The following is a 70,735-nucleotide window of genomic DNA, read 5'->3' as shown; positions in this document are numbered from 1 at the left end:
TGTAAGAGAAAGATGAATTATGCTGCAATAATTGAATAAGTTGAAGGAATACTGTTTGTCTCTGAAAAGGAAGGAGAAAAGTATGTTAATGTTGTTTGTAGGTATGCAGATCAGAGTGCTAACCGGGTGGGCCTGGGATAATAAGAAAAGGAACATTAGATGTTAGGCAGAAAGCAATTGAGATAACCAGGGAGATATGGACAGGAGATTGCTGTGTGCTTGATGTGGAAATGAAGATACTTGACTAGCCTCATACTAATCATGTGAAGTTTTGCCCCCCTTTTAATCTTAACTTGGCTTTCTTTTGACTGTCTAAATCAAGGAGTTTGAACCTTGTATGGGACTCACATTTTCTGGGTGAATTAGCAGAGCGGCTTTGCTAATAAACAGAGTGATCTGACAAATCTGTGAGTCCTGTCTGACTTTGACACTTTCGTGGTCATTTCTTTCATCTTCGGACAAGGTTTTATTACAAGGTTTGCAATACCTGCATTACAAATTAAGTTGTGCTTCTTGCCTGTGTCTTAAATTAAGCTGGGTAAGGATCGTTTGTAATCTTTTCAGTGACTACATTACCCTTTCTAAAATGCAATCCAGACTGAACTCCTCTGTAAAATTGTGTGGTGTCACTGAATAACGTGTGCATAATTAAGTGTGAAAGCCATCACAAATGTCCAGGGGGTCAAGAAAAAGTGAGAGGCAGTCAGAAAACATCCACTGTGCCTGATGCTAAATGAGTAAGCAGAATGGATGACCCTGAAGCATCCTGGGAGACAAGATAACATATCCCACGGAAACCAGGATGGGGCATCTCCCAGACACAACCATATGAAATTGCTGATGAAGAATGAGGATGTAAACAACCATCCTCAAGCAATAACTGAATGAAGCATGACACAGTGAGGTCCACAGATTTGAATGTCAAAGAACTACTCTAAAGATGGGGTGTTTTGTCTTGGGACTTCGGGTGCTGTCCTTCAAAGCCGTAGAGCATCTGATTGGGACTGACAGAACTCAGCTCCTTCACTCAGGCCCAATATAACTGGCGATTAAATTGGTCTGAGCTAGACTGGTAACTATAACAGTATCAGCAAGGCTGGCTGAGAGAAAGCGAGAGAGAATATGTCTATGCTGTTTTTCAGGTCATATTTCCAATACAAAACATGTGCTGCCTTTTCCCCTGAAAAATATCCATGTGCGACTTATACGTGTGTACAAGAGGGCCTGGGTATTCATTGTGGCCAATCTAAAAGAATCTCTGCGGCACAAGCTTTTGAGTGGTATTAAGAGCCAACTACGCAAATAGGTTTAGAACTACAGAACCCATACACGTTTGAACTAAGGGTATGGGCAGAGCATGTACCCCAGACCCTCACCTGCATCTGACTCCCCACCCCCGGAGTTCCACCCCTCACCCCTCCTGCATCCAAACTCCCTCCCAGAGCACCCATCCCTCCTCTACCACACTGCCTCTAAGAGCCTTAGGCAGGTGGTGGGGAGAGGAGAGTTTAAGTGGGAGAGAGGTGCAGGCTTTAGGCATTCTGGGCACCACCAACATTTTACAAACCTGCCGCCACTATCCAAGTTGGCTTTTACACCCAACTTCTGGCCCAGACCCCACATATCCTCCATAGAAAAATGCCCCTGACCACTTACCAAAATCTTGCTGTGCCCCCCCATCAAAAAGTATTGCCTGACCCTGAACTACACCACAAATGTCCTGAGAAAGGCCTTTTGCAGTTTACATCCAACGTATGTAACATCTTAGCAATGCATTATGAACTACTCGACTACAGTGCCTAGAATCCCTCCGCTTTCCTTTTATTTTTCAGTGTATAGATTGTCTAATAAAAAGGAGAACAAACGATAGTAAACCATCGGAACAGGTAAAATTAATCATCACAATAAATGCAGCAGTAAAAGCAATTATTTAGATTTCAAGGCCGCTGTGAGATGAGCAGACTACTTGATTAAAGGATTATCGCATGTGAAGTAGTTCAGCCAATCACACACATGACTTGAATTCCTTTTATATAATGCACCTCTAACACGTCAGGAATGGAGAACAGTTTTGCGAGTCATACAAAAGTGATGATAAAAAGACAAATTCTGCCCTTGATAACATTTCAAGAAACAGAAGCAAATCCTTCAGAGCGGGGACTATGTCTTTTGTATGTTGCACAGTTTCATAGGTGTTTATGGAGCTCCGCAAGTATTTATTATTCAAAGTTCATTTCCTTTGCTCCTTGATACAGAAGTCCAATGTGCAGACAGATCTGTGTCAGTCAGTAAGTAACAAAAAGAAAGCAAGTTTTACCTCCCACCTTTATCTTCCTTAATCCAACAGGTTTAAACCTTTTTTAGAAGGCAATTCCAAAACAAGTTACATTGGAGAGTAGTAATTCCTTACATTCTGATCATTCAAACACCCATCTGAATCACCACAACCACTATTCCTCAAATATCTCTAGCAACCACTGTGAAACAAAGAGCCCCCTCCCCCCGCTCCTGAAGCAGTGGCACAGGGGTAGGCAATAATTTTTTATGGTAAGATTTTGGTAAGTAGCTGCATTTTTCTATGGAGGGGGTGCAGGGTCTGAGACCGAGGTTGGGTACAGAAGGGGGCGTGAGGTGCTGGAGAAGGTGTGGTGTCTGAAAGGGAGTTTGGGTGGAAGGGGTAGTAATGCATGGTCTGAGAGGGGATCTGGGTGCAGGAAAGGATTCTGGTCTGGAAGAGGAGTGTAGCAGGCAGTACAGGCTTTTGGGGGGAATTGGGACCTGGAGAAGGCATGAAAAGGGGAGGTTTAGAGGGTTTGGGTGATCACCTGGGGCAGGAAGTTGGAGGGTGGGTGGGGTTTGGGTGCAGAGACAGGCTGTGTCTGGGAGGCACTTACCTAGGTGGCTCCTGGCCAGCAGCTGTGCAGGACCCTGCCAGTTTTCCCCCTCCCCTCACAACACACACCTGCCACAGCCCCAGGCTGCTCAAAATGGCTGACTGCTTCCTGTGGTTCTCTGCTCCAGGAGGTGAGAAATTATGTAGGCTATTCCCACCCCACAGCACAATCTCTCAGCTCCCATTTGCCAGAGCCACAGGAAGCAGCCAGCTACTAAAGCCACTTGGGGCTGCTCTGAAGCGGCTGGATACTCTGTACCCAAGGGTCCTGGTGGGGCAGCCTCAGGGCCCTACCTTGATCACACCGGCTATGTCTTCCCTGGAGGGTTCTTGAGCAAGAAAGGACATTCTTCTGCAGAGCATCCACACTGCCCACCCGCTCTTGTGCAAGAAGAGTTAGAGTGTCAGAAGACAGGGCTTCTTGCGCAAGAGCTATGCTCTTTTCTAACAGGTGTAAGTCCTCTCGCGCAGGAGCTCTTGTAGACATAGCCACCTGCTGTAGCAGATTTGCAGATGCCAATGTTTCAAGGGGAAGTCGAGACTCAGCACTTGCAGCCAAACAATCCATTTCCATAAATGCACCATGTCATTGGTGGGAGATTAAATTAAGCAATCCAGTCTGGTTTTCAAATGCATGAAAGTTACCAGTTTACTACCCGAGGCTCAAACTACCCCAGAACAGGGGACGCTAGCACAGCTCTTTTCCCAGCTGAGAGATGTTGTGTAGATGGCGTTGGCCTGGAACTCGGGAGATCTGGGTTCAGTTCCAGCTGGGCTACAGACTCCTTACACAACCCAACGCAAAGACATGCTACCTCCATGCTTGAGCTCTCCACCGCTCACATGGGACGGGGAATGTTTTCATGAGCCTGCCTGTTACCTTCTTGAATCTAGATCAGTGTTTCTCAACCGGGGGTACTCAAGAGAAGTCTGGGGGGCACCACAGCACAACTGAATAGTGGAGAAAACTGAATATTTGATTTAAGCTTTACAGCGCTTTATTATTTTTGTACTACTGAAAATTTCATTGCCCAGCCGGCTACGATTAAGCCCCTTAAACAAACGTGTTGCAATGGCAGAAAAAAATGCGTCTCTGAAAACTGTAGGTACTGGGGGTACTTATAATATTTTTTAAAAGTGGCACTTTATAAAAAAAGCTTGAGAAACACTGTTCTAGATGGTGAATACTGCTCTGGGGTGCGTGTGCGGCGCTGGAGGGCGCACAGGAAAGAGGAAGCTTCCAGGGCCTGGCTGCAGGGCGAGGCAGAGATTGCTGCTCACACACCTGCCCTTGCACAACGCTCGTGCCCCAGCCTGTCACTAGGAGCTCAAGCCACTGCATGCGGGTCGCTGCGTGCGAGCAGGCGGGGGAAGGAGGCTAAACATGGCCGCTGCTCCGCAGTCAGGAGAGCCACCCCCGCCCTGCGCCCCGGCTCGCACCCGTCGCGGGGGGGGGGGCCGCTGATACTCACACGGCAGCCGCGCCGGCTGCATCCTCCCCCAGCAGCTGGAGCGCACGTGCGCGGGGCAGCGACTCCTCCCTTCCCCGCGCGCCGGCCGGGCATCCCCAGCGCGGCTCCTCCACGCGCCGCGCCCGGGAGTCGCTCTGCAGCGCCGCCGCGCGTGACTCCGCCGGAGGGGGGGGGGGGGGGGTTTGCACGCGGGGTTGTGTGGGCCGCGTGCGCGTCTGCAGCACCTGAAAGCAGTTGCAAGCGGCCTGCAGCAAAGCGCCGGCGGGGGTCCGACGAGCCTGACTGTGCAGCTGAGATGGATGACAGTGTGGCATTGCCATTCTTACTTTGACCAGCCTGCTCTGCCCGCACCAGCTCTGAAAGGTGCTACAGAAATAAGGGTGGCAACCCACGACCCCTCTGAAATAAGGTTGTGAGCCCCCTTCACCTCCCTTTTGAGTCAGGATCCCCTCCTCCTCCCAATTTGGGAATCATTGATCTCCCCCATGAAATCTGCATGTCATGGGAGTAAACCATACAAAAAGATAGGTTTCACAGCAGGAAGACTGGATTTTGTGGTTTGTGATGTGTTTTTCATGGTTGTGAATTTGGTAGGGCCCTACCCATCGCCAGTCAAAGTGCTTTTCCATAAAGCCCTGTGTGGATACAAAATTTGTATCCGCATCAGATTTGCAAACATGATCCGCAGCTATAAAGAGGGTATCTGCAGATTTGCAGCGTTCTACTTATCCTCACTACTGAGTTAATATGATGTATACAGGCAGTCCCCAGGTTACATGGATCCGACTTACATCAGATCCCTACTTACAAACGGGGTGAGGCAACCCCGCACTAGCTGCTTCCCCCCAACAGACCAGGGAGACGCGGAGCGGCTTTTCTCAGCAGACACTTCAGCTTGAGAATAAAGGACTGAGGGAAGTGAGGTGTGGGAGAATAAAACTGAGCTCTGGAGAAATGTTTGGCTAGAGTTTCCCCTACAATATGTACCAGTTCCGACTTACATACAAATTCAACTTAAGAACAAACCTACAGTCCCTATCTTGTACGTAACCTGGGGACTGCCTGTAGTTTGCATGTTTGCATTACCTTGACCTATATCGGCCATGTGCAATTGTTGTAACAACACAAGTCGGGTGGCATGACTAGAAATAGAAGCCAGCCCTTGAGTAAGTTTCCCTTGAGAACTGATTACTCAACCTGTCTCTGTAATGCATACAGTAGAGCCAGAAAACAACAACAGAGAGCTCTCAGTCCCCCAGTGCCTTCCTCCAAACCTTCCTCCCTGTGACCTTTTAATGACATCAACATATTCCCTATTCCTGCCTGGAATCTGTAAAGACCCATAAATCTGCAGATTTCTGCTTTTTATATCTGTGGACATTTTTGCAGATTGGGTTAGGATACAAAATTTCCATCTACACACAAAGCTCTAGCCATTGCAAATAGGCCTGCTCAGTGTTCTTCCACCTAGTTGCTTGCAACTTCAAGTATAGACTTACCGTACCATTGGCTCCTGAAATTTGCATCATAAGTCAAAACGTTGTAACTTGGAACCACAATCCATTCTATTCCAATATCAAGCATCATAAAATCAAAATAATGTAAGTTGAATCAGGGTGTCAGTTCAGTCATTGTAAGTGTCGTAATTCGAATATTCTAAAGTCGAGGTCTGTCTGTACCAGCAACTCCTCTCATTGCTGTTTCAGAACTCAATTTTCAGAGACTCTTCCTCTACTCCCCCACCTTCAGCATTTTCCCAGTATGCAGTCAACAGATCAGATGCTGGCACCAAAGCATTGGTGGGTTTCTTGAGCAAGGCTAGAAAAATCCATAGTTTGGGGGTTCAAAAGGCATTGATCAGATTCAATTTGAGAATGTCATTGTGCAACAGTTCATCAAAATAGGCCTTAGCATCATAATAAATACCTAAAAGCATGTGAAACATGACTGAAATATTCTACAGCACGTTATATTGTACCTAGAAATTGGAAAGTACTGCCATTGCACTTGGGCCAGCCATAAATCCTCAGTGCAATTGTGCAATTGTTTGGGAGATTTTTGCCATGATGGCAGCAATGTTATGGATAGGGCCTTCCTAAGGCTTGTGTCTTTGGTGCTAGGCCACATATGCCTTAAGTCTGCAGTGACTTCTCATAATAAAGGTTTTGTATTTTAAACATGATATTGCAGTTCTGTTACTCATGTTTTGTTTTTAACTTTATCAGTTAGCTGAAACAATAACCACTATAAACAGCTTTTCAAAATGTCTTTGATTGTAATTGACACGAAAGTAACACAAGTATTCTGTATTCAAAATCCACAGAAACTCCAAGGCAAAAAAATTAAGTCAGTTTGGACTAAAGTTGGAAGAATGCCTGTCTATAAAGTAGGGGAGAAAAACATTTCAGAGCACTGTATAGGTTGAATCTCTCTAGTCTGGTACTCTCTGGTTCTGCAACATCCGTGGTCCGACATGATTTTAGTTATCTGCATGTCCACTTATGATGGGTGTGGCCAAGTTTTCTGTGGTCCCATAAAGCTTGTTTACAGCCACCAGTCTTGGCTATCTGTATTCTGTGCTCTTATTTGGCTCTAATCTACCTCTAAATGTCTTCTAAGAGCCAAGTAAGCAGTGGAAGTGTTGGTAATGCTGCTAGACAATATTGCCCGTGGTTTGGCAAATTCTCTGGTTTGGCACCAGTCGGGTCCCAAGGGTGCTGGACTAAGAGATTCAACCTGTAGTTTTCTCCAAAACATACAAATATTAAAAATCTTGGAAATTCAGTTTTGCTCTTACATTTAGACAGTACAATGTTATTTGTCAGGGTTACTGGCTTAGGGAACAGGAGAAGAAGTCAAGGTGACATATCTTGATTTTACTAAGCCTTTTGATACAGTCCCACTCCCATGAAATTCTCATAAGCAAACTAGAGAAATTAGGTCTAGAGGAAGTTACTATAAGAGGGGTGCACAACTGGCTGAAAGGCTATACTCAAAGGTTACTTCTACACTGCGCATTTTTGAGCAAGAAGATATGCAAATGAGGTGCGGCAATGAATATCGCCGCACCTCATTCGCATACCTAATGAGCCGCCATTTTGCAGAAGGGGCTTTTGCGCAAGAAGGAGCTGTCTACACTGCTCCTGCTTGCGCAAAAAAACCCTCTTGCGCAGGAGCCGTTTGGCCGCTTATTTTTAGGAAGAACGGCTCCTGTTTAAGAGGGGTTTTTTGCACAAGGAGCAGTGTAAACAGTTCCTTCTTGCACAAAAGCCCCTTCCTCAAAAATGGCGGCTCATTAGGTATGCAAATGAGGTGCAGTGATATTCATTGCTGCGGCTCATTTGCATATCTTCTTGCGCAACAATGCGCAGTGTAGATGTAGCTAAAGAGTAATTATCAATGGTTCATTCTCAGATTGGGAGGAGGTATCCAGTGGAGCCCTACAAGGGTCAGTCCTCGGTGTTGTACTAGTCAATATTATCGTTAGTGACTTGTATAATGGACTGGAAAGTATACTTATAACATTTTCAGATGACACTGAGCTAGGTGGGGTTGCTTGCTCTTTAGAGGACAGGATCAGAATTCAAAATGACCCTGACAAATTAGAAAATTAATATGTATTCAACAAGATGAAATTCAGTATAGACAAGTGCAGAGTACTAAATTTAGGTTGAAAAAATTCAAATTCACAATTAAAAATGTGGGGATTATTTGGCTAGGGTCTGGAAGTTTTACAGCAGATCACAAATTCAATATAAACAATGGTTTTACCCACAAAAGCGCATGATTCTATTTATTTTGTTAGTCTCTAAAGTGCCCCAAGGCTACTTGTTGTTTTTAAAGTTACAGACTAACATGGCTACCCTTCTGAGACTTACGAAAAAGACCGATATTACAAAGAGAGTTTTGTGTAAGACATGGGAGATAATTGCCCTACTTCAATCAGCACTGGTAAGGCCTTAGTTAGAATACTGCATCCCATTCTGTCTGCCACATTTCAGGAAAGATATGGACAAATTGCGTAGGGTCCAGAAAACAGCAACCAAAATAACAAGGTTTGAAAAACCTGACCTATGAGGAAAGGTTAAAATAACTTGGTGGCTGCGTCTAGACTGGCAAGATTTTGCGCAAAAGCATCTGCTTTTGCGTAAAATCTTGCTACCTGTCTACACTGGCTGCGAGTATTTGCGCAAGAACACTGACTTTGTACTGTACAAAATCAGTGGTTCTTGCACAAATATGCCGACGCTCCCGCTCAGGGATAAGCCCTCTTGCACAAGTATTCTTGCGCAAAAGGGTCAGTGTAGACAGACAAGTTAATTTCTTGTGCAAGAAAGCCCAATGGCTAAAATGGCCATCGGAGCTTTCTTGCGCAAGAGAGCGTATACACTGGGCACGGATGCTTTTGAGCAAAAGCAAATCTTTTGTGCAAAGGCCCATGCCAGTATAGACGCTCTCTTGCGCAAATACTTTTAACGGAAAAACTTTTCCGTTAAAAGTATTTGCGCAAAATCATGCCAGTCTACACGCAGCCGGTATGTTTATTCTTGACTATTACGTTCCCTTTTTTCCCCTTATCTCCCCCCTTGCCCTCCACTCCTATTTATTTAGAAACTGGGCCTTTAATAACTCCATTCATCTGAAAGAGTGGGTTGTGCCCAAGAAGCTCATGATAACATCTACATCAGTGGTCTCCAACCTTTTTAACCACAAGGTCACTTTTTCAATTTAAGTGCAATGTAAGATCTACCTTAAAGCCAAATACCCTGGCCCCACTTCCTTCCCACCTCTTCTCTAAGGCCCTGCCCCTGCTCTACCCCTTCTCCAAGGCAACACCCTGCTCACTCCATCCCCCTTCCTCCCTCATCCTCATTCACTTAAACCAGACTGGAATAGGGGGTTGGGGTGTAGGCTCTGGTCTTGGGCAAGAGGTTTGGAGTGTGGGAGGGGCTCTGGCCTTAGCCCAGGGTGGAGGAGTGGGGTCCAAGAGGGGTGCCAGGTGCAAACTCTGGGAAGGAGTTTGGGTGCAGGACTCACGTCTGGTGCAGGAGGGGGTTCAGGGTTAGGACTCACACACACCCTGCACAGCAAGCTGGAGGCTCCCGGGGAGACAGCTCCTAGGCAGAGGGCAGGAGTAACATGACAGTGGGTGGAAGGGCAACTGAAGTGCCAGTCCTTGATTGCTGCCTGGCCAAACCAGTCAGGATCACCTGCCAGAGGCTCCAAGATCTACTGGTACATCCCAATCTATTGGTTGGTGACCACTGCTCTACATGTTTTGTTATTCTCTAAGGTGCTGCAAAACTATTCATTGTTTTTTTAAAGTTTTTCCAGTTACAGACAAACATGGGTACCCCTCTGAAGCTTTTGATCATATATTAAAATCTTGGTTTCAGCAGGTTATCTGCATTTCTTGCTTCAGAACTTTAAACATTAGCTTTGATTTTTCACCAACTCTGGCCCATCCCCAGCAGCATGTTCATTTCTTTCTTGCTACCGATCTCAGGGCTGGGTTCTTTAAATGGGTAATTGTCAAACCAGAGGGCAGTTATCCTAACAAGTATAAACATGAAATCCTGTTCCCAGAGATCAAAAAAGGATTTAAGAACAAATTGCATAATGAAAATCCACTTTAAAACTACTATTCGCTAATAATTGTAGCTTTTTAGAGCTGGAATAAATCCGTATCAAGCAGGAAAGCTACAGACCTAGCTTAACGATAAATATTTCATTATTTTTATTCTTAACCTGTATGATTACTAAAAATATTCTATTATCTTGTAGCTTATTTATAATAGATAAGATACTGATTCTCTGTGTTCATATTTTCACTGTCCATCATTGCCTTATTAGAACATGCAACATCCATTCCTATGCAATTTTTGCCTAGTTTTGTATTTATACAAGACCTCCTAGTTAATTCTTCCATGGTCTGCTGCACTGAATTTGCAGTGGAGTTTTCCAGAAAGACTTCCCCCAAGTTGCACATATTTAATAATGTGTATCAGTGCTCTGAATGGGAGTACACTAAGGAAAACAAATCTTATACATTAACCATTGGCAGATTCCAAACACTCTTTTATCTCAGTAGTCCCTAAGGAGTAATACTTAAGGCAGATACTACCCATCAATAGTCTTGCAGCTCAGACTACATTGCAGGTTTTTTTTCGGGATTCCAGAGGTATCCTGAAAAAACCCTGCTGCGTCCAGGGAACGCATTTGCACTTCTGCTTTTTTTTGCGGAAGTGCAAACGTGCTCTTTCGGAAGCCCCTGTATTCCTCCTTCCATGAGGAAGAAGGGGGCTTCCAAAAGAGAGGGTTTTGCGGACCGCCTTTTGCATAGCTTTTTCTGACAAAAACTTGTAGTCTAGACCTAGCCTCGTGAAACCAATGAAGCAAGGAAACTCAGAGGTATGCAGGCCTTAAAGGAGGTATCAAAAGTAACTGATGGGTCTAAAATATTAAGGGCCGGGGGAGAAAAGTATTGTAGAGTACAGAGAGAACAAATAACGTTTGAAGACTAGCTAATAAATGCTAACTTTATATATATTTATTTTTAAACATTTCAGTGAGCATAGTTTTTTGTGGGGAAGATTTAGGTTTCCTGGCAGTGCAGAAAAGTCTAACCCAATATATGTTATGCTGGTGGTTCCCAGAGAACAGAGCATGGGAGTGGGACTTAGGAGACCTGGCTTCTATCCCCTGCTCTGCCACTGGCTTGCAGGTTGTCCTTGGACAAGTCTTTTCACCTCTGTGCCTCAGTTTCCCTACCCATAAAATGCAGAAAATAATATTGTCCTTCTTTGTAAAGTTCTTTGAGACGTGCTGACGTGCTTCTAGTGCACCAATTCTCAGATTCTGATCTGAATGGTACGGTAGCTTCCCTAGAACAACTGGAGCATGGACTTAAAGAAATGAGATGAAAATCAAGTAGTTTTAAATAGATGGATGTAACTGCTTGACTCTGGCCCTCCAGTCTATACTTTTTCTATCAGAACATTACTGGTATTAGACCTTCCCACATTACCAAGGGCCACAAGTTCTAATCACTTCTGATTCTAGTTTTATGCTATTCTTTGTTCATTGCTGCTCCTGTTTTTGCTGCTGTATACCAGTTTAATGGCAAGTTTAAAAAATATAAAGCAGCCATGAAGGGTGGACAGAGACAGAGCTGCTTGGGTTTTGTTTTTAGACTGCAAAACAATAAATCGCTGGAAAGCCTGAGTGTATTCTGGACTAAACTGCAATTTCCAGGAAGTGTCATGATTGGAGACTACCACTTGTTTTTGCTTTATGACAGAGGCAGCTTCACAGGCAAGACTTGGATGACTACAGGAGAAGAAGAATCAGAGTGATAAGCAAGGAGTGAAACTAACTAAGGTATCTAGACTATGGTATCCAAGCTAAGTGAATTTAATGAATAAACAAACAGCATCAAAATCAAATTATTTGCTGTTTGAATGATACTACATGTAGAGTTTTGCAATCCAACAATCCCTCAGTGCAAACAGGCTGGGAAGTGGGGTGGGACAGACAGGCTACAATAATACTCTCATTCTGATATCATGCGTACATTCCAGTTTATTAAAGAATAGCATGGGAGGTTTAATTAACAGCCAGAATTACAGTCAGACAATGGATTTTTATTCACCTGTCTCTCTGTATTAGGGATCAGTTAATGGAATAATTTATTAACCTCGTGAATTCTTTTTGGTTAGTTGACTATTTTATAGTCCCCTGGGATGGAGCTGGCAGCCAGTGCACTCCAGCCCCACTCCTTGGGAGCCCCCTGCCACCCTGTGCTGCTGCTTCTCTATCAGAGGCACAGCGCATGGTGCCAGGAGGGAGCTAGTCCATGAGGTAAGACAGTTTAAAAACCAACTGCCTGCCACCCCACGCTGCTGCCTCTGATACAGAGGCAGCAGCACAGCATGGCAGCAGGCCCTGCCTGAGGGTGGTCTGAGCTCCCGGACCCGGCATGAGCCAGAACTGAGCCAGGCTGCTCAGCTGCTAATACACTTTAAATGCAGAGCTCCAGTTGGGGTAGGTCCTGGACCGGCACAAGTTGGGACTGAGCCAGGCTTAGGTCCACAGAGGAAAAGGGGAAATTTATTTTAACACACACTTTAAAGTTTTCCTTGGACAACAAAGAAAAAAACCCTGTCCTCCCCAATCTAGGAAGTAAATGGGCAGTGTGTTTACATTCATAAAAAAGAAATCACAACCAGTCTGTTTTGTAATGCTGCATTTAGGATAAGATAATCTACTTTACAGTTTAATCTGCAGAAAACATGTTATGACTTTTGTTTTATATATAACCTTTAGTTTCCATTATCCTTACTCACTGTCTCTTGACTCTGCTAATAAACTTGTTGTTTTTACGATATCTCAATGTTATGGTATTAAGCAAGGTGCTGATCCTGCATTGACTCATACAAAACGAAGATTACTCACCTTGTGCAGTAACTGGAGTTCTTCGAGATGGTGTCCCCATGGATGTTCCACGCTTGGTCTTGGTGCCGTCCCAGTGCCTGGATTGGAGATTTTGCAGCAGTCCCTGCTGGACCGCACATGTGCAGTGCGAACCAGTGCGCACCGAGCTAGTCAGCACTGCACATGTGCGGCCCGCACCCTCCAGTTCCTTCTCCACCCCAGAGACCCCAGGTCCAAAGCAGAGGCGAGGAGGGTGGGTCATGAAGCATCCACGGGGACACCATCTCGAAGAACTCCAGTTACTGCACAAGGTGAGTAACCTTAGTTTCTCCTTCGAGAGGTCCCTGTGGATATTCCACGCTTGGTGACTAACAAGCAGTTTTGCCCCTTGTTGGCGGGGCTTTGGAATATTACGGTAGGCAGATGATAGTACTGCTGAGCCCATTGCAGTATCAACTGTGTGGGAAAGTGCATTGTGCTTGGCAAAGGTAAGTTGCGATGCCAAAGGGCTGCCCTTCAAATGTCTGTTAATGGCACATGGCATTGGTATGCTGTGGAGGTAGATACAGCCCTGGTAGAGTGAGCTGTCAGGTGTAATGGTGGTTTGTAAGCGGTTCTTATGCAGTCCGTAATCCATTTCAACAACCTCTATTTCCATATGGGATGACCCTTCACTCGCTCAGCGAAGGCGAGGAATAGGCGAGGAGTTTGTCTGAAGTGTGAAGGATCTAGTTCTCTCTAGGTAAAAGGACAGCACATGGCGAACATCAAGGGTGTGCATGGCAGACTCAAAGGAGTTTGGGTGGAGCTTCGGGAAGAACGCAGATAGGTTTACAGTTTTGTTTATATGAAATGATGACGGAACCTTAGGTAGGTATTTTGGATGTGTGTGCAGGGTAACCGTATCACTGTGGAATACAGTAAAAGGTGGTTCAGCCATGAGAGTGTCTATGTCACCCACACGACGTGTAGATGTGACAGCAACCAGGTAGGCAACCTTCATAGAAAGTTGCGAAAGGGAGCATGAGGTGAGGGGCTCGAAGGCCGCCTGATCAAGGCTCGCAGCATTAGTCTGAGATCCCAGGTAGGTACCGGTTGTATAATGTCAGGATGTGAGAGATACAATCCCTTAAGGAAACTTTTGGTGATAGGGTAAGTAAACACAGAATGACCATCAATTTTCCAATGGAAAGCCATTATGGCAGCTAAGTGTACTTTAATGGAACTAAAGGAGAGCGATAATTGTTTCAAGGTGAGTAGGTAATAAAGGATAAAGGACAGGGGTATCAAGGTTGGGTCCTGTCCCTTAGATGTGCACCATGCTGAGAATCCAGTGCATGGTGGTTTGGCACCGCTCATGCATGGCCTGGCAGGGACTGCTGCAAAATCTCTTATCCAGGTGCCAGGATGGCATCAAGATCAAGTGTGGAGCATCCATGGGGATCTCTCGAAGAAGAACTGGTGTGTACACTGTTTCCTTGGGGATAACAGACATAGAATTTCTGTACTGAGTGGCTAAGTGTCTGGGGCAATGTTTCCTCTAAGTTTTTCCATCCATGTGCAGAATAAAAGGAAGTTACTCACCTTGTGCAGTAACAACTGTTCTTCGAGCTGTCCCCCCCCCCATGGGTGTCCCACTGTATGTGATGGGTCTTCCCTGGAGCCGGACAATCAGGTACTTTTTCATAGGAGTTAGCAGTCGAGCCGTGCATGTGCAGTGAGCCTCTCGCGCTGCTGGCAGTTTGACAGTTGAATGTGGCCTGACTCCCTCCCCTCAGTTTCTCTTCTACTGCAGAGCAATTGGACTCCGAGTAGATGGGAGGAAGGGAGGGTCGTGGAGCACCCATGGAGACACACACCTCAAAGAACAGTCATTACTGCACAAGATGAGTAACTTCCTTTTCTTTTTTGGATGATGTCCCCGTGGGTGATCCACTGTAGGTGACTACGAAGCAGTACTCGCTGTGTCCGGTGGGACTCGGAGTCACTGCTTCGTAACAGCAAATAGAACCGCCTTAGCCATGATGTGTCAGCCGCCAATTGAGACATGATGGCATAATGTTTTGAGAATGTGTGGTCCGATGACCATGTGGCTGCCCGATAAATGTCTTTGAGGGACATCCCCTTAAGGAATGCCATGGATGTTGCTGTAGCATGGGTGGAGTGTACCCTTGGGGCTGTCTTTAGTGGTTTGATACCAAGGGAGTGTCACTGGAGGATGCAGCTTGTTATTAACTTGGAAATGTGTTGTGTGGAACTTGGGTTGCCCCAGGAGTAGTTCGCAACAGAAACAAAGAGGCGTGGGGATTTGCAAAACATCTGCGTTCTGTCGTGATATCGAGGGTGTGAAGCATGGCATGTGTTGCCGATGTATGTGGCTTTGGAAAGAACATAGGTAAGGTTCATTAATATGAAAGCAGGTGTTAACTTTCAGTATAAAGGCTGAATGGGGGTCTCAAAGTCACTTTATCTTTAGCGAAGACCGTGTATGGTGGGCCCACCATTAGGACTCCTAACTCACCCAGACATGATTGCCACCAGAAAAAGCACCTTCATTGTGAGGAGCATGTGGCCATGGGTTCAAAGGAGAGCCTCATAAGGGTCTCCAAAACCAAATTCAGATCACAGGAGGGCGTGGGTGCTCTATGACGTAGGTAGAGATTCTGAAGGCTCTTAATGAATCTTTTCGTCACAGGATGTGCAAACACGGATGACCCTTCTATTCGGTTGTGAAAGGCCATAACGGCTAACAAGTGTATTTTTATGGAAGACATTGATAGGCCTTCATTCTTGAAGGCGTTTAAGTAGTCAAGCATCGTGTGGATCGGCGATTTGTCTGGACTGAGTTGTCTTTGACGACACCAAGATGTGAAGCGTTTCCATTTTTGCTGGTAAGCTGTTCTAGTGGTTGGTCTCCTGATATGCATGAGGATGTTTTCTTGTTCCAAGCAGGCGACTTCCGCACCTCAAAACCAGACAGGAGCCAGGCATTGGGATGATGGGTGAGTGGATCTGGGTGCAGTAACTTGCCAGCGTTCTGAAAGATGAGACTGTGCTGCTGAGGGAGCGTGTGGGATGGTTTGATGGACATGTGCTGTAGATATGGGAACCAGGTCTGTCTGGACCAGGATGGGGCCACTAGGATGACCTGGGCTGCATCCTGACGGCTCTTGCACAGGATTCTGGGGATCAGTGGTATTGGCGGGAAGGCATAGTAAATCGGTTCATCCCATGGGATTAGGAATGCATCTCCCCTGGATCCCTTCTCCAGTCCTGCCTGGGAGCAAAAGTGAGGGCATTTCGCGTTCTTCACAATGGAAAAAAGATCTGTTGTTCGATACCTGTGAAAGATGGAATCTAACACTTGTGGATGGAGTTCTCACTCGTGATCAATGGCGAAGTTGTGGCTCAGAGCGTCTGCCATGGTATTGTTCACCACTGGTAAGTATGCTGCTTTTAGTGTGACCCCATGTTGGAAGCACCAGTTCCAGAGGCAGACTGCTTCTGCACAGAGAGATCAGGAACATGCTCCTCCCTGTCTGTTTATATAGAACATGGTAGATGTGTTTTCTGTAGAATAACGGACGGTTCTGTTGGTGATGGATGAGGTAAAGTGCTCATATGCATTCCTGACCACTCTGAGCTCTAGAAGTTTGATATGGAGTAGTGCTTCATGTGGTAGCCATTTGCCTTGCACTGTTTGGTGCTATACATGTGCTCTCCACCCCATGAGTGAGGCATCAGTTGTGATTTAAACTGATGGTTCTGGTTGAAAGAAGGGCACCCCCTCGAGAAGATTGCTGGGGGATGTCCACCACCAGAGAGATTCTGTCCAGCGCTGGTATGATTGAAGCCAGTTTGACCATCTTGAATCGCTGCTTTTGCAGGAACTTGTTTAATTTGCGGAGGTCTAGGATTGGTCTCCAGCCCCTGTACATTTCCCTGGGTTAGGAAATAGGTGGAGTAGAACCCCCTTCACAGTATGGTTCAGGTACTGACTCTATGGCCCCTAGATGGAGAAGCTGGTTGATTTCTTGTTTGAGGGGTATCTTGTGAGAGGGGTTCCTGGAGAAGGATGGGGTAGGGGAAAGGGTATGAGGGAGGAGGTGAATAGAATTGAGTATCCCGTACAGATGATTTCTATGACCCACTGTTTGGATGTTATGAAGGCCCACTGATGAAGGAATGGGTGTAATCTGTGGTCAAATAGATGTTTCTGGCTTTGTTGCATTGGATGGTCAGGAAGGTTGGGCATGCTCTTGACCAAAGTTTCAAATTTGCTGCTTCCGGGCCTGACCACCAGAAGAGCGTGGTTGCTGTTTGCAGTTCCTCTGGGTGCGCTATCTAGAGCAATTGTACTCGTATGGTCTATATTAAGTATGATCATAGTATGAGTCCCTGTTTTTATTGTAGGGGGTATAACACCTGCGCTTGTATGGTGGTGTGTACATTCCTAGGGTACGCAGTGTGCTACATGAGTTTTTACTGTTGTGAAGGATCTCATCTGTGTTGATCGCAAGAAGCATGTGCTTGTCTAAGGGGAGATCTTCCACCTTAGATTGAAGTTCTTTTGGGACTTCCGCGACCTGAAGCCATGATGTTCTCCTCATAATGACGACTGTAGCGGTTGTTCTCACTGCTGTATCCACAACATCAATTGCAGAAAGCAGTGCTGTGCAGGCAAATGTGTGACCATCACATACAATTGCCCTGAGAATAGGCTTTTTGGTGTCTGGTAAGTGCTCCACCAGGTCCGCTAATTTGGAGTAGTTGCAAAGTCATGGTTGACCAGGTGTGCTGATTAGTTGGCTATCCTAAGTTGCAGGGTGACAGAGAAGTACACTTTCCCAAATTGGCTTCATCTATGGGCAATGCGATTCTGCCCTTGCATGATGGGTGAATATTCCTTAGGAGAATATTCTCCTTAACCTCCTGTAATTTTATTTCTTGGGAGGTAGCAACCCTCTTAAAAAGGTCTTGGTATTGTTTCAGGTCTGCTGTAGTATGTTCATCCTCAGGGGCTATGGAAAAGGGGGCTGTCTTGTGACTGCACCAGCTGAAAATCATTGTGATCATCTGATAATTGATTGTCCTCCTTTTCCAAGTCTGCATGGATCCCATAGTGTAGGATGCTGAAGCTGATAGTAGCCTTTTCTGTGAGGATGGGGTACTGATAATCCCAGGGTGCTCAATGCAGTAGATATAATACAATATATACTATCTCATAGAGCTGGAAGATACCTTGAGAGGTAATTGATTCCAGTCCCCTGCCCTCACAGCAGGACCAAGTACTATCCCTGACAGATTTACCCTAGATGACCCCCTCAAGGATTGAACTCACAACCCTGGGTTTAGCAGGCTAATGGTCAAACCACTGAGCTATCACTCCTCCCTTGGATGTCACCTCGGATGCACTGAGGTGATATGGGCGTGGTGCATAGCGCTGCCCCTGCTGAGATGAGGTGGGAGATGAATGCTGCAAGGAGCATGCATTCCTCTAGTCACAATCCATCTCCCATGTCCATATTGTGGTTGTGAATAGGATGGGGACGGTGCCGGAGACTGCTCCCTTGACGGGAGTGGGGAGAATTGTCTTTGATCGCTATTACTCTCCCTGAGTCCCCTGCAGTCTGGCTGCATCTACATTAGCAAGATTTTCACCTGTCTACACTGACCATGAGTTCTTATGCAAGAACACTGACATTCTAATGTAAGAAATCAGTGCTTCTTGCGCAAGAACTATGACGCTCCAGCTCAAGAAAAAGCCCTCTTGCGCAAGTGTTCTTGCACAAGAGGTCAGTGTAGACAGGCAACATGAATTTCTTGCGCAAGAAAGCCCGATGGCTAAAATGGCCATCAGAGCTTTCTTGCACAAGAGAGCGTCTACACTGGCATGGATGCTTTTGCGCAAAAGCACATGCCAGTGTAGACGCTCTCTTGCGCATATACTTTAACGCAAAAACACTTGCGTTAAAAGTATTTGCGCAAAATCTTGCCAATGTAGACATAGCCTCTGAGTTTCCTTTAAAGCCTGTCTGGATTCTCTGAGGGCTGAGAGCCTGTAGTGGGGGAGGCTCTGGAGAGGCTTTGCAGGGCCGCTTTGGGGCTGGTTCCGCTTCTCTAGCCAGTGTCGCATGTGTAGGCACTTCCTTTGGGGCCGGAGTTTGTGCGCTTTTCCCAATGTGAAGAGTAGGTGTGCGGCTCCTATGTTTGCTCGGTGCCGGGGTGCATGATTCCGAGGCAGACCTTGGCACCGCGGAGGTGGAAATAGCCACCACATCTCCCCTGCTTATTCTGAGGGACAGATCAGGCAGCAAGGACCTGACTGGGGAGACCCTGGTCCTCTGATGTCTTTGAGGTGTCGGGGAGGCTGATCTGTGCTTGGGCTTTTGTGCCCCTTGATCCTGAGCACTTTCTGCCGGACATTGTAACACCTTCTCCATAAGGGACATGCAGAGCCTAAGCTCCCGGTCCCTTCTTGCTTTGGCAGACAGGTTTCAGTGCTCGCATTTTTGTGGGATGTGTGACCCCCAAACATCTGATACAGCATGACCATCTGAAGTTGGGATGGGTTTGTTGCAGCTGCAACATTTATTAAATTCCTACAAGCAAGGCATATTGGGGTTGGCAGTTGGGGAGGAGGTGGAGGGCTTTTAATTCAATTGCCGGCATGCTCATAGGTAAAGGCTGCCGGTGTATGAGATTTTGATCTTTTTTTTTTCCTCCTCCCCTGGCTTTTTTTTAAGCAAACAGAGTGTTCCCATGTTTCTTTTGCTTTTTCCTTTGAAGTGGTAATAAAGTAACAAGACAATGTGTAATTGGCTGAGGTCAAAAAGTTGTGAAGAGAGAGAAATATTTCTGTGACTAGTGCCTGAGGTGGCAGGAGAGCTCGGTCCGACCCAGGGAGGAACTGAGGGGAGGGGGTCAGGCCGCACTCAACTGTCAAACCACCAGCAGCATGAGAGGCTCACTACGCATGCGTGGCCCGACTGCTAACTCCTGTGACTCCGGGGAAGACCCATCACCTACAGTGGTGCACCCCTGGGGACAGCACTGGAAGAAAACATTTTGTTACATGACCAAGGCATGTAGTGGTGGTGCATGATGTACACCACCAGTAGAAATACATGCTGTTGGCTGTGGGTGCTGTGAGCATTTTACTAATGAGCTCAGAGGCATTTGGCTGCTCAAGCACTCAGCTTACACAGGATCACTGGCCTGGAGACTAGACCCCTGTACAGAAACTTGTATAGAGCCCTGCACCTGGACTGGGATCCTATGGATCCTGCAGGAGCCATTCCCCTAATCCTGGGAGTGGGATTAACAGAAATGTCACATCGGTTCTACTGGTGACTACAAGGGAACACTTCAAAGGGACTCATGGACTAGAGTGCACTATTAACCTTCAGGGCAAGGTAAGGGCTGCCACAGCTGAAAGGAGAGAACTTGGGTGGCTAACAAGGTAGTTGGGTCAGGACACTGACACCCAGTTAAGCACAAACAAGCCTCCTTCTTATTGGAGGCAGGGCAGCAACAAGGAACTCAGAATCCTGGACACCCTAAGAATCATCCCAGTATGACATGACAAGAGGCTGGCCCTGCTGCTTGTGAAAGGCTTTATTCTTAAAAGTTTAAAGTGCAGCTGCAGCAGCATTTAAACTGAAAGTGTGGTCAGTGCTCTATATAAACCACCTCCAGAGGAGTAGCTAACAGCGCTGGGAGCATGGCCTGGTTCACCTGGTGCTTTACAGTGCTGTAACTTGCTGCACTCGGGTTGTTTTTTCACATCCCAGAGCCAGAAAGTTACAGTGCTGTAAAGTGCCAAGTATGGACTTCACCAGAGGTAGAACCCTGGTCTCCGAAGCTGCAGTCTTCATTAATCATTAGATTGTGCTGTCTAGGGAAGGCAACAAAACAAAGCGCAACAGACCTTTTCGTATTAGAATTCCATATCTGGAGAAGTCCTCAACAAACTTGTTACTAAAAAGAGCTAAGCCCTTCAGATCTGGTTTTATTCCTCAGAAGCAATGAACATTTCTAAATGGGTAGTTTCATCCTTTTTTCCTTCGAGTTTTGCTTACTATAGAAATCCATAGTTACCTATAGCTTTTCACACACTTCCTAATTAAACTTTAATGTTTTTACAGAGGGGTGGGCAATAAACACAATTAGTCGCTGGTGTAACTCAATTGAGTTCATGGGACTTATGTCAAGAAAAAAAATGAATCTGTTCTGAGTTCAAGAAAAACAGATTTCTTAATTTTGCAATGCAAAGAGATAACTTTAGTGGTAGATCCACAATAACAGGTGCCTGCTGACAATGAAAATATTTGAGCAAAAGGACTGGAGTTGGCATGGCTAACAGACAACCTAATTACAAAGGCTCTGGGCCACACTTGCCACTGGAAAAGGGTTCCACCCTTCTACAGTTAGAGGAATTGCACCATTTTATTTCAGCAGTTATTTTGGTCCTCTCTGCCTCACTTCTCATACGATGGTAGAAAAGCATCTAAATCACTGCAGGAAAACGGCATGGAAAACTTTAAAAAAAATTTTTTTAACTGAACTCCTGGGCTATGTCTACACTGGCGGGCTCTTGCGCCAGAAATATGCAAATGAGGCTAAGCGTGGAATAGCGCCGAGCCTCATTTGCGTACCTAAGGAGCCGCCGTTTTTGTGAAAGAGGCTCTTGTGCCAGAAGGAGCTGTCTACACTGCCCCTTCTTGTGCAAGAAAAACCCTCTTGCGCAATGCCGCTACGCTGATTATTTTCAAGAATAACGGCATTACGCAAGAGGGTTTTTCTTGCACAAGATGGGGCAGTGTAGACAGCTCCTTCTGGCATAAGAGCCTCTTCTGCAAAAATGGCGGCTCCTTAGGTATGCAATGAGGCTCGGCGATATTCCACGCTTAGCCTCATTTGCATATTTCTGGCGCAAGAACCCACCAGTGTAGACATAGCCCTACTGTCTTCATTATCTGCATGAAGACAGCTCTTTGTGATTAGTGATACAACCCCAATACAACTTCTCAAACCATACTCAGTAGATTATTTCATTTAAACAGATGTGAGATATTTTAAGTAAAATGTGCTGAGAAAACACTGCACAAACTAGGCAGATTCCAACATTAAAGAACAAACTATTTTTCCTTTCAGGTGTTTTAATAATGCTATTAAAAAGAAAAGCCAGCTTGACTTATTTTCCTTTGTTCTAAATAATCTGTTGACACAGCAGCATGCTCTACCGCATTTGAAGAATGTCGTTCTGAAAACTTTCCATGTATCACTTCCTCAATTTTTCTCTGACATGCCATTGCATGGCTCATCACTAACATTTGTAACAACAGATACCCATAATCTATTCTAAAAAGACAACACTCCCAATGTTATGATAGAAAGCTGCAATGAGTGTACAACATCCTAAGGCCATTTATGTTATACTAACATATTTTCATTACTCGATTAGTCCTGCTATTACAGTGTGTTTTGTAGTAAGTGCTTTGCTTAAAGAAGCTAATTTAGTTTTCTTTTTAAAAATCACCAAGCTGGAAGACTGAAGGTAAGCATGCAAACAGCATGAAGTGGCACCCAGGCAGAATCTTGGCCCTTTGTTCAGATAGGGGCTCCCAAACTTAGGAAGACTGAGCACTGGATTCTAAAAAACCTTTGATAGGGGAATATAAAATTCTGCCTCAGATCTTCCTGCATCAGTGCTGGCTGAAGAGGCCATTCCTTCAGCTCCAGTCCAGAATGGTCAGGGAGCGAAGGAGATAAGCACCACTCGCCAGGCTCAGCACAAATATCAACTGGTGTTCTGGCATCAATTCTACCACTGCGGTTGATCACATCAAATGCCAGCAAGAGCCATCTCCCACTCATAGAAAGACAACAGAAACGCTGAACAAGGTGCCATCATGTGAAAGAACAAGGAGGTCTCATCACTCAGCCAGGACTGAAAGGCAATAGTTAAAACCCCATTGGCAAGAGCTGCAGGAAGGCGTTTTCCAAATCCCTATTTTTTGGAAGCCACAGGAGGATTCATGTAGGCAGCATGACTGATCCACCAGCATGTATCTGAACATATTGCTGTAGGATAAAAATGACTAAGGCTTTATGCACCAGATTGGTATGCAGTGGCACCAATATTAGTGTTAAAAGAGTTAACAAGTGTGCACTCCAATAATGCTTTATTGTGAGAGACTTTAGAAGATTATATCTATTTGTTTCATAATAATCAAAACACGGCTGCTGAGAAAGTGGAGGGAATTCTTGAGTGTGGACGACTAAAGAGATCAAGCGATCGGGAAAGAGGGAGTGGTAGGTAAAAAGAATGAACAAATGGCAGATGCAGCATTTAAAAATGGGTTATTAATATACATCTTACTACAAAAATATTACAATCCTTGCAAAGACAAATGAACCCAACATTTTCTTTACATCATCTCTCTGATAGTTTGGCAAATGCTTGCATTCTTTGTTCTGCTGTCATATGCTCACAGGCTTCCAAGATATTTGCCACAATTAAAGTCTGTTGAATTGTTTTTGCTTTTACCCATATTCTTCCATTCATTCCAAATACTATTTCAAAAGGGTACAGTTGTCCCAATTCCTGAATGATTTCACAATTGGGAGTTAAAAGCCTGAAAGAGTAAAAGGGATGTCAGAATAAATTGTGTAACTGAAATACATGTCAATGTTGCTAGTCAATAACATAACTACTGCTTATACCACCAGTAGCACAAAGGTATCTGTAGCAACTTCCAATTGAATCAGTTTTAACTATGGAAGCATAGATTCAAACTTTTATTGTAATACAAAACAGTAACATGTTGAATTTCTTGTACAAGTTCAATTTTTAAAAAAATCCTAAACCAAGAGAAAATTAATGTGAAGGTTAAATTTAAAAAAAAAATCCAAATATGTTAAAGTAAAAATATGTACCTTGCTGTGACACTGTGCAACAATAATACAGTTTGATTAAGACATACTAGTGTTTGTGAACCAGATTTAAATGAAATTGATTGTAGCTCCTCCTTTGCAACTGAGCAGTAAGTAGGATTTATTTTAATCTGGAATAGCTCATCTAGATTCTATGTGAAAGAGCTGCTGATAAAAATTTTTAAAATAAGAGGGTGGTTCTTGCCACAGACTCTCTCTTCCCTTGTCTTCTCTGAATAGCTTTCGGAGGAGGAAACTGATTAAGGTTAGTTTGTTTCTTCAGTCCCTTTTCTTGGTTCTTCTTGGAAGGGAGAATTCTAAGGATGCTTGAAAATACCACTGAAGGCTGTGTGAAAACTGTGTTCAAGGAACTGATGTTATTCTCATACAAATTACTATATATAGATTCTACTTACCACTGAACACTGAATACGTACACAGCAAATTTATGAGTAGCCCCTATATGTCACAAGTTTGATAGCACAATATTTTCTAAATAATGTAGCAACAAGACCAAGTAGAAAAGAAATTCCAATTCAAGACACTACCACCTAATAAAGGTAAATGATAAACTTCATAACCATTTTAAAATGTCTAGAGTAAGTAGAATTATGGTTAGAGTACAGCTTTCAAAGAAATAGCCAACATACCAAAGACTTGTTAATTTAAATGCCAGTAATTTGTTTTGTAACATTTATAGGTATTTTACTTTATTGTCCATCTCTTCCTTCTTTATATGATATTCGTGTGCTGATTATAAACTTAGGACCACAAAGATCAAATAATTTAGTCAGGCAATAATGTTGAAATATATTCCCTAAGAACAATTTTATCACATTTGTTACTGCACTTGTCATACTATTCAGACCTGCTGGTTATGGACATTCAGTGCTACAGCATTAAGTACATTGGTGCATGCAATTTTCCATCAAGATAAAGAAGCTCAAACTCAACTGTCACAAATAAAAAATGTGACAAAACTTCTCTCATTCCTGAAAATTTAAAAGTTGTAATACTTACTTTCTTATTAGACCTAAAGAAACCTTAAACAACAGGCCTTCGTGTCCAATTACTCCCATTCCATTTGCTCTTCCACTGCTGTCTATACAGACCATCTCTGGTTCCATGTCTTTGTTGGCCACAATGAACTGACCATAAATAAGATCTCCCACCTAAAACAAACAATGGGAAGAGAATTGTATCAGGCCCATATATACTTTCTTAAACCTGTCATTACACTCTTTGCTAAAGTATTGTTATGTATTAATAAAATAGATATATATGTATGAGCAGTTTTTGCTTCAACATTTATCCATTCTTCCAGACCTCTTGTGGATACTACTGGTCTTAATACCTATTATATAGATAAAACAAAAAACAGGACTATGTAGCACTTTAAAGACTAACAAGATGGTTTATTAGGTGATGAGCTTTCGTGGGCCAGACCCACTTCCTCAGATCAAATAGTGGAAGAAAACTGTCACAACCATATATACCAAAGGATTTGTGACAATTTTCTTCCACTATTTGATCTGAGGAAGTGGGTCTGGCCCAGGAAAGCTCATCATCTAATAAACCATCTTGTTAGTCTTTAAAGTGCTACATAGTCCTGTTTTTTGTTTCAGCTACACCAGACTAACACAGCTACATTTTTATCACTGATATATAGCTAGTCCTTGTACTGTAACATAAGGTTGCTAAAGACATCAGCAATTGCAAAAGGAACTTTTCAGGAATGAACTTTAAAACTTAAACCACTTTGTGGTTGTGCCCACAAAAGCTCATGATACCATCTACATTTTTTGTTAGTCTCTAAGGTGCTGCAAGACTATTTGTTGTTTAAATTTATTCAGTTACAGCCTAACACAGCTACCCCTTGGGAACCTTTGCAGGAATGTAGCACATAGATTTTTTCCCTTAAAGCAGCGCTATCCTCAACTTCATGCATGGTATTTTTTTAAAGCAAACCCTTATTTCAACTTCATTTTAGATTTAAAACAAATTATTTTTAAAAATAATTTATTTTCATAATTTTAATAGTTTACTTTTGCATTTCATTCAGTCAGTTTTACTGTCTTGTTATGTCGGCAGAATGCAGAAATGCTGGGATACATATACAAACAGAAAATGGTTACTACAGGTAGTCCCTGAGTTATGAGGGCATCAATTTACGACCGTTCATCCTGACGACCAACCTCCCATTAAGAGCATCCCCAAGTTACGAACGTAGGATCCGTGTTTATGAACAGCATGGTCACATGTAAATGAATGGGCTTTGACTTACGAACAGATCGAGTTACGACCAAGTCCTTGGTATGTAACTCATTTGTAAGTCGGGGACTATTTGTATTTAATGTTACAGACAGAAACATTTCTACTGATTGTTGTTGAAATGCTGGAAAACAAGGTGCCAGCTCTTGCCCAGGCTACAGACATTAGCTAAAATTAAAACTTATAGCTTGGAATCAGACCAGTTTACCTGTTCATTTTACCCAAAGTAAGTATAATTCTTACAAGAATGCATTTTATGTTTAATCTCTTATGAAATGCTTGCAAGTGGCTGCATGCACTAATCTCCTTTACATCTGTATTCCATGTGATAGTAATATATTTATGTTTTACTGTATAACTTTAGAAATGTTTTCTCTGAACTTGTGAACCCAGGCACGAGAATTCTCTCCCTCCTATAAAGTAGGGTATCACAATCAGATCCTGATACAATAGGTTAATTAATGGCCTCATCCCACACTGAAACTGCTACATGCAAAGACGCTTACCCTGTAGACTTGAAAATGTTCCATCTCTCTCTCTGCTGTTTGAACTCTGATAGGGCCACAGGCTTTAAACTGAAGCAGAGATTCCCAGAGGTTTCCCCTAAATCTGCCCTGAAGGACACTTGGAATTGACAGATTATTACAACATTCGTACTTTTAGGATTTAGATAATGGTTCATTTGTGTGTACAGGCTTGCTTATTTAACTTACAATGAACTCATTTCCTTTTCCTAGTTAACAAACCTTTAGATAAAACTTAAACAACAAACGGTCCTGCCGCACCTTAGAGACTAACAAAAAAAATGTAGATTGTTTCATGAACTTTCAAGAGAACAACCTACTACATCTCTGAGACTTTTAAACCTTTAGATAGCTTATTAGAGGATTGGCTACAGGCACTGTCTTTGGTGTAAGTTCTAGAGTACCAACTAAGGATGTTAAGAGATGGGTAACTGACTAATTGTGTAGTCGATACAATTTGTATTGACTTCACGATTAATTGATAAGGGAAGGTGCTCAGTCCCAGCTTGTGCTGGTTCAGGAGCTACCCTCACTGCAGCTCTGCAGTTTAATTGTAGGAGCCAGGTGCACAGGCAGAGCTGCAGTGGTCCCTGATCAGCACAAGCTGGAATTGCTTGGTCCCAGCTTGTGCCAGGTTTGCAGTGGGCAGAGCCTGCTCTGTGGCAGCCTCCCATGTCCCCTGCTGCTGTCTCTATCAGTGGGGATAAGGGGGCAGGCAACACTGGGGAAAACCAGCTTTTAAGCCGACTCCTGTTTCCTCCCCCTTGCTGCCTCTCATGCAGAGGCACTAACGGGGATGGGAAGCGACAGGTACTACTCGCCTACATCCCTAGTATCAACTGATCTGGGGTAAATGATTGTCTTGTGGACTGAAAGCAACAAAGCAACTTGAACATGGTGTGATTTTTGGTGTAACTAACTATTTATCATTAAGCTCCTCTTGTCTGGGTGGCAAGATAAAGAATGTCTAAGGGAACTGTCTATGATCCAGGTGTTCATATTTGTTACTGAGTTGGTGACATTTAATTATATAATTCATCACCAGTTTAACATGTCTGCCCTGTTTCATAGTCTGCCCTGAGTTAGGTACTATAGTCGAGAGCCACTCAAGACAGCACGACAGTCACATTTTGTAAGAGCCTGTTTTATGTAACCTGAATTCTAGGCCTAAATTGATCTCAGACTCTCTCTTTGAAGAGCTATTCTATCACAGAAGTGCCATTTCCTCCCTGTGACACAGCTGCACACCCTCTGTATAATGAATGGCAAAATCTGGCAACTAATACTGTGATAGTCAGTGATCAAAGGAAGAAAATCCCTCCCTCTGCCAGGGTCCAACATAAAAGCTAGGAGAAAAGGCAAAGAAAATGTTTGTACATTTCACTAAAAATCTATTATATACCAGAACATCTTTTGACTAAGATACGGATAAATATATGAGGAAATTTTAATTGTCAATTTGCAAGAAAGTGAAAACACAGTATTTTAAGGGCTTTGATAGTGCCAATATATATATATAACAAAATTACCTGCACATTTGGCCTGTTTCTTTTGGTTGCACCTTCAAATGCCAAGTAGGACAAAGATGCTTGCTCACTTCCACCAACATCCACTTTGAATATATCACCTGCTTTGATAGTCACTATGCCTATCACATGATCTCCCTTGACTGGTACATACTGAAAATGAAAACAAACTTTAGGATTAAGACATGTAACAAGAGAAACATATCGTTCACGCGCACGCGCGTGTTTGTGTGTGTGAGGGCTCATTGGTTAACCCTCTCTGTAACGTGTAGCCCCCCCGCACTGCTGCTTCTGATACAGAGGCAGCAGTGCAGGGAGGGAGGACGGAGCCACTACCTCAGTGGTCACCAACCAGTAGATTGGGATCTACTGGTAGACCTTAGAGCCTCTGACAGGTGATCCTGACTAGTTTGGCCAGGAAGCTATCAAGCACTGGCACTTCAGTTGCCCCTCCACCCACTGTCATGCTGCTCCTGCCCTCTGCCTTGGAGCTGCTCCCCCCCCCCCCGCCGAGCCTCCTGCTTGCTGTGCAGGGTGTCTCTCCTCTCTCCACTTCCACAGAGAAAAGGGGATGGAGGGAGCTTGGCAATGTAAATCTGTCACTCTCCTACACTATGTGTGCCTGTCATTCTCACAGGCACACACTGTCCTTCACTTTCATCTCCCAACCCAAAACATACGTGTGTGCGGGGGGGGGGGGGTGATTTCTTTTACTGCTTGCAAAGCGTGTGATTTTGGGTTGTTGACTGGTCTGTGCATTTCATCCTTTTCATTTCTCTCTGAGTTTAAATGTAATTATTGGAGCAGCCAGTTCTAAAATGCCGAACCTACTGGAGTTATTACCCCAATGGCAACTGCTGCTCCTGGAAGTGGCTTAATCCTGCAACCAGAGGCGCTTCAGGGGCACTAGCCCTGCTCCAGTGAATCATGTCAGTAGCAATGGGCTCTGTCTTTAGCGCTTGTGCCCCGCCACACTCGCCCCTGGGGGGAGGGGCAGGGCGCAGACGTTGGGTCGATCACGCGGCGGGTTCCACGGAGCGGGAGGTAGCGCGCGCGGGGGGGGGGGGGGGGGAGGAGACGTTGGCCGCACGCGCCACCCGCCGCCGCGCGCGCGCGCTCACCCGCTTCTGCTGGGAGTCCACCCAGTAGGCGCCGCCCGAGCCGCCTCCGGCCCCGCCCGACGGGCGGTGGCGCAGCAGCCCGCACTTGGTGACCAGGAGCCCGGCCCCGCAGCGCCGCAGGCCCGGCCCGCACACCAGCCGGCCCGGCAGCGCGGCGCTCGCGCCCAGCCACAGCCGCTCCCCGCCCGCCTCGGGGTGCGAGGGCAGCAGCAGCACATCCCCCGGCAGCACCACCTGCCCCACGCGCTGCTCGGCGGGCAGGGCCCCCTCCTCGGCCGCCATGGTCGCAACGAGGGGGGACGCGTGCGCCGAAAAGCGGCGGAGGGAGGGGGTAGCGGGTCCATATTGCGCATGCGCACAAGTCTGGCTAGGGCCTCAGCCGGCAGAATGGGCGGGGACGTCACTCCGAACAGCCCCGCCCGGCGGCGCGTGCAAGCCCGAAGACCCGGAGTGAGGTTCCTGTAAGGAACTGGCTTGTACATTACCCGGCCTGCGGTAGCGCTGCAGGGGAGCAGGCCCGCTTGTTGCGATGGGCGGGTGCCAGCCGAACTGTGCACAACCCGCACGTCTCTGATTCGCCTGTACAAACTGCTAATGTTAAACTAGGAAGCTGGAGTTAGAAAACGGAAAACTCATGTCCCCCTGAATTGTTAACCACTGGCGACATCACCTGGCCAAATAAAGATACCAGGGGTTCATTAGTATAACTGTCAAATTGTCTTGCCAATTCACCTGCCAATTTTCTGCCATGATATTAAATAAAAAGAACCCCAAGGCTATGTCCGCACTGCAGGCTTCTTGTGCAAAAAGTTCTTGCGCAAGAGCGTGTTCACGCCCCCATGTGCTTTTGCACAAGAGATGTGCTTTTGTGCAAGAATGTCCATGGAGTGTGGACGCTCTCTTGTGCAAGAAAACTCTAATGGCCATTTTAGCCATAGGGGTTTCTTGCGCAAGAAACCCCTTTTCCCGTCCACACTGCTTTCTTGGCAAGAGCTCTTGCGCAAGAGGGCTTATTCCACAGGGGGGAAAGGAATAACTCTTGTGCAAGAAGCTCTCTCTTCTGATGCTTTACTGTAAATTTACTTGTGCAAGAACACACGTGCAATGTAGACGCTACGCACGTTTTTGCGCAAGAATAGGCAAAAACATGTAGACTTCTACATGGCAGGCTTCTTGCGCAAGAACTGTTTTGCGGAAGAGTTCTTGTGCAAAAGGTCTTCCACAAGAGTGCGTCCACACTGCCATGAGCTTTTGCAAAAGAGATGTGCTTTTGCAGAAGAGCGTCCATGGCAGTGTGGACACTCTCTTGCGCAAGAAAGCTCTGATGGCCATTTTAGCAATAGGGGTTTCTTGCACAAGAAATTCATGTTACCCCATCTACACTGCCTTCTTGTGGAAGAGCTCTTGCGCAAGAGGGCTTATTCCTTGTGGGGAAAGGAATAACTCTTCCGGAAGAAGCCCTGTTTTCTGACGCTGTACTATAAATTTACTTGTGCAAGAACACACGTGCAGTGTAGACGCTCTGCAAGTTTTTGCCCAAGTAGTGTAGACATAGCCTAAGTTTATTTGCTTATGAAAAACGTACCATGAACATCCAGAATACTGATGAAAATAGCATAAGATAGATGTAATAGAAAACTTTTAATTCTGGATTTCAGAAGTTTCAGGGCAGAAGAAATCCCACCCTTGGAGTAGTGAGCATGGATAGTATAGACCTTAGCCAACTGCCACAAACTCAGACTATGTGGGTATGTCTAGACTACATGGCTCCGTCGACGGAGCCATGTAGATTAGTTTACTAGACATAAGAAAATGAAGCGGCAATTTAAATAATCGCTGCTTCATTTACATCAAAATGGCTGCCACGCTGTGCCGATCAGCTGTTTGGTGGTACAGCGCGGTAGTCTGGACGCTCCATGGTCGACGAAGGAAGCACTTGTTGACCGCCCCGGTAAACCTCATTCTATGAGTCTTCCCTTGTCGACCGCAGAGCGTCCAGACTACAGTGCTGTGCCGCCAAACAGTTGATTGGCACAGCACGGCAGCCATTTTGATGTAAATGAAGTGGCGATTATTTAAATTGCCACTTCATTTTCCTATGTCTAGTAAACTAATCAACATGGCTCCATCGATGGAGCCACATAGTCTAGACATACCTTGTGTTTGTGCCTTCTCCAGTATCACATTCTGTAGATGCATCCCTAACCTAGTGCTAAAAACTGTGGCCCACTGTGCAGCGACAGGAAGGGGTCAGCTCCAGCCTCCCTGGGCTTCCTGCCCACAGGATATCAATTAAGTGGTTAACTGTAACATTTAACAAGTTAATTGATTAAATGGGATTTTGCATTCCTTTGTTTTGGGGTATCTTCTGGACAGAAGTGGATGCCTTATGCAATATGCTATTATGTACTGGGTCCTTCAGGACAAGGGGCTGATATTGTGGGGATGTAGGAGTCAGGGCAGGGCCTTGGGAATGTGTGTGTGTGGAGTTCTGGAGGCTGCGGGGGTTAAGAAAGTGAGGGTTGGGGGATAAAGGGAAGCTCAGGGTGGAGGAGGCCCATCTGGCACAGGCCTTTTCTCTCCCCCCTTAGATCTCCTCACTGCTGCCAGGGGCTGTCCCCTTTCCCCCGTGCTGTGGCCAAGGGCCAGGAAGAGGGAAAACAGTTTAAAGGATACTTACTTGGCTTGCTGGCAGGAAAAATGGCAGAGCCCCAGCCCTGCTTGTCACTCCCTTGATTGTACAGCTGCCCCCAGCAGCTACTCTCATATTGTGTCCCTCTGAACAGCAGTCTCTCCCTTTGCATGTTATGGAAAACTGTCCTTTTCCCCGGGCTTTCAATTGTCCTGGCACAACCAAACCCAGACCTTGCTTTAAGTTAGGTGAAGAGGGAGCTGCACTCCAAATTTGGTGGCACTAGCTCTTACCCTTTAGAAGGACTTCTTGAACAAATGGACTCGCAGACAGACACACACACACACACACTCTAAAATATATACGCAGATAAAGACGGAATGGATGGTGTGTGTTCTGCCATTTACCATCTTAACTGTAGTATGCAGTAACTACTTACTATGCAGTTTTAGCTAATTGTAGATTTAGGGTTTTCTTCCAGAATTCCACCTGACTTCAGGAGAAGTTACATTCAATTGAGGGTTGTAAATTACCTTTCTAGAGAAGCATAATTAGCTATAAAATAGCCTTCTCTTCCTCTCCCTTACCCCATCTGGAATTTCTTACATTATGAAAAGCCAATTTACAGGCTGACTGAAGCTCTTCTATTTAGAGAGAGGGAAGTCACATGCATAAGTGTGTTATGGTGTTTTAAAATCATACATTTTTATTGAGGAATCCCCCCCCCCAACAACTTTTCATCAACATTATTTTGACTGAATACATTAAAGAAAACATGATTTTTGACACTTCATTCAAATTGGTTCCAAAGTATGCATAATAATAATAAAAAACTATAGACAACTGAATGTACAGGATAAAAGGCTTTTAATATCTCAGATTTTAAAATATGATATGTCACAGGAGCGGTGTTAAACTTTATTAAAAACTTCATATAGTTTAAACAAATTCTAAATTTAGTATGTGCACAGTTGCAATTATTCAGAAGATATTTTATGCAATTATTTAACTAGAAATTCAAGATGCTGTTTAGGCAAAATGTAAAGTTGCCAGTTCCATTTGCCTTGTGCCTGAGTTTTAGCTAAAATCTAACCTTTTAAAAAACTGTTCTAAAGGATACACTATTTCCAAAATTAGCAATTACAGATATAGTAATCAAATTGGTATCTGTGGCCCATCATGAGCAGAAAGGAAGACTCTTTCGTACTCATATCCAGAGCACTGTATACAAGAAGACATTAATTTAGTCAATTCACATACCTTATTTTTTGTCTTTATATTAATTTCAGGTATTCACTGGATACATATTTGTCATGTGTAACTACTGTATCTTTGGTTTTCATGTCTTATTCATTCCTAGGTTTGCTGTGTTCTACAAGTCACCTCATCAAGCTTCATAGGAGCTTTGCTTGCTGTGTTCTCAATTAGGGTATGTCTACACTGCATTCCTCTTTCAAGAGGGGAATGCAAATGCAGCTGAGCGAAATTGCAAATGAAACGTGGATTTGACTTTCCCATGCTTCATTTGCATAATCGTGTCCGGGCGCTATTTTGAAAAAAGAAACCCTGTCTAGATGCGGTTACTTCGAAAGAAATCCCTTCTTTCAAAATTACTCTTAAACCTCATTTTATAAGGCGTTGGGGAATTTCGAAAGAAGGGTTTTCTTTCGAAATAACTGCGTCTAGACAGCGTTTCTTTTTTCGAAATAGAATATTTCGAAATAGCGCCTGGACACGATTATGCAAAAGAAGCACGGGAAATTCAAATCCATGCTTCATTTGCAATTTCGCTCAGCTGCATTTGCAGTCCTCTCTCAAAAGAGGAATGCAGTGTAGACATACCCGTAGTGATTCACTCAGCTCACTCTCACTCATGTATTGAGTCATCTTGCCCCTCAGTTTTATCTCTTGATGGTTCTTGGTTTGTTTCAACAGCTTCACCACTTGCCAAAGTGTCCACAACCTTCTCCTTGGTGTTCTTCTGTGTATGAAAATAATGAATTTTGTGTGTACAGACAAAACTAAACATATTTAACACTTTTTGGCAAAATAATCAAATCACATTATCTGTTTTGTAATATTTATTTGCACAAATAATGGTTTATAATATCTGAGGGATGTGATTAGTGTTTTTTCATTGAATCTCTTTTTTTCAGTGGTTTTTGCAATCTCTAGAGAGTCAAAATTAGGGCATAAAAAGCTTTCAAGAGCATTTTACTCTTCAACTTAATCTGTTGAGTAATCTGATTGTATCAGAAACACGTGTACCTATAATCAAGCATATTTGGGAGTATCCGTCCAATAGAGTAACAAAGCTCAACAAATAATATTTAAGCAGCAAGTTAGGGCTGAGATGAATTAGCAGATCAGAGTGGAGAATACTGCAGTGGCTTATCAGCTCTGTGCCAGGATTCAGTCAAATAACAGCTAACACAAGAGCTAACACTTGAAATAAAAAAATCACTCCACAAGTTTACAGTGACATGGCAGTAAAACATGTTTATGATATGAAATGATAAAGCAAAAGAATAGTGTTACTTTTCTATAAATAAGTAGGCATCAACAATTTCATTCATGAATTTTAATATGCTCAGTTCTTACTTTTTTTACCCATGTGCAACAGCTGGGTTTAGTGTATGGTAGGGATGTAAATTCCATTTAATTGGCTAAATGGTTAAACATACTGTTTAACCCAGGGTGGGCAATCATTTTTTTAATGTGGGGCCATGCCAAGATTTTGGTAAATGGTCAAAGACTGCACTTCTATGGAAAGGGTGCTGAATCTGGGACAGTGGATTAGGTGCAGAAGGGAGCTTGGGATAGAGAACTAGTGTGCAGGAGAATGTGTAGGCTCTGACAGGAAGTTTAGGTGAAATAGGGGGTTGTGATCTGGAGTAGGGGCTTGGGATGAAGGGTCTAGGAGGGGGTAAGGATGCAGGAGAGCATTCTGGCCTGCAGGAGAGGTGTAAAAGGGAGTATAGGGTCTGGAAAGGAATTGTGACCTGAAAGAAGGAGAGGAGAGGAGGTACAGAGGGGTTGGGTGGTGACCTGGGGCAGGAGGAGATGGTGGTGTGGGGCAGGCAGTTGGTGGGGAGTGGGATGCCAGAGCCAGGCTCTGGCTGGAAGGCACTTACCTAGGCAGCTCCCAGCCAGCAACCCTGCATGAACCTGAGGCAGGCTCTCTGCCTCTCTGCTGCAGTTCCAGGCTGCTCTGTGTGGCTCTGTTCCAGCAGGGTGGGAGGAGGAAGCATCACATACTGCCCCTACCTCCAGCAAAATTTTTCAGCTCCTATTGGCTGGAAGCTGGCCAATGGGAAGTGAGGGATTTTGCTAGAGGGTGGAGGCAGCACACTAAGTCTCCCCCTTCCTCCCCAGTGTGCAGAACAGAGAGCAGGCAGCTATTTAAACTGGTGTAAGATGCTCTGTAGTAAGGATCCCGGTGAGGTAGCCACAGGCCAAATCCAGCCCCATCAATTAACCGATTAAACCTTCACATCCCTAGGCTATGTCTAGACTGACCCCTCTTGTGCAAAAAATATGCAAATTAGGCGAAGTGTGGAATATTGCCATACTTCATTTGCATAACTAATAAGGCTCCATTTTTGCGCAAAAAAGCCCCCTTGCACAAGAGCCGTTCTTCCTGAAAAAAAGGGGAAGAACAGCTCTTGCGCAAGAGGGGGGTTTTGCACAAAAAGGAGCCATGTAGATTTCTCCTTTTGCACAAAAGTTTCTTGTGAAAAAACAGAGCCTCGTTAATTATGCAAATGAGGCACGGCAATATTCCATGCTTTGCCTCATTTGCATATTTTTTGTGTAAGAGGGGGCAGTCTAGACATAGCCCACACGTATGGTTACATCACATCACTGTGATTCTTAGTTCTCCTTTGGATCCAAATATCCCTATAAAAATCTTTTTGCGCTTCATTAAAAACACGGTTGAGGTGTTGCTCAAAGGCCTGGAATAGGGACTTAAATCATCATTGCCACTACAGGTTATCCAGCACCCTCGGGATCTGACTGGTGCCAAACAAGGGGATTTGCCAAACAAGAGGAAGTCCTTCCCAGCATAGCCTGTATTGCTCCTGGCTAGGACTCCAGCTAAGTCCTGCTGCTGCCTGCCCAGCCATGGATCCCCAGGCTGGAGCTCCATGGCTGCCAGGGCTCCATGGCTGCTGGGGCTCTGCGACTGCTGGGGCTGCTGAGGCTCTGCAGCTGCCACAGCTTCTGGGGCTGCCAGGGCTCCATGGCTGCCCTGGTTTCTAGGGCTGCTGGGGCTCCACGGCTATCAGGACTGAGGTGCCACAGCTGCTGGGACTTTGCGGCTGCTGCCAGCCCCCTGCTATGCCAAGCAAGGGCCAGAACTCCAGGCTGCAACCCCCTCTCTCAGCACAGGACTCCTCCCGCCCCTGCTCCTGCCCTGCGGCCCGATCTTCTTATACCTGGACTTTGTGGTCCAGGAATATCTGTGGTCCTGCCAGACCATGGATGTTGCCAGACCAGAGAATCTTGGTTAAGGGAAGTAAATCCTGTACCTTTAACTGATGATGGCATGGCAGTCTCCCACTTGCAGGATCAATGCTCTTTGACTTCAGTTGGCAAAGTTTCATTCAACGGCACTTGATCCTGAAGAATAACCAACTAGCCTCACCTCCAATTTTCTACTCTCTCTGAGACGATCACAAATCCTATCTAATTTTTTAACTCTTGACCATAACTCTTGACAATTAACTTTGTAAGAATTACCTGTTTATTTCCTCAGTCCATTGTATCTTTATTTTTCTACTACTTCTTTCATATTATATACAACAAGAAATCTGTTACTTACAGCCAGGCAAATATCACAGAATATGTAGTGAGGAGTAATACAGAATATATATCTTAACACACTTAAAACTGTCTTCATCAAACAAGGACACTCCACCAGAGAAGTAGATCCAAATACCCAAGAAAACATGTTTCAATACAAAAATAAAAACCTCTCTCTTCACTCTCCCCTATCTGTTATCTGTTATACCACACTGGACTCCATATTGGGTATCATCAAACAACTACAATCCCTGGGGAACCCCATCCTGAAAGAAATCTTTTCTGAAACTCCACTTTTTACTTTCATGCAAACCCCAATCTCTCTAAGTTTATAAGGAGCCAGCTTTCCCCAGACAATACAGCAACTCAGGGTGGCACCAGACCCTGTCAGCACCACAGACGCAAACTCTTCAGACATATCGCTACTGCTACAATGATCAACACCCACCACAGCACACCTTTGAAGATCCATGGATCCTACACATGCCTATCTTGATGTGGTAAATCTCATCCAGTGCACTAAACACCCCAATAATACCTATGTGGGTGAAACCAAACAAATGCTATGCTCTTGAATGAACTCACAAAGGAAATTAGTAAGACAAAAACACCCTATACCCTGTGGGTCAACAATTTTTACAAAGTGATCACACTTTTTCTGACCTATCAGTAATCATCCTAAAAGGAAACCTCATCAAAAGGTGAGGCAGGGAATTTAAATTCATAACTCTGCTAGGCACTAAAAATCATTGACTGAATAGAGAAGCTGGTTTTATGACTTACTATAACACTCTGTAACCCACTATTACTTCATTTTTTTGTTCTATGACTGTAGAAATGTTAATGGGTCATTCTAGAATGGTCCTTTACAGTGTGTGACAACTACCTAGCTAACCTATCTGGCCTAGTTATCAGCATTTCTTTTGCATGTTCAGAGTTCTGCCTACATAGACTTTCTCCCCCACAGCAATCAGATCCACTGTCTCCTTAACCCCCCAACTTCTGGAGGTGTCTGTGGCCCTGGGCGTGCATGCTCAGTTTTGATGGTGAGCTCTCCATGCTGCTCCAACAGGAAATGAACATTCAAAAGTTCCTGGGGCTTTTCCTGCTCACATTCTCTAAAGAGTCATGGAGTTCAAAGTGCTCCCCAAAGCATTTTCAAATGAGATTTCTATCTCACCACCTGGAGGCCAGTAATTCTGAATTTCAGTGCACAGTGTTTACACTGCCCTTAATTCGAGGCATGAATGTCACCTCTGGCTTTACTCTATTTGGTTCAGGTGGCTGGATAGACACGTCAGGGATGGTCTAGATGGTGCTTAGTCCTGCGATCTGTGCAGGGAATTGGACTTAATGACCTCTCAAGGCTCCTTCCAGTTCTATGATTCAATAATTTAAGTTCCACAAATAGCAAAACTATGATAAATTGTATTCCTAAACTAAACTAAAAAAACAGCACATTTCCAGCATACTGTTTCCAAGACTGATTAAAAATTGACTGTCTTTTTATTTGTTTGTTTGTCTACTGTATCAAGCCACTTTTTCAAAGTGTGTTATGTACGCAGCAGACTACACCTGATAGAGTGTGAAGAAATATTATTGTAGTTCTATGAATGGGGTCAAAGGAAAACATTATTTAGACATTAGTTATATTATGAGATATAATACTTACTCTAAATAATAGTCTCATCATCCTCTACAACGGTTGTCAAAAGGGGGGCTCCAGACTTGTTGGTAAGCTCTGTTATCTTGTTTCTTGGATACGGTTCGATCATTATCTTCTAAGATAAAAGTTACATTTGATTAACATAAACAAAGGAAAGACATACAGAGGTTTTGCCATTGACTGCAGTGGGAGCAGCATTAGCTCTATGTAGAATATTTTTCTAAATTCTTTTATAGTGAGTGTATGCTTACACTACAAACCTAGATCAGCCTACATTAGGTCAACTTATAGCCACCACAGTAATTAATGTGCTGGTACACATCCACACTACTCTCCTTGGGTCAGTGGTGCAGGAGGGAGCAGGGAGCAATGGGGGGTAGTTGCTCGGGCTTCTCACCCCAGCTCCCTGCTGGGATCAGGGTCCAAAGCCACCTAAGATTTAGCCAGAAGTTGGGTCCATCCATCTGTGCCTTGGCTTCCAGCCAGGAATGGGGTCCAGCTACCCACTTGTACAGAGGAGCAGGGAAGTAGTTGTGCTGCCATGCTTTCTTGTCAATTTCATGGTTTCTTCCATGAAATTGACAGGACAGCTAACGTAAGGGACTCAGGATCTACACACACATAGTCTTGCACTAACTACACTAACATAAATCTTATGCCCCTCGTGGAGGTGGGTTATGTCATGTCAGCGTAAGAGATTCTTACATTAGTAGAAGGAAGGATGTAGTGTAGACACTGACATAATTAGGCTGACATAAGATAACTGGGTAGTGTAGACCAGACCTTAGTGCTGAGGACTTCAAACTGGCAGGAAAAGTAGAACTTCAGCATATTATGTCTTAGCAGCTCACATGTCTATTTGTCATTTCTTCAGTATCCAACTTCACTCCTGTTGCTGGTTCTTTTTTATGCCACACAAGCCATGAAGAGCCAGCCTCTAGAGTCTCATCTATATTGGAGAATTTACCTCCATTGTGAATACTGGTTCAGTTCCACCAATGATTGGGACTTTAGGAGTCTCTGGTAGGATGTACAAATCCAAAGTTGGGCGGAAAGGGGTTAAATAGTGTACTGGGCCCAGGTAACCCACTCTTCCAGACCAACATGCTTCCACTTGGGAGAAAGCTTAAAAAGGGACGACAACAGCTCAGAAGGAAGAAGAAGACAGTCTTTTTCCCTAAGGGCTCCTGAACAAGAGTGTTGAAGAAGTCTCCCATGGAGGAAGGGAACTGAGGGGATGAAGGTTTAGTTGTCTTTTTATCCCCTTTTGTTATCTTATATTGTACTTGGAACCATGGGAAAAGACATGTAGAAGTGACCAATGTGGTAACTCCAAGGGCATGCCAAGGTTCCAGACACTGATTGGTTCTCAAACGGCCCTGAGCCAAAGGCAGATGGAGTTGGAGGGCTTGGGCTCCCTTATCAAGTGTCCCTGCTACAGGAGGCAAGTCTCATTCCCCACTGCTTTCACTCCCCATAAAAAGAGGGCAAGACCATAACCTGAGACAAAGCTAAGCCCATATACACGGGTGAGAAACTGGACTAACATCCCAAAACACCATTCCTTCTCCTTCCTGCCCTCTGCCACTATTCTTGTTTCCTTCCTTTTCCCAATTAATTTACAGCATGAGTAGGAACAAAGGGAGCTGTCATTATGCAGAACAAGAGCTTAAGGAGTTTGGCTATCCAGACTGTTAAGAACATGTTATGAGAAAAACTTTGCTTTGAATTTAATATGGTTTGTTAAATTATCTATTTTTCTTGTAACCATTTCTGACTTTTATGCCTTATTACTTGAATTAATGTCTTTGTCATTAATAAACTTGTTTTATTGTTTCATCTAAACTAGAGATGTGAAAGATTAACTGGTAACCAGTGGGAGCTTGGGCAGCTTCCTGCCTGCCAGAGGCAGGGGGCTGCTTCAACCCCACAGTCTCTGTCCATGGTGGGTTGCTCTGGTTTAACCAGTTAACTGATTAACAGGGATTTTACTTAATTTAAACCAGTGTGTTTGAATTAAAGTGTTTGGAAAACTCCATTTGAGATAAGATTAGTGTATATAATTTCTAGGAATAAAATGACTGACTTTATACATGAACTTGCTTTGTCCAAGACATAGCTGAGCAGTACAAAACCTACCTTTCTGGGGGAAAATCTGGGAGTAGGAATATGCTGTGGTCATTTTGTAATATAATTCAAATCCATAACAGCCTGAGAGTGACTGGCAGGCTGGAAATGCACACAGGAAATGCACTCTTCCCCTCCCACACATCATTTCTCTCTTTTTCCTCCTCTGCTTCCCCTTCCCTTATTTATTCATGATCTGGACTTCTAATACTCCAGTCATCTGAAGAAGTGGGCTTTGTTCATGATACCATCTATATGTTTTGTTACTCTTTAAGGTGCTACTAGACTATTTGTTGCTTTTTACGTTTTTCCTGTTATAGACTAATTCAGCTTCCCCTCTGAAAATGTATATTGGTCAGAGATTTTTTTTTCACACTCTTGACTGACAAAAGGGATAGTGTGCACATAGCCTAAGCCTTACAGATCACATTCTTTACATCTTTCAATGGAAGACATTTTCTCAAGCCTTGTAGTGGCTCTTTTGTACACCTCTTCAAATTTTCAGCATCCTTTTTAGAATACGGGCACCAGAAATGTATGAAGTATTGTCATATCTAGTTTATAAATGACTTATACAGAGGTAAAAATCTCCTCCCTGTTCCTGTTCATTACTCCCATTTATATGTCAAAAGATTACATTGCCCTTTTTGACACAGGATTGCACTGGATACTCATGTTGAGTTGCTCATCCATCATGTGTAAGGGGACTGTTAGCCCCTTACTAAAACTCTGTGGGAGTTTTTGGTTTGCCAGCTCCCAGAATCAAAAGGGGAAGGGTCCATGAGAAATCAGGGACCTGAGACAATGGAAAGCAGCCAACACTCCAGCTCAGCCTGATTGACAGGTTGGACAGGCCAGTGAGAAAAGAAAGAGGCCAGGACCCGTCCTCCCTGTGAGCTGGGATTGTTCAGGGTCTCTCTGAGCAAGGAGAGAACTGAGAGACAGCTAAGAGCAGTGCAAGCTGTGTGGAGAAGAAGTCCTGCAGCAACAGAGCCAGGCACACACAGCCCAAGGAGCGCAGACTCTGTGTTGAGCAGCAGACTGGCAGTGCTCAGAGAAGCCAAAAGGGACAGAGAAGCAATGCAAGGAGCTGGAGACTGGCAAAGCAGCACAGCCTACAGCTGGGTGTGGTGAGCAGCTGGGACCAGCAAAGTGCGGGGAGAGGCTCTGGGCAGGGAGATATCACCAGCCAAGAGGCCCAGCAGGCCAGACTGGGAGAGGGGTCTGGCCACTTAAGAGCTTGAGGCTGTGTGGTCACTGCCAGAGCAAGTGTGTCCAGCCTGCAGCCCCCCTGCAGCACATCCAGGGCCTCTAAGGGGCCTATAAGGAAGAGACTGTGAACTGTCCTTACACTTTGCAGACTGCTGTTTTGATGTCCCTGTGCTACAGAGCAGGGCTGTGTGTTCTCATTTAACCATTCTCATTTTTTTCTTATTCTTTTCTCTTTAATCAGTTGATGTTTAATAAATTGTATTTGCTTAGAACCTTATGAAATGATCACTGGGCTAAGAAAGCATGCAGTGTGAAAAGAGCACCTCGGAGTGGGGACACCCTAACTCCTGCCCCTAGTGACTACAAGGTCGGGGATTGAGCCCCAGGAAACCTGGACCCAGCCTTGTTGGGGTTTCGAGGACTCTGCTACTCAGGAGAGTGGAGGGGGAGCCCTCAGGATCAGGAAGCTGTGGGGTAAAGGAAGTGGGAGAGGGGACTCAGATCCTTTCGCTGGTCCATTTCACCGGGGTGGTATAGAAGCCAGGAAAGTTCCCCACAATTGCGGGACCATTCCCCTGCTTACAATGACCCCTGACTCCTTTGATGAGTTACTGCTTCCCAGGGTACAGTTCACCACGCAGTAGGTACAGCCTAAATTATTTGGTTCTAGATATATAATTTTGCAGGTGGCTATATTAAAATGGATTTTTTCGAATGGGCCCAGCTTACAAAGGATGCTGATCACACTTCATGATTGCTCAGTTTCCCTCATCATTAAAACTCTGCCAATTTTTGGCTCATCCATACATTTATCAGCTGTGCTTCTGACATAGTATTAAAAATGCTGGCAGTCTCTTTATGTTAGGTTTTCTAATGTGTCTACCACTGATGAAATGGGATCAAATGTTATCAATGTTTAGAAAATATTTCCCAGTTTAGATTAAGGATATTAAAGTCTAGTCGACTAGTCGACTATCCAATAAACATTTGCTTATCGGATAGTTTGACTAGTTGATAGGCACTTCCGCATTCCTCTGCCAGGGCTCTTATACATTTCAAAGGAGGAATGTGGAAGTGCCTATCGACCAGTTGATGGAAATTCCATTGACTAGTAGACTAGACAATTAACTGCATTTTAACATCCTTAGTTTAGATAAGACTCTAGAAACATCAGATAGGGAAGTGACAATATGAGTAAACCTGGACATTACAGGGATGTTGAATATAATTGTGAGCTGTCAGATTATAATCAAAATTTCTCTCTTAGCCAGGTAATTGGGGATAATGTGAGAATTCCTTAGCTCTTGTCTATAAGGCTATGTCTCTCTGCAATGCTATTTTGGGATACTGGAGTATCCCGAAATAGCTATCCCGTGTCTTCACAGCAAACCCATTATTTCAGGCTCGCTATTCTGACATTCCTGTAAACCTCATTCCATGAGGAGTAAAGGACATTTTCAGAATAGAGGTTATTTTGAAATTTGGAACCATCTACAAAATAAGATATTTTGAAATAAGATTGAAATAAGATAAGCAATTTGCGAAGCTCAAATTGCGTCTCTTATTTTGAGCTATGGTGCAGTGTAGGTGCACCCTAAAATGGAAATAAAAATTATTTACTTATCTATTCTAATTGAAGGTGTATTATGAGGATTTTTAAAATATTTTAAAACATTTTAGATGAAAAATACCGTATTATTAGATTAAGAATGTTATAAACGTTAAATATTTGTCAACATTAAAGCATGTCAAGATAGTAAGATTTCAGTTTTAAAATTTAGTATACAAGATTAAATTTTCAGACCTGATAATGTGTTTCAGTTTTCTGCTTGATCAGGAGCTCTTCTGCTTTCAGTTTCTTTACCATTTCCAGTTGTAGCAGAGCCGTTGCATGTTCATGTATCAGATGTTCTCTCTCTACCTTCCTCTAACATTGGAGAAAAATGATAACATTGACCAATTACAAAATACGGAAACTAAAATCAGCCACGTTCAGATTATATGATAAAAAGATTTTTAAACATTAAAGGAAATTCACCTCTTCTTCTTTATTTAATTTTTTCTTATATTTGTAAAGCCAGTATGCCAGATAATTAATTGGGTCTACTGGTCGATGCTCTGCCACCTCTGCAAGTCCCTCAGCTAAGCAGTTTCCTATGCATTTCTTGAGGTACTCTGTATCCATTCTTCTCTTCTACCAAGCACTGTATCAATATATTAAGTGAAATGTTTTAGACATTATTGAGTGAGAGCATGCGCACTAACAAAAGGTTTCACATGGACATTGGTGGTCATGTAAACCTCTTCATTTAGTTGGTAATACAGCTCAACCCTGACTTGGAGAACCATTTGTGGTAGATAGCAATGCAGTCAATACATTCTTCGATGACACAGCCAAGAAAGGTGGCAACTGAGTTGCTGCTTTTAAAAACAGATTTATTCTGATACTAATGATACATTTTACATAGCCTACTGAAGACATCTGCTGGTAACCATTTTTGATAACACCTAGCTTGCTCCTCTAGAAATGAAAGTCCTTGTATTGCACTTTTACTAATTAAATTCTACATCAATATTGGTAAAATATTACTCCTTAAGTATTGTTTTATTCCCATTGGCTCTGCAGTATAACCATAATTAGTGTAAAAACACAATCTGCACGACACTGAACCAAATACAGTACAAAACATCAGATTTATAAAGCAGCTTCTACGCTAGTCTAGATAGTCAAAATGTCTTTACCAAAGAAAGTTTAAAAGATAAAAAAAAAAAAACTTACTAACAGTGTAGTACGGCAATTATGGAAATATGTACTGAACCCTAAGTGTCTCCAACAAGGAATGCAAAATTCTGTTTAAACTATTAACCAGCAAGGTCTCCCATATAGCTGCTCAATGCCAGCAGGAGGGAGCTTTCCTGCCCGCATAATTAAACCATCCACAATGAGCTGTAGCAGACACAGCAATGGAAGAGCATCTCCCAGCAACATAGAACTGTCCACACCTGCTCTTTTGTCAGTGAAAGTTATGCTGGTTAGGGTGTGTTTTTTCACACCCTTGACCAACCAAAGTTCTAAGCCTGAGGCTACGTATACACTAAGAGTTTTGCCACAAAACCCTATGCAAATTAAGTGCGGATTAGCATTTTCTTGCACTTTATTTGCATACTTTCTTCAGATCCATTTTTGAACTACGGGTTTTTGCGCAAAAACAAGCAGTGTGGACGTTTCCTTTTTGCACAAAAAACCCTTTTTGTGCAAGGTCGGTATACCTCCTTTTTTGAGGATTAAAGATCTTGCACCAAAAGGGGGTTTTGCTCAAAAAGGAAACATCCACACTGCTTGTTTTTGTGCAAAAATGGATCGGAAGAGAGTGTGCAAATGAAGCATGAGAAAATGCTAATCTGCACTTCATTTGCATAGGCTCTTGCGGCAAAACTCATCGTGTAGACGTAGACTAAGGGTATGTCTACATTGAATGCTACAGCAGCACAACGGTGTTATACTTCAATGTACACATCACCTCCCTCAATGGGGAGGGAAGTTTTCATCGACTTATGTAATCCACATCCCAGAGAGGCGGTAATGGAACAAGTCTTCCATTGACCTACTGCTGTCTACATCCGGAATTAGATCAGTATAGCTACCTCCCTCAGGGGTGTGGCTTTTCATACCAGTGAGACTTAGCTACAATGATATAAATTCCTAGCAGGTTTCAGACTCAGGGTGCGTCTACCAGTGTTGTCTTCAAGTCGTCATTGTCAAGTCCAAGTCGAGTCTCAAGTCACTACAGTTCAAGTCCCAAGTCGAGTCTCAAGGCTTAATTTAAAAAATGTCAAGTCACTTTTGTACAAGCCATCAATATCGATAAATATCGATAAATAACAATAATCACTATCTGTTTTCATTTATTAACATAAATCCGAATCGTATTTGCCGTACTTGCTAACTACTAGTAGTCTTGTTTAGTTTTTGACTACTCAGCTAAAAGGTAACAAACTACACACTTTGGCTGTGTCTAGACTGGCAAGTTTTTCCGGAAAATCATCTGCTTTTCTGGAAAAACTTGCCAGCTGTCTACACTGACCGCTTGAATTTCCGGAAAAGCACTGATGATCTCATGTAAAATCATCAGTGCTTTTCCGGAAAAACTATGCTGCTCCCGTTCGGGCAAAAGTCTTTTTCCGAAAGATTTTTGCACAAATGGGCCAGTGTAGACAGCACAGTACTGTTTTCCGCAAAAAAAGCCCCGATCGCGAAAATGGCGATCGGGGCTTTTTTGCGGAAAAGCGCGTCTAGATTGGCCACGGACGCTTTTCCGCAAAAAATGCTTTTCCGGAAAAGCGTCCTGCCAATCTAGATGCGCTTTTCCGAAAATGCTTTTAATGGAAAACTTTTCCGTTAATAGCATTTCTGGAAAATCATGCCAGTGTAGACGTAGCTTTTATGTATTTATATAAACATATTCATGACAGCTTTGAGCTACAGCTATGTAAAACTAGGTGCACAAAATGAAGTTAGAAATAAAAAAAAGTCTTCATTAACAAAGTTAGTATTCAGTATTACATTTGAGAAATATTATCTTTACCGCCACATTATCACCCAGTCTGGCACAACTTGGGCGCATTACAATCCCTCCTTGGCTAAACACCCTTTCAACTGGTGCACTACTGGCAGGAACCATAAACACACTCATAGCATCCTTGTGCAACAATGGAAGGCTTTCTCCATGACTTTTCCAGAAAGACATTACATCAATTCCATCATCTGTTGGGGGTATCTTAGCAGCTAGCTCTTGATAATGCTGCAGTTCATCATCAAAATTTCCTGGCTGTGGTGTGGTGGTGTTAGCTGGCCTTCAATAAACGTATAGTGAGGATGCATGTTTTGATTTTTTAACTAGTGGGCCATCAGCATCAGAGTTTGAGACATTGTAACGGCCAGTACAGCTAGAGGCAGACAAACTGTGAGGATTTGAACCAAATTGCTGAAGTTGTGAAACAATTTCTGCTTTCACAGTATTAGTTTTAGTATCATCAGAACTAATTTTTTCCAGCCACCAGAAGCAAAAATTAGGGTCTAACACGGATGCCAGAAAGTACATGAAATGACTAAAAGCCACTAGTGATTTTTCTGTGTCATCCAAAGGATTTGGTAATGGTATCAAACCAGCGTTAATGCAAATACCAATGAAACGTTTTTCAGTACTGCTTCTTAAAGCTGTAACCATATTCCCCAAGTATGCTGGAATAAATTCCAAAAGAAGGAGATATAGTCCAATTATTGATGGCACCACTGCTGAAATCGTAACATGCTGTTCACCTTGCACTTTATCTGTGGCATCCAGAAATGGCTGGAGTAGTGTGGGGAAAATCAAATAACTCCATTTGTGTCTAAGGGGGGACACTGGAGGAAATCATAACTTTCTAAGGGTTAAAAGTTTTCCAGACCTCTCTCCCTGTATAGGAGTGGAATCATCTAAACTCTAATCAAGACCCTTACAAATGCCTATCTCAAATTCATGGATACTCCTACCTAGTCTGTCACAAATTATCATGTAAACTCTTATCTTTGTCACAGTTTGCCTTGTAAGACTACTCACTCCACATTCTCATGTGCCTTTGTTGTGTAAAACTTACTTCTAGCACTCCTGGTGTGAACAGAAGTCTCAGAGTACTTCTGCAGAGACTTTGATATGTTAAGGAAAACAATCAACAACTGAACTGTCTAAGCATTCTGTATAAAGGATCAAAAAACCTGTAACTCAGGGCTGACTGCTACTGCTCTGCTGCCAGCCTGCATGCATGCATAATAAAGTTTTCCCTTCTAGATTTCTCTCCTGCCTCACTGATTTGACTTCCAGCCTCGGACCCTTCTGGGGGCTCTGTACCCCAGGGGAACGAGATTTCCCCCTCAGTAGCAACGCTAGTTCTCTTAGGGTATGTCTACACTACCACCCTAGTTCGAACTAGGGTTGTAATGTAGGCAACCCGAGTTGCAAATGAAGCCCGGGATTTGAATTTCCCGGGCTTCATTTGCATATTGCCAGGCGCCGCCCTTTTTAAATGTCCGCTAGTGCGGACTCCGTGCCCTGCAGCTACACGCGGCACAGACTAGGTAGTTCGGATTAGGCTTGCTCGTTCCACGAGGAGTAATGGTAGTTCGGAATAGGAAGCCTAATCCGAACTACCTAGTCCGTGCCGCGTGTAGCTGCGGGGCACGGCGTCCGCACTAGCGGACATTTAAAAATGGCGGCGCCCGGCAATATGCAAATGAAGCCCGGGAAATTCAAATCCCGGGCTTCATTTGCAACTCTGGTTGCCTACATTACAACCCTAGTTCGAACTAGGGTGGTAGTGTAGACATACCCTTAGCTGGGAATAATCCCTCTGGCTGGGTTTTAAATTATACTGGTTTTGTTCTTCAAGCATGTGTTTCTGCTTTTCTTCATCCAGGGACTAAAAAACATTTATTTGTCTGAGGCTACATCTACACTGGCATGATCTTGCGCAAGAACCCTTTTGCGGAAGAGTTCTTGTGCAAAAACTCTTCTAGAAGAGAGCGTCTACACTGGCATGTGCCTTTGCGCAAGAGATGTGCTTTTGCGCAAGAGCGTCCATGCCAGTGTAGACGCTCTCTTGCACAAGAAAGCTCTGATGGCCATTTTAAACATAGGGCTTTCTTGCACAAGAAATTCATATTGCCTGTCTACACTGGCCTCTTGCACAAGAACAGTTGTGCAAGAGGGCTTATTCCTGAGCGGGAGCATCAGAGTTCTTGTGCAAGAAGCACTGATTTCATACATTAGAACGTCAGTGTACTTGCGCAAGAACTCGCAGCCAGTGTAGATAGGCAGCAAGTTTTTGCACAAAAGCGGCCGCTTTTGCACGAAATCACGCCAATGTAGACACAGCATAAGAGTACTGTTCTACCTGGTAGCATTGGTTTGGGGAATACAAGCTTGAAGACCAAACCTTCTTTCAAAGGTTTCCTTGAACAGAGTACTTGTGTGAAGAAGGCTGCAGATTTTTGACACTTTTGCCTGGGCACCATATAACTTCGCCTCCTTGAGACCATGGTCAGTGAGTTGCAGAGTATAAGCAAAGCAACTGTGTCTCTTAATTCGAGGTCCACTTGAGTTTACATGATGGATGACCGATGTAACGACTTCTGGGTTTAAGTCTTCACATAATTCTTCATTTTCCAAAGTGTCATCTTGCATATCAATTTGCTGCTCTGATTCATGGTTGTTAAATGCTATGATGAATGCTTTACGCATGTCCGCAGCATTGTCTGTTATAACATATCTAATTTTATCCTTTATTTTATAAGAATCACATATGTTCTCAAACACTTCTGCAATGTTCTCACCAGTATGCTGGCCAAGGAACCTTTCACATGACAACAATTTGTCACGAGCGCGTACCTTATTATCATGTGGGCTGTTACTCCCCAAAAGCCTCTCATTCTTCTATCTGACCAGATGTCGAGCGTCAGTGCAATTGTGTCCACCTCAGTAAGAAGTGCCAACACATCAGCTTTCACATTATGGTACAAATTGTCCAGTTATGTCATAACCAAAGACCGACTTATTTCTTGTGACTGGGGATCCAACACATGACAAAATCGCCTGAACTGTGGTTTTTCTGCTATTGAAAGTGGTAGTAAGCAACCAATTATCAGTTCTATAACCAAAGAACTGACTATTCTTCTTTGTTTAGGATGATTTATTCCATAAACACCTTGATTATCATGCTTTATAAATGAAATCCGATATTTTACACGGTGAGGCGGGATCAATTGTGGTTTGTCGCAGATATTTTTCGTACTCACTGTGCTTTCGCGGATGGGTTTTTATAAGGCGCAAAAAATTGGAAGTTGTTGCAATGCCATCAGTGATTACAACCCCACATAATTTGCACTTCGCTGATCGTGTTTTCTCTGGATTTATTGATTTGACCGAAAAAAACAAAGTTTAGGACATTTTGATTTTTCTTCCTCATTCTTCACAGACGGATATTAACTTTTTGATTATTTTAATTTTGTTTGTTCACTATGAAATTTCAAAAATGGCATATTAATGTAAAATTTCATAAACAAACACACAATCAATAAAATTTTCACAAATCCCAAGCCAATAAACTATTTTCGCATTGTTGTTGTCGTAGCTCTACGTTAAAGCCAGAAATTGCGCCTAGATGCGTTCAAAACAATGAAAAAAAATGAAACACATTCACCATGTATTGCATCGTTTTGAAAGAAAAGTAACCCACAACAATGTAGCATACTGTTGACAAGTAAATGGGATATTTTTATCAATTCATTTTTTACAACTCTGAAATCTCGCATCTTCATGAATATAATAATTGTTTACGTCATTGAAATACTTATGGTTGCCAGGTGTCCGGTATTTTCTGATTTTTCCGGCTGCGCACCGGACAGAAGCCTGCGTGGGCGGGAGGAGCAGCTGGAAGGCGGGGCCATGATCGGCGCTAGGAGCCTGTGACTGCGCAGAAGCCTGGTGGGGGTGGGAAGAGTGGCTGGGACTCTTAGCTACTTCCCCCACCCCCACCAGGCTTCTGATGCGCCAAGAGCAGCGATCGCGGCCCCGCCTCCCAGCCTGGGAATCCCAGCTGGGAGGTGAGGATGCGTTGGACGCTCTGGGCGCATCAGAACAGCGGCATTTTCGGACATTTTTTTCACCAAGTCGCTTCAACAAAATTAGCAAGTTAAGTCACAAACCATGAACCTTAGTCGAGTCTCAAGTCAAGTCATCTAGGTGACTTAAGTCGGACTCGAGTTCAAGTCGTGAGACTCGAGTCGACAACTCTGGAACACTTCAATCTTCCTGGACACACAATTGCAGATCTAAAAGTAGCCATCCTGCAGCAAAAAAACTTCAGGACCAGACTTCAAAGAGAAACTGCTGAGCTACAAGTCGACACTTGCCAACAAGGACTTAACAAGAATTTGAACTATCTCACCCATTACCAAGACAGTTTCCCCAATTATCACCTGTAATACCATTAACTCACAAACATCCCACTCTCCCTACCTTTAATATCATCAATTCACAGACACTTACCTTCCTTCCTCCCCCTCCCCCCCCCTCCGCATCCCCCTTCTGTTCTGCAATGTGATTTGTCCTTTTCATATTTGTTCATTTTTTTAATTGCATCCTTTGGTATATATGGTTGTGACTACTTTCTTCCACTATTTGATCTGAGGAAGTGGGTCTGGCCCACGAAAGCTCATCATCTAATAAACCATCTTGTTAGTCTTTAAAGTGCTACATTGTCCTGCATTTTGCTTCAACTACCCCAGACTAACAGGGCTACATTTCTATCAGTATTCTGCTGAGCTACAGTTCATCTTTAAGTTTGACACAATCAGCTCTGGATTAAACAAAGACTGTGAATGGCTCGCTAACTACAAAAGCAGCTTCTGCTCTCTTGGAATTCACACCTCCAGATCAGCTGCTAGAAGTGGGCCTCATCCTCCTTGATTGGATCCACCTCGTCATCTCCAGCCTGATCCTGGCCTGCATATTTATTCCTGCCTCTGGAAATTTCCACTTCATGCATCTGACGAAGTGGGTCTTTGCCCACGCTTATGCTCCTACACTTCAGTTAGTCTATAAGGTGCCACAGGACTCCTCGTCGCTTTTGCAGATTCAGACTAACACGGCTACCCCTCTGATACTTGACAACTCTGGTGTCTACCTCAACTGCGTAGCTTATTTCCAAATAGCTTATTTCAAAATAGGGAGCATCTACACAGCACTTATTTAAAAAATAGAGCACTCTTCCTCCGAGTTCCCTTATTCCTCCTCCAACGAGGGTCAGCGTAGTCCTCCAGCTTGACAGTATTTTGACACTATTTTGAAATACCTGCCTGCTACGTAGACACGGACTCAGTTATTAGGAAATAGTGTTGCCGTGTAGACGTACCCTCAGTCTGGCATTCTGGCGCTCCAACAAGGAATGCAAGATTCTGTTTAACCTGTTAACCCGTTACCTGCGTGTGCCAGTTAACCAGTTACCGGCGTGCGCGGGGCGCTGGTTAACCAGTTACCTGCACCCAGTAAGGGTGGTGCTTACCAGGTAACTGGTTACCCGTTTACATCCCTGCCCCAGCTGTCCAGTTGCTGGGTTCTTGGGCCCGCGCCATCAACAGATCGAGGCATTCGCCCTCCACGCGGGGGGCGCTGGCCCGACGCTCACGTTACGCGGGTGGAAGCGGCAGCGGTTTGTCTCGTGTGACGATCGCTCGCCCCCTGGCGCACGGGTCAGGCCTATGTCCCCGGGCTGGCAGGGCGGGGCTGCGCTTCGAGACCCCAGGCGCGAGCTGCCCTCAGGCAGCCCGGGGGGTTAACGCTGCCACCTTACTCACGTGACAGCCCCCAGCGCCAGCTCCGCCACCAACCCTCCCGCCCGGGCCACGCGGACGGCTGCCTAGCGACGGGACGCTCCCGGGCTCGCGCCTAGAGGAGGGCGTGCTGGTTGAGGCTGCGCGAAGCGTCGGAGCAAAGGTCGGCGCGTCCCCCCCCCGCCCTCCGACGGTTGAGCCCCCCCCCCGTGGGCGCGCGCCGCGGACCGTTGGGCGTCGTGGCGGTTCGCGGGCCTGAGCTGCGCTGCTGCTCGGCCACCCCGTAGGGCTCCCAGGCGGCAGCGGGGAAGCGCCGGGGCTCGGGCCGCGTCTCTCCCGGCTGGGCTTCGCCCCAGGGAGCCTCCGCTCGGTGTGGTGAAGGGCGGCTCTGCCCTCTCGGCGAGGCCCACCGGGAGCCGTGCCGGCCGTAGTCCCTGACCGCGTCTCCCAGCGGCCGCCCCTCACCCCCACGGGGGTCTTCGTGTCCGCAGCAAAGCTTAGGCACCCGGGGCCCAGCTGCCGCAGACGGGGCTGGCCGCGCCCCCACAGGCTGGGAGCCAGCCCCAGTGCGGGGCTGGGGGCTGCTCCAGCCCGGATTTCGCGCCAGGCGTTTAACCGGGCGAGCCCGGAGGTTTAACGTTTAACCGGCTGGCGGGCGGGCTGGGATTTCGCATCCGAGTGTGCATCCCTTTGGCAATCTTAGCCATGTCTGCAGCAGCTGGAGAGGGATGCTCCCTGCGGTGGGGGCAGAGAGGCCTGGGCTCCAGGAGGGGAGGAGGAATAAGCTGGGCCAAATGGTCAGAGCCGTCTCTGGAGCCTGCAACTATTTCCAGTCGTCTGTGGGGGCCTATTCGAAACCCCAGGATGTTCAAGCTGGATAGCACCAGCTCTGTTGGCTGCTTGTCAAGAGTCTGACTTGTCACTTGGGAGTGCTGCTACATACATTGCAAATCAGAATACACACTCAGCCAATGCTCTCTTTAATGTTTTCCATCCATGTGCAGAATAAATTTTATGTGCACAAAGGCATGTGCAGATATGCAGGAACAGCAGAAAAAAACATGCTGCCAGCTATAGGTAGTCTGCCAATCAGATGGGTGGCATTTGAATCTTTGCTGAGCGGCGGGGGTGGGAGGGTGGCGGCATCTGAACACTTAGCTTACAGCAGAGGTGGGGAACCTTTTTGGCTCAGGGGTTGCTGACCCACAGAAAAATCAGTCGGGGTCTGTACACAAGTGAGAAGCAGTATAGTAAGAAGTAGTATAAAAGGTTCTGATCATGCAAATGCTTGCACAGAATACATAAACAAAAAGTACATTCTGAGTCAAGATATTTTTAGTCTCATGTATGGTAGGGGTGAGACATATGCCCATATATATAGCCCTTTATGACATTTATAGATATCTCATTCCTAACTGTTCTTTTGTTGTAGAAATGGTTTAAACAAGAAAATCAAGCATCCCAAAATCAAAAGTGAAAAAACCATGCAAAGAATGTAAATATATTTGAAGAGTTGGCTGAGGAATCCTTTGAGGTGAGTGGAAAGTATAGAACCTTCAGGAGGTAAGTGGGTTCAGATGTGCATTTTGTGGAGGTGCATTGTGACAAAACACTGGTATATTGCCAGTGTGCCAGAAAGTATGGTCTGAATTTAAGAGACCATAGCAAAGGGGTATCTGTAAGAGATCAAAAGGAAGGAAAAGCTTATGATTTTTCTGATCCCACTTGTGTCAGGAACCTAGTTCTTGCTTCATGTGCGTTACTTGCCTTTAGATAAGATCTGTTTTTTTAAAATTGATCACACACAGAAATGATTTAAATTCTATGTAGCTTCTAGATTCCTTTTGAATGAGCATTTAATTCAGTGAAGTTGTGTGTAATTAAAGACAGGAAATAGCTAATTGAGACTGTTCATTAGAACTAATAGAATAGAGCACTATAAGGAACACTGTAGTGATCATGTACTATTGTAACTAGAGATAAGTGAATATTTACTGAAGTTAAACTGTGTTAAGCAACTGTAGCTTGAACATCCCTGGTTCAGCACCTTCAGGACCTGACTGGTGCCGGACCAGGAGATGTCAATTGCAGACCCTCTGCTGCCACAGTCTGTTGGGTTCTTTTATGATGGCAGCAGAGGGGCCAGCATGGAGGGAGTGGGAATGGGGAGTGCTTGGTAGAAGAGTCAGGGAGAGTGTGGTGCCTGTGGCCAGCATCGGATTCCTGCAGCTGCTGGTCTGCGCTCCTGGCCCCTGTGTGCCTGCACCTCTGGCCATGGGGCACCACACCCATCCTGTACCTTTCCCTGAGTGCCCCCCATCTCCACACCTTCCTTTTCATCTCTGAGCTTAAACACTGCAAGTGGGCTATTTGTGGCACTCTGCAAGCTCTGAGAGGAAGGGAGAGGAGTTGCTGAGTGCAGGGCCTCCGGCTGTTCCCCGTGAGTGCTCCGATCCCGGACCACTCATGGATGCTGGATTACAGATGTTGCTGGATGAGGGAAATCCGGTTTATAGAGGCTTAACCTATTCTGCTTCATGGAAATTATATTGTGAAATAAATGGAGCAGAATTATATTCTATGTTTTGGTTATGTATTAAGGGATGTCAGTGGTTAACTGGTGGCAGCTGGAGCAGCCCTCAGGAATCTGCTCCAACTCAGCCGGAGCAGGCTCTGACCGCAGCGAGGAAACCGCTTCCCCCGCCCACCCCATTTAATTGGTTTACCGGCTAAACTTAATATTTAACTAATTAAACAAGATTTTGCATCCCTATTGCATACACAAAATATTTTACAGGCAGTCCCCGACTTACGCGGATCCGACTTATGTCGGATCCGCACTTACGAACGGGGCTTTCTCGCCCCGGAGGTCGAGGTGGCGGATTGCTACCTGTGAGCTCCGGGGCGAGAAAGCCCCGTTCGTAAGCTGCTCCGGTGCCCCTGGTCTGCTGGAGACCGTCTCCAGCAGACCAGGGGCACCGGGCGGGTTCCCGCGCTTCTGAGGCTTTGTCAGAGCAAAGCCTCAGAAGCGCGGGAACCCGCCGCTGCTGCGGCTTCAGTCCCGGTGCCTGTGGTCTGCTGGGGGGGGGGGGGGACTTACATACAGATTCAACTTAAGAACCCCAAGCTTCCCCAAGTCAGCTGCTGCTGAAACTGATCAGCTCTGATTCTAGGAAGCCTGGGGCAGAGCAACTCTGCCTCGGGCTTCCTGTAGTCAGCGCTGGTCAGTTTCAGCAGCGGCTGACTTGGGGACGCCTGGGGCAGAGCAGCTGGGGTGCTGCTGGGTTGCTCCAGTAGCACCGCTCCTCGGTGCTACTGGACCAACCCAGCAGCACTCCAGCTGCTCTGCCCCAGGCGTCCTGATTCAGCCACTGATGAAACTGACCAGCAGCGGCTGAATCAGGACCTGGGGCAGAGCAGCTGGGGTGCTACCGGGTTGGTCCAGTAGTGCCCAGAGCGGCGCTGCAGGACCAATCGGCAGCGCCCCAGCTGCTCTGCTCCAGGGTCCAAACAAAAGCCTGGTCTGCTGGGGGGGGCCACTAGCCGCATCCCCCCCCCCCCAGCAGACCAGGGACACCGGGAGCAGAGCCGCAGCGGCAGCGGGGTGCCGTGCCTCTGAGGCTTTGCTCTGGCAAAGCCTCAGAGGTGCGGGACCCCCCTGCGGCTGCCGCTTCAGTCCCGGTGCCTGCGGTCTGCTGGGGACGGTCCCCAGCAGACCACAGGCACCGGGACTGAAGCGGCAGCAGCGGCGGTTCCCCGTGCTTCTGAGGCTTTGCTCTGGCAAAGCCTCAGAAGCGCGGGAACCCGCCCGGTGCCCCTGGTCTGCTGGAGACGGTCTCCAGCAGACCAGAGGCACCGGAGCAGCTTACGAACGGGGCTTTATCCACTTTCTGATTAAAATACATCAGATATGTGCATGGTCTTTGTCAGTAACACAGCATTTTGTAGATATAACCTACCCATTTGCTTTGATTGTATTTCTGACTTAGCTACCTAGCCACAAAAGAACAAGATTTTATTCATAAGAATTCTTGCTGGAAGCAAAATCTCTCAAATCCTACCAGGAAAAATCTATTTACAAGAGCATTTGTATTGGGACTACTCTCTTGCAAAGCTGTTTTAATTATTCTCACATTAGTCTGACACAAATATTCACAAATAATTTGTGAACAGAAAAAGGAATTCAGATTTATGAAGTTTAGGCCATCTGATCAGGGAGCAGACACAATAGCTTGTGACTTACATGACTAGGTCATGTAGTGTGTATAGCAAAGTCATTGCAGCGAGTTCATGAACCTTTTTTCACAGGATTTATGCACAAAGTATTGAACACTTGTCAAAATAAGCAAATTAGTATTTATTAGTAATACTACCATTCAAATAGGTCCTAGCTCAGATTGGAGCCCTTGTTTTAAGCATTGATCACACAATGAGAGATAGTAAATGCCTTGATGAGCCTACAGCCTAAATATTCTTGATGGACAAAGAGAGTGAAAAGGGAATTAAAACATGACCTTTCACAAGGTTATCCAGCAGGTGGTGACCAAGCTGGGAATCCTGACTCCTAGTCTTGTCAACTAGCTACTGTCTTTTATACAATGCATAACCTTTTCATAGAGCATTCACAAAAAGAAAAAAAAGTCTGATTTCACTGGCTAAACTATTTGCAGCAAACCATTTGATATAGTCTAGTCAATAATTAAAATGTTTTTTTAGTTTAAATCAGGAATCACTTTTTAATATATTTCATTCCCATTTTTCAGGAGGTGTGAATGGAGTCTGAATATCTGAAGAGATGCCTAGGGATATGCTTGGCAAAGGGACTTGCAGAGGTGGTAGAGCACCGTCCCATAGACCCAATAGAATACCTAGCATACTGGATTTACAAATATAGGAGAAATTTAGATGAAGAACAACAGGTGAATCTTTCTGCATTTAAAATAATTATTATTACTCTTTTACAATCTTTAATGATAATATAGCCAATATTAGTTTAATTGTTTTTTTCTGATTTGTAAATACCATGCAATGGTAGAGGAAACAAGAGAACGATGAATTGGTGCAACAGCGTGAGGAAGCCATGAAAGAACTGGAAATGGTAGGAAAAATGAAGGAAGAAGAACTCATGATCCAGCAGAAATTTGCAGAGGAGCAGCAGGTATGACAAAATATACTCGGTAGTAAAAGTAATTAAAATTTCTATCAGATATACTTTGCTTTGACACCTCATAACCAATCTAAGTATGTATCATTTGCGTGATGTATTACATGGTCGATGTAATGGTGGGACAAGAAAGCAGCATAAAAGTAGTATAATGTGACTTGCATAAAGTGATTGTGTGCCAAATAATAAGTGGCATGAGCAGCCAGAATATAGAAGTAGCTAAGTAGGGAAACTGATTTTTGCAGTATGAATCCTTAAATAATGTAGAACCCTGAGGCAAAGAATACTCAATGTAAGGCTTCTCTACTTACATCAGTAACTTACAATTGGCATGTCAGATACTAGGGTTCAAATAGGGCTGTCAATTGCAGTTAACTCATGTGATTAACTAAAAACAAAAGGCACGATTAAGCAAAGTTTTAATTGCACTGGCAAACAATGATGAAATACAAATTAAAATTTATTGAATATTTTTGTAGAAAATGTAAGTATTTTTCATTTTCAAGTATATTGATTTCAATTACAACATAAGATCAACAGTGTTTATTTATATTATTTTTGTTTACAAATATTTGCACTATAAAATAAGATACAGTATTTTTCAGTTCACTTCATACAAATATTGTAGTCCAATATATCAATGGAAGTGCAACTTGCCAATGTAGATTTTTTTTTTTTTACATAACTGCAGTCAAAAACAAAACTATGTACAATGTAAAGCATACAAGTCTACTCAGTCTCACTTCTTTTTCAGACAGTCATGAAGACAAATTGGTTTACATTTATAGGAGATAATGCTGCCTGCTTCTTATTAACAACTTCTCCTAAAAGTGAGAATAAATGTTAGTTTTGGCACTTTTGTAGCTGAATTGCAAGATATTTACCTCCCAGATATGCTAAAGATAGCTACAGCCCTTGACTCAAGGATCAAGAATCTGAAGTGCCTTCCAAAATCTGAGAGGGAAAATGTGGAAAGCATGCTTTTAGAGTTGTTAGCAGATAATGATTTAAAGATCTGACTCACTAAAATGGGAGGAAAATGAAAATCAGACTATAATTCAAAATGTAAGGAAGGATTCAAAAAAAGAAAAGGATGAACTTGTGTGTGTGCTTCAAATGGTGTGGCATCTAAGGGTACGTCTACACTGCACGGCTATTTCGGGATTCTGGAGGTATCCTGAAATAGCTACCCCATGTAACAAGCCGCCCATTATTTTGAAATATTTTTTGAAATAATGGGCATGCTATTTTGGCATCCCAATAAACCTCATTCCAGGAGGATTAAGGGATGTCTTGAAATAGTGCGTTATTTTGAAATGTTGGCATTGTGAAGAGGCGCCAAATTTCAAAATAGCCTATTTTGAAATACAATTGAAATAAGATATACAATTTGCATAACACAAATTGCGTATCTTTTTTCAAGTTTAGGGAGTTGTGTAGATGCACCCAAAGTTAATACGCTGGCCAACCATATTGAAGATTATTTGGAGAGCAAATGACACAAGATTAAAACAAGGTGAAAATAGAAACAAGCAAACATTCGAATTAGCATTTGTTTGGAAGTGGCAGAAAGAGCAAGATCAAAATGATGTAATAAGTGAATTTGAACATGCTCTCTGCTTTTCAGGGCAGCTGCTAAGTCTTGCTGATGGTTCTTTGGAGGACTTTATATGAAATTTCTGTCCACCTGCAAAATCTTTGCTAAATTAATTTAATGACATCAAGAAATATTTGGAGGAGAATGATGATGCTCGGTCCAACCAAATTAGAGAGAGCTTGGCTGGAAATATAGTTCTTCGATTTTTGACAAATTACCATATGTCTTTGACTGCCCACTCTTCGTGATTTTGTTTTCATTTTTAATTTTTTTCTGGAGAACGCTGTGTTCATTTATATAGTTTTGGAGTTTGTAAAATCAGCAAACAGTTGCAGCTTGTGTCAGTAAAACTTTAAATGAATATGCACTTACCTGGAAGGATGTGGCACCAGTGAATTCTGACTCTGCTTCTTACATGCAGTATGAAGCTGAATGAAAAGCTTAAATTGTTTTGCCCAGTTCATCTGCTGCATGTTGCCAGTTTGTCATTCAACAAATGTTCCCAAAATGGCTGATTTAAAAAAAAAATTCATAAAAGATACAGATGCAGTTTTCAAGCATTCAAATAATAATTTAAAAAACCCTCTTCTGTGATATTTGAGAAGAGGTTGCAGTTGAACGTAGCATTGTTGTACCAACAAGATGATTTAATCTGTATGTCTATGTCTATACTACATGTTTTTTGCACAAAAACCGGCGGAGCATCCGCACCTGAAGCACGTTTTTGTGCAAGAAAATCGACAGAACACAGGACTTTTGCTGGTAGAATTATTCCTCTCGCCATGAGGAATAACTGCTTTTTGCGCTACATCTCTTGCTCAGAAAGGCAAGTATGGACACTCCAGATGGGTTTTTGCACAAGAAACCCCTATTGGAAAAAGCATAGGTGCTCTGATGGCCATCAGAGCTTTCTTGCGCAAGAGTGTCCATGCAGTGTGGACACTCTCTTGTGCAAAAGCACATTGCTTTTGCAATGCGCTTTGAGTCTGGACGCATTTTTGCGTAAGAAGTTTTTGCACAAGAACTCTTCCACGAAAGGCTTCTTGCGCAAAAATCCTGCAGTGTAGACTAAGCCTATTTGACTACATAGAGTTTTCAGAAGGTAATGGGCATCCTAATGCAAATTTTAGATCACAGATGTTCACCAGTGGAAAGTCTGAAAAACTGAAATCTCACATGGCTAAACAAGAAATTAGGCAAAGCCTTTATACAAAATTTGAATTCCTGATTGAAACACTTAAACCACTACATGAAGTACAGAAGAAATTGGAATTCTGTTCTTTAACAGATGGCATGTTTTCTAATATAGATAATACATGGCATTGTGATTAGCAATATCTCTGCATAACTGTCTCACAAAAGCTCATCTGGAGAGATTCCAAAAAACCCCCAATTTTTTTCATGTCTATTTCACAGTCACTGAGCAGGATCACCTCACAAAATCTTTCGGAAGTTTTTACAAAGTGCTATCAAAGGAGGGGGAAGCTATTGTAATTTGCAATGTGACCCCTAATGCTCTTCATAGAAAATAATCATTCTGGAAAGTCATTGTGCTGTTTCACCTTCATTGTAAAAGTGTGGCCTCACCTGATACATTTAAAGAGTATACTTGTATAGTCTCTGCCTCTGTGGCTTCTAATGAAGAAAGTACAAAACTGGAAAGTTTATTTTGTGCCTGTATGGCGATGCCTTCCCCTGACCACTACTCTATCACTCCTCTTGAATTTGGGAAAACCTACCACACCAAGGCTGTGTCCAGACTCCATGCCTCCGTCGACGGAGGCATGTAGATTAGCCAGATCGGAAGAGGGAAATGAAGCCGCGATTAAAATAATCGCGGCTTCATTTAAATTTAAATGGCTGCCCCGATCTGCCGATCAGCTGTTTGTCGGCAGATCGGGGGAGTCTGGACGCAATACCCCGACAAAGAAGCCTTTCTTCATCGACACAGGTAAGCCTCGTGAAACCAGGTTTACCTGTGTCGATGAAGAAAGGCTTCTTTGTCGGGGCATCGCGTCCAGACTCTCCCGATCTGCCGACAAACAGCTGATCGGCAGATCGGGGCAGCCATTTAAATTTAAATGAAGCCGCGATTATTTTAATCGCGGCTTCATTTCCCTCTTCCGAGCTGGCTAATCTACATGCCTCCGTCGACGGAGGCATGGAGTCTGGACACAGCCCAACTGTCCAACTTTGAGACTTGTTGCCTCTCACATCCTCAGTATCCCATCTGGCTCTGCTGATGTGGAAACAATATTTTTGAAATTTGGCTACATCGAAGACTAAAGAAGGAAAGAAAAGATTCCTTAAAATGATTTCTGTGAGCATACACTACAAAGAGGGTTTGGAAATTACATTGAAGGACTTCACGTAAGACAAAGAGTGTATATGAGTATTTTAAAATATTGGGCCCAGTTATTAAATATAAATATTTATAGACTAACAGTCCTAAATCAACTGTTTATTTAAATGAAAAGTTTTATTTGGAGTTTTTATTTGGGAATTTTATTTAGTGATAAATTGTTTTCTTAAGCCGAGATGTAGCACTGAGTTCTGTTTTAGTTCTGCAGAAAATCACGTTACTTTCATGAATGGAATTAATTTATTTAGCAAATGCTTCCCTCCCCCCTCCCACCCCTTCCTTCCATCCACCAAAGTAAATTGATATTTACCTACAAGAGTTAGTAAATTTTTTTGCATTGATCTTTCAACTGTTTTTGTTGTAATGATAAACACTGATGCATTCCCGATAAAAATGAAATAAAAAACTGAAAATGAAGGGCCATAAAGATGGAATAGATTGTTTAGCATAAATAGTTAACACACACATCAAGAGATCATTCAAGGTGAACTGGCCCAGTCCTCCAGACATGGGGAAAAATGAAGTTGGGGGGTTGCTAGTAGGTGACTGATTATTGAAATAAGCTATAAATTCATTTTCTCTAGCAATGTTCACTTAAATTTTTTCCATCCTGGTGCAGACTAAATTTATGTGCAATGAGGCATGTGTAGATGAGCACCACCATGAAACACATGCTGCCAGCTGTGGGTGCTCTACTAATCAATTGGACGGCATTTAAATCTTTTCTGGGTGGCCGCCCAAGTGCTCATCTTACAGAGAACACTAGTCTCTAGTCAGTCCATGATTTTTAATGTCTAGCAAAGTTATGTGTAAGCTCCCTTGTTAATTACTTATGCTAAGCAATCTGTTCCATCCTGTGTTTAGTTGTGACAGTGAGTGATTTCCCCATACAAGAAGAAGAGCTGTATAAGTTCAAAAGCTGTTTCTCCCACCAACAGAAGTTGATCCAATAAAAGATATTACCCCATCCATCTTGTCTCTTGAAGATAGGGTATATATATATATATATATATATATATATATATATATAACATTTCTGCTTTGCAAATGTCATCACCAACATAGCTCATCTTACAGTAGTTTGTCTTTTTTTTCCCCCTTAATTTTTTCTTCTTATATTGCTTCTGTAAAATGACTGCAGGCTCAGGTGGACCAAGAACATGAAGAGGTTCAACTGGAACAAGAAAGTGTAAAGGAAGAGAAAGCAAAAGAAGAACTGGTTTTGCAGCAGAGAGCTGAAGAGGTCTGTCAAAGTTCATTTAATAAAACAATAATACTAAATAATTAATATAATAATATCACAGATCACCAACCAGAGTTTCCCAGATCTATGCTTAGATATCAAACATCCTCTCTGATCAGTGCAGGAATTGTGTATGTATACTTTTATCCTATGGAAGTTTGACTAAACTGTTAGTCTCTTAAGAACATTTCTGGCATAAATGTCTAGCCCTCCAGTTTTATTTCAGATTTGCTGAGATAAGGCACTAGTGTGTATTATAAATCTCTTAGCACTGATAACTAAGTATAAGTGATTTCAGAGTGTAGCTTATTATATATTTGTTTGCTTAGTATTGCTGCAATTGTCCTTTGGTTATTTTTATGAGACAATGTTTTTGTTTAAATGAGAACACAAGTGAATAGCTTCCCTACTTCTCCTCTTTATAAACAAACACATCGAGGTTTTGTCTACATTAACAGTTTTGTTGCTTTTACTATGGTGGTGTAGCTAATAGGGATGTTAAAATGTATTTAATTAAGTAACCATGTAACTGCTGAAATTTTCAGCAGCTACACATGAGTGGGAGGAGCGGGGGAAGGAGACGTGTCACCTCCCCAGGAGCTGGTGTGCATGAGGAGCGGGTATTTAAGATACAAAGGCGGGGATGGGATGATGGCGGTTTTTAAGCTGACTCCCCGCGCATACAAGGACCTTGCATGTAATCGTGAAGGTTTACCACTGAGCCCAGGCTCATTGATTAACCATGTACATGGTTACATGGTTACACTTTCACACTCCTAGCAGCTAATGCAGCAAAACACTCCTACTGTGGAAGCTCTTATGCCAGTATAAAAATGTTTATACTAATATAGGTTATTTTTGTGAGGCAAAGTAAGTTATACTGTCATAAGGGATCTTTCTGCTGGTATATCAGTCTACATAGTGCTTTTATTTTTGTTAGCTTAGTGCACACTAATGTTCTTTAACATATCTTCAGAATGCTTAAATACATGTGTGACAAAATTAACAGAATTACTAATGACTCACAATAAGCTTTCTGTAGGAAACAGAAGAGAAATCAAGGACATTAGCTGAGCTTACAGATAGATTTGGAGCCCCTAATTTGACACGAGTTGAGGAGATAGATGAGAGTGGGCAATCTGATGTAAGTACAAACAAAAATTTTTTTAAGTGTAAGTAATCCCTATATTCAGATTTTTTTTTGTTGCCACTGATGCATATAGAGTGAAGACTATGTCAGCACTTCCATTATGGCCAAAAGAGAGTATGTGGGCCATATTCTCCAGAACTTCTGAAGAGAACCTGATCCTCAGTGCATGTTAGAGCAGACTTCGGAATGTTCTTTCAGGCTGTTGGCTACCAGTGGCCTCACAGGCCCTTCCCAGAGCCAGGGATGAGCTGACTATAGGAACTCATTTGTCCTGACACATATTCCCGCAGCTGTGCCTTTTTCAGCAGATGAAGAAAACAGTAAGGCTACATCTACACTGCAGGCTTCTTGTGCAAGAATAGCTGTTCTTGCACAAAAACTGCACGTGCGTTCTTGCGCAAATAAATTTACAGTAAAACATTGGAATAGAGGGCTTCTTGTGCAAGAGTTATTCCTCTCCCCACAAGGAATAAGCTCTTGCACAAGAAGGCAGTGTGGACCGGCAACCGGTGTTTCTTGTACAAGAAATCCCTATGGCTAAAATGGCCATCAGAGCTTTCTTGAGCAAGAGAGTGTCCACACTGCCATGGACGCTCTTGCGCAAAAGCACATCTCTTGCACAAAAGCACATGTCAGTGTGGATGCACTCTTCCGCGAGAACTCTTACACAAAACAGTTCTTGCACAAGAAGCCTGCAATGTAGACGTAGCCCAATAGTACATTCTTTTTGCATTCTGCAAAGATACTGTCAGTGAGTTTACATAAAAACTGGGGAATCAGATCACTGTTCTTACAGTCCTCTTTGTTAACTTGTTAATCAAGGATAATTTTCTCTGTATAGTCTTATGGGATTTTGTTGATGATAGAGGTGAATAAGACCTAATATGTAATTTTAGTGTGTAGAAGAATGGCACTTTTTACTAAGTTCTGTTAATGCTGGTGAGTAATTTTTTTTTCTTTGCTCTTAGGCTGCACTGAATCTCATGGCTGAATCAGAGGAAGAAAACCTAATTGATACAAAAGTTGATTCCTGAAGTTTAGTGACTTTCTGTAATTGTGTATTTAATACACGGAGAATGAATTTATCAATGATACTCGGGGAGGGGAGTGTGTTGAAAATTAGATAATAAAACGTGTTCAGGCTGATAATTTAAGGTGAATATTATAAAATAAAAATCAAACTCTAGGAAAAATGGATTTGACATGCTCCTGATTACGAATGCATTCTATACATCAGGTTGTAAATACTGTATCTAGTTTCACTGGAACCAGGAGAGACCAATAATCTCCTCTAAAGCTGATACACTGAATTCCATGTAGTTTACTAAATATGAAACTTTCAGACAAGTATCCCCAAAGCTAATATCCTGATCTTCATGAATATTAAATATTGTTGGGGAAATCTCGCTCCCCTGGGGTACAGAGTCCCCAGAAAGGTCCGAGGCTGGAGGTCAAAACAGTGAGGCAGGAGAGAAATCTAGAAGGAAAACTTTATTATGCATGTATGCAGGCTGACAGCTATTAGAGTGAGAGCAGCAGCAGCCCTGAGAGACAGGTTCAGGGATCCTTTATACAGTATGCTCAGACAATTTAGTTGTTGATTGTTTACTTTAACATATCAAAGTCTCAGCAGAAGTACTCTGAGTATGCTAGAAGTAAGTTTACAGTGCAAAGGCATATGAGAACCTGAGTGAGGAGCCTACAAGGCAAACTGTGACAAAGATAAGGGTTTACATGACAAATTGTGACAGACTAAGAGTCTTCATGAAGTTGAGATAGGAGGCATTCTAAGGGTCTTGAATAGAGTTAAGATGATTTCTCTCTGTTACAGGGAGAGAGGCCTGGAAAACTTTTAACCCTTACAGCAGTTTTCTTTTAGAGAATTTTGATTTCCTGCACAGTCCCCCCTTACACAATTGGAGTTATTTGATTTTTCTCCCACAATATCTGGAAGTAACCTTAGGAATTCATTCTAATGTCCTTGTCAAAAAATTTTCCTGTTCTCATTTATTAGATTGATTGCTGCTTCCACCCGTACGTAGCTCTGTTTCATTAGTGGAAGAAGGGATTCCTGTATCTATGCCAATTATAATAAAACAAAAGGTAGGATTATGCAGCACTTTAAAGACTAACAAGATGGTTTATTAGGTGATGAACTTTTGTGGACCAGACCCACTTCCTCAGATCAAATTCCTCAGAATTGATCTGAGGAAGTGGGTCTGGCCCATGAAAGCTCATCACCTAATAAAACATCTTGTTAGTCTTTAAAGTGCTGCATAGTCCTGCCTTTTAGTCTGGTCTAGCTGAAACAACACGGCTACATCTCTATTACTATTTATAATAAAGGTTGTGATCTGAATTATGTAGGATCAATGGTATTACTCATTTTTTGAAAATTTTATGATGCTTAAGTACCTTGTTAAATGTGAGCCACGTGTAGGATAGAGTCCAAAATCTTTCAGATGAAAGGTGCTATGTAATTGTACAATATTAGATGAGAGCTCTTGTCTGGTAAATTCTTGTTAGTAATGGATAAACCTCAAAGGGTTCTAAAATTCAGTTCAAATAGGCATCTGATCATCATCATATCTGAACTTAGCCTAATTTCCTGACCAAAGAGATTTCCCTTTTTCTTAAGAGATTTCCAAAATTCACTGGTTTTCTCCTGGGCAAAAATTCCACTGTTAGTCTTTTTTTAAAAATATATTTCATTATTTTTCTTCCCACTGAACCCAGCAAGTGTATGTGTCTATTTAAGAAAAAGAAATATATAAAATCTTTCATTCAAATTTGTTTTGAGTTTTGAGCTGGTTATTTTTCAAGTTTTATCCAAATGACTTCTGTTCTTAATCAGATTATTTTTCACAAGAAAATGATGGTTCTTTGTTGCTGATTGTCAAGATTGTTAACTTGCTTGCTCTCTCATAAATTACTGACTTGTCTGGAAAGGATACCAGAATTGATAACTGGATGCCTCTTGGTTAGAAAATAAAATAGTTTCTTTCCACCGCAGTGTCTTGTAGTAGTACGGATTAGCTAGGCAATCAACATTCAGTTAAGACCAACAGTATATAATACAATGTTACTCCATTACAGATTCAGTATAATGTACTTTAATTCATATTTTTTGTGTTTTAGGATGAACGAAAGATTTGGGGGTGGCTTAGAAGTTTGATAATTAATCTGTACTAAAGCTAGCTCTAGGATTTCTGGTGCCCTTTGTAAGCTAGAAAATATGTAGACCTACAGGCAAAGGTCAGTCATGTAATAAATATTTTTCTGTCCTAGTTAACCTTCTCTGTTCATATAGCAAAGCGGGTACTAATCAGAAACCTATCAAAAATGTTCTGCTTTTAACACTGTCAAATGAAATGTTCCAAGAAAATCCTTGCTTCTTGTGCATTCACTTCAGTGCATGGTCTTGGAATCAGTCCCTTAAAGTCAATAGCAAGATTCCCAATGGCTTTGAATCATGCTTTAATTTCATGTTGAAAAGTGGCATGGCACTGTAGCAACAAGTAAAAAATATGTAAAATAATCTTGAATTTCAGTTGGCACAAAAATAATGAAAACTAAAACCTATACTATTGCTCCTGTATGGTGATAGTTTTATGCTATTTATTAGCATCTGCCTGTTATAGGAAGAAGTTTGCTATAAAACACCACAGAAGAGCAATAGTACTCTAAGTAGACTCCTACAAACTTTGATGCATGCAGTTATCTTTAATTATGTAAATAGTTCATTAAAGTAAATGAGACTGCTTGTGTGAATGAGTGTTTAGAGGTTTAGATTCCAGTGTTTTGAATTGATGCATATTTGTGTATCTCTTAGTCAGCTTTGAAAATCTCAGCCTTAATATGTAATTTAGAAATACAACTAAAATACAAGACAGTGGCCCTTAACTTGCTGGTTAATAATTTCAGCCATTAATCCCCTATCACACCAACAGGAACACAATATATACTCATTAGATTTCACTCAGTCCCATTCCAATCACTTGGTCTGAAATAAACTGTTGATCTTACACATAACGTCCACCAGGGTGTGTACTAAATCTTGACATCACTGTCAGTGTATGTAATGTCTGTAGCAATCTGCAAATGACAACTTTGTTACAGTTTTTTTTTTTTTTTAAATTGTGAGTTTTCTTAGGATTTCTTTTTTCTTGGCCCAAATTCTGAATAAGCTTTTATTACATAGCAGCTCTGTTGTAATTGATTTATTTTCCAATATTACCTGGTTAAAAGTGCTTAAATGGATCAAATTGAGGGCCAGGTCATGATGCCTTTACATCCTACAGTTTCTGAATATTATTGCAGTAGCCTAGAGGAGCGATAAAGGGTCTCAGATAGCTCCCAGGGGAATTTCCCCAATTCATGATTAGTATAGAACTGACATATGTGGCTCTTTGGGTTCCTGAGTGAGGCCTGGGTTCAGAGAGGGAATTGCCATAGCTCAACACAACTCTGGGATGCAGAGTAACCCACAGGTAGTCTGGGTAGGACTTTTGCAAATTATAGAAGGGACCACTCTTGCAACTAGCTAGGGGTGCAAAGGTGGCTTAAATCACCCATGCCCTCCCAGCCTCCTGATTGTGGGTGGGTCTAGATTGCAGACGTCCTGATTGTGGGTGGGTCTAGATTGCAGACGTCCACACTACTATTGTGTTCTTTCAAAAGAAAATCAAAAGAATGCAGGGTTTTTTCTGACACTGGTAAAACTTATTATATGAGGAAGAACGCCTTTTCCGAAAGAGCTCTTTTGGAAAAAGTGTGTGGATGTGGAAGAGGGAGTTTTTTTAAAAGAAGAGGCCTCCAGGAAAAAGCACATGTGCTCTGGTGGCCACTCCATCCATAGTAATCACAGCTTAAATGCGAGATAGCGTCCATTCAGTGTGGACGCTATCTTTCGAAAAAGCAGATTGCTTTTTCAATGTGCTTTGGCAGTGTGGACGCTCTCTTTTGGAAGAAGCTTGCAGTCTAGATGTATCCCGTGTGTCCTGGGAGGTACAGAATCTAGCCCAAAGAATGGCATTTGTGGTGTTCTTAATAAACACTATTTGATTTAAGAAATTGTAGTTAATTAAACAGAGGATGAAATTTGACCATTGAATAAAACAGATGGCACTGTACTGAGAATGGCAATCAAAAAATGAAACTTAAGTTGCAGTATGATTTACCATTAAAATACACTTGTGGGGAAAGGTAGAATTTGGGATCATGTGTTGGAAAATGTTGGGAACTAAAATATTGACAAAAGAATCATTAGCATGTTCGCTCTTCCTTTACTCAGGGTGGCTGCAGGTTTATTTAGGCTAACATGAGACCCCATATAGAGACAATCCAAAGAATGTGCTGATAGTAGTTTGCTCCTCACAGCTGTTACCATTCCTTCAGAGCTGAAGTAAATGTAAGGAGGAAAGCAGACATGAATACCAGAACAAGGTCTAAATGAATTCATTTAACCATCTAGACCTCCAAAAAAAGAGAAATTCAGTTGCACACAGTGTGAAATACTTGTCCTCAAGGAGAAAAGAGATATACAGATAAATAAGGGGAGGAGGAGGTTCAGTGTTACTTCTGGTTAAAGGGTGGGAATACAAAGCTCACCTTTCCCCATAGCTCCCTGAGTGTCTGATGTCCTAGAAAATGAAAAGATTATACCCAAATTTGTACTCAATTGTCATGCTTAGAAGTGCAGAATTCTGCAATTAAACTCAACCCTTCAACCTTAAATCATTTTCTTAATAATAGAAAATGAATTTTGTGCCCCTTTTGTGATAGAATCAGAGAAATATACAGTTCTAAAGGAAAGGTTCAGTCATTTCCTTTGCAGCTTTTTTTCATTCAGGTCAGCCCAAAGGAGCTTATTAATGTATGTTTAAAGCTCTTGCAAACAAGTGGCTAATTCTAGAGTGGCTAACAAGAGTGTTGCCAGAAAATAACTGATGCATGTGAGCCCTTCCACTAAAAATAGGTCTGAAATAACTCAGTAGTATAATGTGCCATTGCAAAAATGGACGGAGCCCATTAGGACATATGATATCATAGTTTTGTCAAAAGGTTTAGGACAAAGTTGTTTTCTGGATTGTCTTCTGATCCAATAGAACTCAAACTGCTAGCTGCTAACAAATCTCTGGCAGGTCTGGGGCCTGGATAAGAAAACTGTCATGAACAAAATGGATACTCCAGATTCTTTCTCCAGACCTGAAGAAGAGCTTTGTGAAGCATGAAAGCTTGTCCCAACAGAATTCCATCCCAGAAAAGATATCACCCACCTGGTGTCTAATCATGTACCAAACTATTTTTTCAAATATATGTCTCAGAACACAGAAACCTGGAAATGGGAAAGTTAGAATTGTGAGTTACATGTAACAGTTGTTAGTGAAATTGACTAGCCTGATTATTAGTTATCTTCACTCAGTAGAGACTCTTGAGGCTATGTCTAGACTATGGAGTTTTTCCAGGATACCGGAGGTCTCTCAGAAATACTCCACCACGTCCAGGGAACGCATCTGCTCTTCCAACGTTTCTTGTGGAAGAGCAGATGCGCTCTTTCGGAAGCCCTGTATTCCTCATTTTATGAGGAATAAAGGCTCCCCCGAAAGAGGAGGTGGTTCTTCGAGTGGTCCCCGTGGGTGCTCCACTCTAGGTGTCGGGCTCGTCCCGGCGCCGCTGATCGGAGGCTTTTCGTAGCTGTAACTGGCCGGACCGCGCATGCGCGGCAGGCTTCGCGCGGTTTCTTCGGTCACGTGGTCTGGCCCCCCCGCCAGTTCCTTTCAACCGTCCTAGGTTGCTGACGGATATCGGATTCTTTCCTCAGAGACAGATCCTTGAGATATAAAACTATAAAGTTCATAGGCGCAGTACTAGACTCGGTCACGGAAAGGGCATACTTACCTCTAGACAGATTTCAGGCAATACAGAATCTGATAAAAGTCCTCGATATCGCTCCAACTGTGTCCGTGCATACGTGCCTCTGCCTCCTGGGCCACATGGCTTCCACCACTTTCGTGGTTCCTCACGCCAGACTCCACTTCAGAGACCTTCAGCACTGGTTACGAAAGGTATACTTGCCTCAGAAAGACAGCATCCGCAAGGCAGTCATTCCACCGCCTCACGTTCACGACTCTCTGCGCTGGTGGAAACGCATGGAGACTCTCCTCTCCGGAGTTCTGTTCCGTCGTCCTCAGCCTTCTATGCTCATAACAACAGATGCATCTCTTATAGGC

At 43.4% G+C, this 70,735-nt stretch overlaps 4 protein-coding genes across 12 annotated transcripts in view; 1 reads left to right on the top strand and 3 right to left on the bottom strand.

Annotated features, from left to right (window-relative positions):
* Positions 1-4,529, bottom strand: part of PRXL2A (peroxiredoxin like 2A) — a 25,859-nt gene extending 21,330 nt beyond the window's left edge. Inside the window, exon 1 of the mRNA XM_006129920.4 lies at positions 4,366-4,529. The gene's annotated coding sequence lies outside the window, so the exon portion shown is untranslated. The remainder of the gene's footprint in view (positions 1-4,365) is intronic.
* An 18,617-nt stretch (positions 4,530-23,146) lies between these two features.
* EXOSC3 (exosome component 3) lies at positions 23,147-29,517 on the bottom strand. Its single transcript, XM_075934795.1, has 4 exons — positions 29,179-29,517; positions 28,061-28,210; positions 24,757-24,908; positions 23,147-23,438 (listed from the first exon to the last, which is right to left on the bottom strand). The coding sequence occupies exons 1-4, from the start codon at positions 29,458-29,460 to the stop codon at positions 23,237-23,239; spliced, it is 786 nt and encodes a 261-aa protein (XP_075790910.1). The 5' UTR covers positions 29,461-29,517; the 3' UTR covers positions 23,147-23,236.
* Positions 29,518-33,587: 4,070 nt separating this feature from the next.
* On the bottom strand, positions 33,588-52,150 carry DYDC2 (DPY30 domain containing 2). Of its 5 annotated transcripts, none has more exons than XM_075934793.1 (5): positions 52,012-52,150; positions 43,660-43,825; positions 43,426-43,548; positions 38,289-38,397; positions 33,588-33,791 (listed from the first exon to the last, which is right to left on the bottom strand). In XM_075934793.1, exons 2-4 carry the CDS (start codon positions 43,804-43,806, stop codon positions 38,290-38,292), a joined length of 378 nt encoding a protein of 125 aa, XP_075790908.1. In that variant the 5' UTR covers positions 43,807-43,825; positions 52,012-52,150; the 3' UTR covers positions 33,588-33,791; position 38,289. The 5 variants fall into 5 exon arrangements, with proteins under 5 accessions (XP_075790908.1, XP_075790909.1, XP_006129985.1 ...); XM_075934794.1 differs by lacking the exon at positions 52,012-52,150 and adding an exon at positions 51,720-51,921 and having other exon boundaries at positions 38,289-38,394; XM_006129923.4 differs by lacking the exon at positions 52,012-52,150 and adding an exon at positions 51,720-51,898 and having other exon boundaries at positions 33,588-33,788.
* On the top strand, positions 52,012-67,406 carry DYDC1 (DPY30 domain containing 1). 5 transcript variants are annotated; one of them, XM_075934788.1, is made up of 7 exons: positions 52,012-52,150; positions 53,420-53,521; positions 56,751-56,906; positions 57,023-57,145; positions 62,252-62,353; positions 63,396-63,497; positions 64,472-67,406. In XM_075934788.1, the coding sequence occupies exons 3-7, from the start codon at positions 56,760-56,762 to the stop codon at positions 64,535-64,537; spliced, it is 540 nt and encodes a 179-aa protein (XP_075790903.1). In that variant the 5' UTR covers positions 52,012-52,150; positions 53,420-53,521; positions 56,751-56,759; the 3' UTR covers positions 64,538-67,406. The 5 variants fall into 5 exon arrangements, with proteins under 5 accessions (XP_075790903.1, XP_075790907.1, XP_075790904.1 ...); XM_075934789.1 differs by lacking the exon at positions 52,012-52,150 and adding an exon at positions 52,166-52,270; XM_075934791.1 differs by lacking the exon at positions 52,012-52,150 and adding an exon at positions 52,221-52,357.
* The last annotated feature ends 3,329 nt before the right edge of the window (positions 67,407-70,735 follow it).

The sequence above is a fragment of the Pelodiscus sinensis genome, chromosome 8 (assembly GCF_049634645.1).
Source record: "Pelodiscus sinensis isolate JC-2024 chromosome 8, ASM4963464v1, whole genome shotgun sequence".
Classification (NCBI taxonomy): Eukaryota; Metazoa; Chordata; order Testudines; family Trionychidae; genus Pelodiscus; species Pelodiscus sinensis.
This window is presented reverse-complemented; position numbering and strand designations above follow the sequence as displayed.

Bases quoted from the DNA above. Each gene is read 5' to 3' on its own strand.
- DYDC2 (XM_075934793.1), bottom strand. From the start codon at position 43,806: ATGGATACAGAGTACCTCAAGAAATGCATAGGAAACTGCTTAGCTGAG. The intron at 43,549-43,659 runs GTGAATTTCCTT...CTCCAATGTTAG, and splicing joins AATTAAATAAAGAAGAAGAG to AGGAAGGTAGAGAGAGAACA. The intron at 38,398-43,425 runs GTCTGAAAATTT...CTTTTATCTTAG, and splicing joins AAACTGAAACACATTATCAG to AAGATAATGATCGAACCGTA.
- DYDC1 (XM_075934788.1), top strand. From the start codon at position 56,760: ATGGAGTCTGAATATCTGAAGAGATGCCTAGGGATATGCTTGGCAAAG. The intron at 57,146-62,251 runs GTATGACAAAAT...AAATGACTGCAG, and splicing joins AATTTGCAGAGGAGCAGCAG to GCTCAGGTGGACCAAGAACA. The intron at 62,354-63,395 runs GTCTGTCAAAGT...AGCTTTCTGTAG, and splicing joins TGCAGCAGAGAGCTGAAGAG to GAAACAGAAGAGAAATCAAG.
- EXOSC3 (XM_075934795.1), bottom strand. From the start codon at position 29,460: ATGGCGGCCGAGGAGGGGGCCCTGCCCGCCGAGCAGCGCGTGGGGCAG. The intron at 28,211-29,178 runs GTGAGCGCGCGC...TTTCATTTTCAG, and splicing joins TGGACTCCCAGCAGAAGCGG to TATGTACCAGTCAAGGGAGA. The intron at 24,909-28,060 runs GTAATTTTGTTA...TGTTTGTTTTAG, and splicing joins GAAACAGGCCAAATGTGCAG to GTGGGAGATCTTATTTATGG.